This window comes from Zingiber officinale, chromosome 1B, assembly GCF_018446385.1.
Source record: "Zingiber officinale cultivar Zhangliang chromosome 1B, Zo_v1.1, whole genome shotgun sequence".
NCBI lineage: Eukaryota > Viridiplantae > Streptophyta > Magnoliopsida > Zingiberales > Zingiberaceae > Zingiber > Zingiber officinale.
The window spans coordinates 39810782-39882870 of NC_055986.1; the positions used below are offsets into that span (position 1 = coordinate 39810782).

The 72089-nt window shown below is 37.2% G+C and overlaps 1 pseudogene; it reads left to right on the forward strand.

Moving 5' to 3' along the window:
• The first annotated feature begins 14221 nt into the window (after window positions 1-14221).
• Window positions 14222-44695, forward strand: LOC122037971 (annotated as a pseudogene).
• Window positions 44696-72089: the final 27394 nt, after the last annotated feature.

Here is a 72089-nt window from a genome sequence, read left to right on the forward strand (position 1 = left end):
TAATGGTACTCTTTGTTCTTCAGTCTCTTAACTTCTCGGTCCTCTATTATTCATATTGCATCTTACCCATTAGTAGTCTTTGGAAGACTTGATATCTTCTCTATCCTTTCTAAACATACTTATGTATATGAATATAAGAGAAACAAAACTAAAATTATCTCTATTCTTCCTAAGCATATGTATCAAAACATAGAAAATTAAAACATGAATTTTCTTCTTTCCTAAGCACATATAAGCAGATACTCTATACTGCAAATAATAAGAAAAGCATAAAAGAAAATTAAATATTTTCTTACTTGAAGACGGCAAGGATGGTGTTGATGTGTGATGCTGGAGAATGAGAACTGCTCTGATACCAACTGTAATGACCACCCTTCTTACTACTACTACTTTATAAGGATGACCGTTACTTAACTACTAACTCTACTTAACCGGTATGATTAAATAATCACATGGAAACCCTACCGAAAAATTCCGGCAAAGTCTCCCCTGTACCGGGGGGCCATATTCAACAATACATGCAATATATACTCAGCCACAAGCGGCTGGAACACATATCAATCAACCACGCAGTATAATAAATCCAAAATAAAGAAAACAACATCAGAAATCATCACACAAGATTACAATTCTTCTACTATGTCCTAATCATATTAAAATAACAAATACTATCTCAAATACTCCTAACATAGCAAAAGACAATGGAAACTAAAATAAAACTTCTTTCCTAGTCCCAAGGCTTCCATAGTCCTGGCATCACACATCCTTTGAACACCTCCTTGTCGCATTCCTTTCTACATCTTTTCCTTTCCAGTATCTGCAGTAAGAGGAAGTGCAATCTATAAGCAAAATTTACTTAGTAAGCGCTATCTAACTCACAAAATCTCGAATGTGCATGTATACGAAAAGAACTATAAACTATATGCTCTAAAAAGAAATAAAGCATAAACAAAATTGCTCATGTCAAACTAATAGCAAAGAAAAGCTAAGGAATCTACTCATGTAATTCTAATAGCTAATCATGCTACTCATCTAATAGGTAAACATAAAAACTACTCATCTACTAGATAAACATGGTAGAATAAAGAACTAAACTTACTGATTTTAGAATTATATGAAACTTATTTCATTTGTTCTAACTTAATCTCTAATACTTTATGTTTATGTAAAACTCGTTTTACTTGTTCAAAAACTTATACTTATAATACTTCAAAATAATAATCAACTTCTCTTAGGCCCGGCAACTGTGCTTTTACTTTTGTAACGACCCGACCCATTCGGCGGCCCATTTGGCGACCCTCGGGTCGTCGACCGTCGACCGTCGACCGTCGGTCGTGCCATTACTACTAGGTTATCTAAACCTAGGGACGACTATGGGAGCCCAACCCAAGGACAACTGAGAGTCCAGCACAATGTCACTGATAAAAGTAAAATACTTGTTATCTTTTAATACTTCTATATAATGCCTCGGCATTTTCTTTAGCACCTTGTGTGCCAAAATCCCTAAAGTCTTGACTTTGGGATCTACTTAAGGCCTTGGCCTTTTTCTTTCTTTTCTTAATCTTTCTTATACTTTTCTTATAAAAGAATGCTTCTTACAAAACTGAAATGTTTAAACAAATTCTGACACTGAAATGTTTAAACAAACTGAAAGGGAATACTTAAACAAACTAAGAATGGATGCTATAACAACTGAAACTGCTGTACTTGAGAAGTTCTAAAACTATAGTTTAAACAGAAAGAAATCTACATGCCATCTTAACAAAATAATCTGCATACTAGGCTAATCAAAATGTTGCATACTATAAGCTTTAACAAAATCTACATGTCAAACTTAATAAAATCTACGCTTGTAAGCTCGATAAAAATCTGCGTTAGAATATTAACTAAAAATCTACACTTGTAGCTCTAAAGGGGTTGTTCATGCTTAGTTATTCAACACAAAACTAAACCTATTTAAAGTCACAAGCGACCAGAGAAACAAAATGCTACAACATAGCTATTCAACACAAGGAAATCTGTTAAAGCTTGATACCCTTGTAAACTTATACTTTTATAGAGCAGTAGAGATCTTTAAACATGTTACAACATGATCTAAATCGGTTTACTAACCCGTAAGCTCCAACCGGAAACTAAATCCATAGAATGAAAACTTAAATCTAAATCTGAACAAGTAGTAGGGTAATAAGGAAAACATAAGGGTTGTTCAACTGAATTGCTAACCTACAGAACTTTAAAAGAACCAAAGTTACAGTTAGAGAACTAATGCCAAAAAGGATCTAACAACATGTTAAACAAATGATAGCAAAAGAAAACTGCACTATAGTAATTGTTCCCCCTGCTATGTGTCACGGCAACAAAAGAAAACACAAGATTTGCTAGCTTCCATTCAACCCGAGCATGCCCATCAAGTCACCAGCAACAAATCTGATGGAAAATCGCTACTGTAAATTCAAACCCTAATTGTTCTTCATACTAGGTGCCAAGGCAATAAAAGAGAACGGAGATTTTGCTACTGGAAAGCTGAAACCATATTTGTTGCTCACACCCAGTGCCACGGCATCAACAAAACAAAGAAAACCCTATGGTAACTTGTTCACAGCTGATGTTCTAATAGAGCAACGAAATTCGAAGACCTTAAACTACCCATTAATCCGAGCATGCTCATCACGGTCACACAGAAAACAATCCAGATCCGGAAGGCCGAATACATCTGATCAGAAGCAAAGGAAACGCCTAAATCTGAAATGCAATCATAAGGCAGAAGGACCTAAATTGCATGCCTAACCTATACAAACTCTCCTTCTTTCTTTAGGGTTCATGGCAATAAGCATCAAAACAAAACCCCTTAAAACCATACTTCGAAATCTAAAAGGAATCAAGAATCCGAAACCTCAACATATGGCAGAAAACCAAAAGAAATCCCGGAACTACTCTTACCGCAGGTGAGTAAGCAACTTACGTATCCTTGGACTCAAAATCGGGAAGAGGAGCTGCTAGGGTTCGAAGAAAACCCAAGTTCTCGACCTCTCCTTAAGCCCACTTGCTCTTCTCGACGAGAGGGGCTCGATGGTGCGAAGACTTCACGGAGAGGGGTGCTTGCCGGCTGCCGGAGACGCCGGACTGCTTGCTGCGGTTTCGCCCGAGAAGGGGAATGGCGTCGCGCAAAGAGAAGAAGGGGAAAGAGCGATTAGGGTTCTCGGCTCTAAAGTTCCTTTTTAATTTCCCAAATTCTATTAACTTAAGTAAATTTTCCTACCCTTTCTAAACAAAATCGACGGCTGAACACCTGGTTATTTGGGTTTTAACCGAGTCAAAAGGGCGCGGTTTAACCTGCAACCATTTTTCTTCCTATTTATTCTCTATTCGTTAGCTACTGCTTAAATAGAATTTTTCTCCTTCTTTTTAACAAACGATCGCTAGCACACTTGGTCAGCCCGGCTTTAACCTAATTCCAGGTCGCAGCTTCGATTCCAAAGCCGCGCACTTTTCGTTTCGATTTATTTTCAATGTTCCTAACTATACCTTATATACATTTTATTCCATATATAATTAACAAAACGTTTGTAGACCAGTTGGTTGGCTGAGATCGTTAAGATCCTTATCGGGTCCGAGGTCCTGGTTCAAAACTCGGCTTCACATATATTATTCTTTTTCTTTTTTTTTTTAAACTTCTTTCTCTTGGTAAAAATACCAAACGAACTATAAAAATTTAATAAAAATACTCTAAAAATTTCTAAAAATCTCTAAAATATTTCTATAGCATTTCTAAATAATTTTAAGAACTTTTAAAACACCTAATGAGGAAAATTGGGTCGTTACAGTTACCTTGTCGGGTAAGTTAGTTTTGGAGGTGCCAGCTATTCTGGAGCCTCCCCCCTGAATTATTGGTCTTTAATTTAAATTTTTGTTTTAGGTTTGTGTCTATTTCTTTTATAGTTATAATTAACTTGGTGATAATTTATATTTTGTTGAGTTTTAAAATGTTTAAATTTTGAATTTTTTGATTTAGGTTTGTATTTTGGTTTTTGATTTGGTTTTTTCGAGTTTATATAATATATTTTTTTCTTTAGGTATATAATATTGATTAAGTCCTACTTGCGTGGTCAAACACGCTTTCGGAACCCAAGCTTGATTAGTTGATTTGTATTGAGTTATTAATGATTTAAAAGTTTTATTTGAGTTCGACTTGTATCCGAGTCCGGTTTTATTATAACACGCCTTTTGATTATTCAGGATTAAGTCTAGATTTTTTGATCTTGTAGTGAATTTTTCTAGCATTTCTTTTAACTTATTAATTTCTGATTTTAATGATGAATTCTCCTTAGATCTTGATTTGGATTTGAATTTTTGATTTGTTCCTTGAGGTCTTGATTTTACTCAAGGAGTGATTTGTTTTCATTTTTTATTTTAACCAATTTACTATTTAAGCAGGAAATAATTTTTAAAAAAAAATTGTTTAAATTTAAATATACCACATCGGGCCTTCGGAAACGAGTACGGACTCGTGGCTCGATTCGGGTTCGGACCCATCTTCTGATTCATCTCCCGATTCGTCTTTCGTTTCAGCTTCGCGGGCCATCAACGCGAGGTGGCTCTGGTGCTTCTGCTCTTCTTCCTCCGATTCGTCCGAGGAGAAGTCGCCCCACGTTGCTTTGAGGGCCTTCTTTTTTGTTGGCTTCGGTTTGTCGAGCCTCAGTCTTGGGCATTCGTTCTTGTAGTGCCCCTTTTTGTTGCATCCAAAGCAAGTCACGTTCTTTTGTTCCGCAGGAGAACTGATCTTTTGAAGGTACTTTTTGCTGAAGCTCCTTTTTCTCCTGGTGAACATTTTTCTTACTAAGTTCACCAGGTATTCTTCGTCTTCGGAATCTTGATTGGAATCTTCTTCAGATTCAGACTTGCTCTTCTTTTCTTTGGAGGAGCCTGTAAATAAAGCAACACCTTTCTCAGCTCCAGCATTAGTTTGTTCATGCAGTTCTAACTCACAAAAAAACTCGTCTAACTTTAATTTAGATAAATTTTTAGAAATTTTGTAGGCATCTACGATCGATGCCCACAAACTATTACGTGGAAAAGCATTTAGTGCGTACCTTATTAAGTCTCTGTTTTCCATCTGGTGGCCTATCGCGTGGAGTTCGTTGAGGATGTCCTTGATCCTCGCGTGCAGTTGACTTGCCGTTTCCCCTTCCTGCATTTTTATATTTAATATTTTATTTAAAAGTAAGTCTCTTTTTGTTACATTTGTGTCGCTCGTTCCTTCATGCAGCTCAATCAGTTTGTCCCACAATTCTTTAGCGTTTTGATGCAGTCCGACCCGGTTCAGCTCTTCTCGTGTTAGACCGCAGTGTAGCGTGTTGATTGCTTTATTTTCCGTTGACGCCTTTTTCCTCATGTCTGGAGTCCACTGTTCCGGGTCTAGTGGATTTCCGGAGTTGTCGACTGGAGCTCGGTAGGCCTTTATGACGCTGAACCATTGATCGTAATCCGTCTTTAGGTACACCTCCATTCTTTTCTTCCAGTATGAGAAGTCATCCCCATTGAATAGGGGAGGACGTACTGTGCTGAAGCCTTCTAGTTGAGACATCCTGCACACAAGTAAACAACGACAAAAAAATATCCCAAGACTTGGTCTTAGATTAGCAGTGCGGGAAAAAATAATAGGAATATCTAAATTGGTGTTGCACCAATTTAGATTTAATTGTAATGAAATTTTTTTTCCAAAACAGGTAATAATACCAGATTGGAATTAAGCGTAAAACTGAAAACCGAAAAATAAAAGTTAATATTTCACCCCCTGTCTGATTGGTGGTTGCACCAAATCAGAGCGGTACCGGCTCTGATACCACTTGTTGGATCGTGAGAATTCGATAGAGGGGGGTGAATATCGATTCGAAAAATAACGAGTGTAAGCGCGGCGGAATTAAAAACAATAGACAAATGAACACGATGTTTTTACTTCGTTCGGAGCCTGTGACGACTCCTACTCGAATGCCCGTACTCCGTGAGTACTTTCGTTGGGCAATTTACTAGCAATTCGAAATAATAATTACAAAGACAGTACAAGAAATGCTAATAAAAAGTAAAACAAAGCTATACCGACAGAAGGAAAACTACAAGGACAAGAGCGCGTTGTCGGAACTTCGTTAGCGTCGTTGGAGCGCAGAGCAGCAGAGCAAGCAATCTAAGAGTTCTGAATTGATTGTTGAAGCTCCACCCCTGGGGCTTCTTTTATATGCTGCTCCGGGCACCTGGATCCCTTCCGGGAGCCCTGGTGCGACGTGGCAAGTCCAATCAGCGAACTCCACATGGTGACGACTCGGCATGGATAATATTTGCTTCTGGGCACCCGGATCCCTTCCGGGCGCCTGGACCTCCGAGCGCCCGGATCCCTTCCGGGCACCTAGACCTCTGAGTGCCCGGATCCCTTCCGGACGCCCGGACCTCCTATTTCCAGAAACTCCTTCTCCTGCAAAATAGAGTTAGTCCGAGGTAAATATATATATCTTGTAAAACAGATTTTTAGCACAATTAAAGTTCAATAAAGTAATATGATTTAATAGAAAAGAGTATGACTTAGATTCCGTCTTTTCGAGACCGAAATCTAGTCACGATCTCGACTTAGATATCCGAAATGGATCTAAGCCGGATCGACGCCTAATGTTCCCTTCCCGGGAACGCGTCCTCGTAGTCACTCCCCTCCAGTGACTTACCTTACTTACCTGCCAGACGTCCGGTCAGCCCGTCAACCCATCTGGACTTCGTGCCAGCTATCCGGTCAGCCCGTCGACCTAGCTGGACTTCGTACCTAAGCGTCTGGTCAGCCCGTCGACCTAGCTGGACTTCGTACCTAAGCGTCTGGTCAGCCCGTCGACCCGCTTGGACTTCGTGCCAGCCATTCGGTCAGCCCGTCGACCTAGCTGGGCTTTGTGCCAGACATCCGGTCAGCCCGTCGACCTGTCTGGACTTCTCCTGCACACTCGATCAAAGTGTTAGACAACAACAAACTAACTTAACATGATTTGTCATTCATCAAAACCTGAGTTAGACCATTAGTGCTATCCGCACCAACAATTGCAGGGGTTCCAGGAAACCCGACAACTACACGAAGGAGAAATCACTGTTTACATGGGCAATGTTACAGAAGTAGCAGCTGTTGCAGTGGGAGATGTTTATAGGAATAAAATATTGGTTTTAAGAAATTATCTTTACGTACCAAGTTTTAGAAAGAACTTGATTTCAGTACAATACAATGATAGATATTCTGTCTATTTATGATAACAAAGGTGCTATCAAGATAAATAGGAAAGTTATCTGTTCTGGTACGTTCGTTGGCAATTTGTATACTCTAAATCTAATAACTCCCACGATGCAACAGATAGAAATTAATAGCACATCTTCTAACTCTATTAAGAGAAAGCAACCTTCAGAAATGAACCAATCATATCTTTAGCATCTAAGGCTAGGTTATATTAACTTGAGTTGGATTTAAAGGATAATAACTAATGAACTTTTGGGTTCATTGGTAGTGGAAACTTTCCAACCTACGAATCTTACTTGGAAGGAAAAATAGCCAAGAAGCTTTTAAGTCGAAGGGGTATGGAGCCAAAGATATGTTGGAACTAGTCAATATTCTCTACCGATAAACTTAAGCATCTAACCAATTTCTTTGTACTGTAGAAACTATCAATCATTATGTTATTAGCAGAGAGCAATTCTAACATCAATTGACATATGTCATCATAACATCTTTCTAAAAAATGATGTTCTGCTTTTATATTCAATAATCTTATAGTAGTTGATAGTTGGAAATGACCAAAAGGAATGTCTTTCCATACTTTTCTTTCAGTAGTCTTTAACATTTAATATAGTTGTTAATATTCAAGTATTGATATTTCATCTATATTGAAATAATCAATTACATTCATTGCATTATGAACCATTGATTGCATTGCAATATCATTAATTAATAATTCCCCAATAACAATTGTGTCAGATGACGAACCACCAGAAGGTCAAATTGGTTCATACAAATAAGGCTCTATGTGACAGTACTAATTGTAGTAATTTGGTACAAAATCATTTCTACATATATATACTTTCACGGTATCTTCATCACAGAAGGTTCTATTTCTATATTTAGAATAATTGCACGGACATCATAACTCAGCACCATTCATGCATTTTAGATTACTCTTAACAAAGTTCACAAAATGTTCAATTTCAGCAATTAAATCATCTCTAATAAATCCATTTTCTAATCGATTATACATCCAAGGTTGGTTCATATACATTGTTACCCAACGAAAATACAATTTCATACAATTTGTTGCAAAGTATATGGGCTAATAAAACTATTAATTTGAGAATTAAAAATATAATTTATTTTCTCATATATTAAACTTGTAGTATGTATCAACATAAATCACAAAATAACAAACTATATTATCTTTCATGTTTCAACCAAAGATAATGAGATCTAAATTATCTTAATGTAAATATACCAACACTAAAATAACAAAATGATTATATTATGTTATAGATCAAAATACTAACTTAACATATATATATCTAAATTTATTCATATAAATAGCATATATGTATTGTTTAATAAATTATACCTAAAAATGTATAGTCCAGCTGGAGAAGAACATTAAATGTAGTATATTACAAAACAAAAAATAACTAAAATGAATCGCAAACAATGACAACCTAGGAGAAATTCACGCTAAGACCAAGCTGGCGGCCATAGACTCACGATTGGCCAAGCTAGCATTCAGATAAACTATCGGCTGTGTGTTGGCGACCGACCATGTGCTAGCGACCTACCACGTGCTAGCGGCCGACCACGTTGCTAGCCATGGCAAAGTTGCTAGCCACAGCCAACAGGTGGTGGCCGCCCAAGCAGCCAACCACGAGCTGGCCGTCATTTGCATTCTAGCGGTCGACCATGCTGCCAGCTGATAACCTACTACCAGCCAAGCCGTCGGCCACCAGAACACGGTTGACAGTCGCGTTTTGACAGCTTGCCAAGCCGCCAGCCACGTGTTGGCGACTGGCATGGCCACCAGCCATTGACGGTGTTAGGAAGAGGGAGAGACGGTGGGGCGGAGAGAACTTATCGGAGAATCATCGGAGTAGCTGGAGATTGGGGAAGAAGAGAAGCAACGGGCATAAGAAAATCAAGGTCGTGCCCTAGATTTTCACTCGGACTTACCGACAGAATGTGTTTTTGTTGGTATTCTAATAAAGGTTACCGACAGAATTGCGTTTCCGTCGGTAATCCTGTTTGATATTCCCGACGGAATCCTATTCTGTCAGGGATTACTAATGGCATTCTAATTCTGTCGACAACCCTCTGGAACTAGGGTTTACGACCCTTGGGTTTCCTATGGAAACCATAATCCGTTGGTAATTCCCAACATAGTAAAATTTTGTTAGTGGTTCCCGACGGAAATCACCGACAAAATTTTATTCCATTAAAAATTTCATCACTAATATGGGATATTTTTATAGGTTTACAATATTGTTCTATCTCTTTTGTCACCTTTCTTTTCTCATCATCTTCACCTTTAATGGTTGTCCCTGTCATCATCTTTATTTCTTACCACAATCACCAACAATATAGGAGATTACAAGTAGAGGAGCTTAAGTTTATCTTTAAGCAGAGATTAAGTTTGCCTTGAGGTTCATAGAACAACTTAATTTAATATCAACGAAACTCATCACCTTGTTTTACGAAATCAACCTCATCATTAGTACCTTCAGATTACATAACTCACTGAAGACATGGACACAACTTTAATTTTGTTGTACAACAAACTCAAATACCTTCCTTACTCTTTGAAAAAGACGATTAAAAGCAAATATCTCAACGTCAAAATGCAAAAAGAGAAACATCTATTTCTTTCTTATTAGAAGGGACGTCCAAAGAATAAAATTTATAAATGAAATTTATAACGAAACACGGCTAACTAGAGTTATCGAAGTTCTTTAAAAAACAATCTAAGAAGAAAAAGTCAACAATTTGTCGAGACTTCATTTCTTCTCATTGGAGTAGAATAATATAAATAACAAAATATATTGATATCAAAAAATATAATATTTGAAAAAATAAAATTAATACAATTTTTTATATATCTAATAATAATTCATGCAAAAGTAAAAGTTTTGGGGATTGAGACCACTTCTAGAGCAGCCAACTATAATAGTCTTATCTTTTAGTTTATTTAATATGGCTACTAGTAATGCTTTTATTTAATCAAATAGATATATTAGAAGTTATTGCTGGATTTAGCTTGATAAAAATTTAACAAATAAACTTGAACTCAGTTTATTTAGCTCAATTATTCCTGATAATTGTATCATTGTTCCAAGGATACTGCCAAAGGTAAGAGGTTGATAGAGATGGAGATAGAAGATCCAAGATTTGTTGGGCAGATTAATTGTTAAAGACATCCACATTTTGAATAATTATTCTAAAACATTAGATTATTATTATTATTATTATTATTATTATTATTATTATTATTATTATTATTTATGAGTGATTGGTGAAAGGCGACACTATGACTAGCTTGGATTCCAAGCTAAGAAGTATAGTTTAGTATACTTTGTTTTTTTTCAATAAGTGGAAGGTGGTAGAGCCCATCATGTTGCTCACTATCCAAACATATAATTGAGTCATTTCTCACTCCTTTGTTTTTTTTTCACTTTGCTCATCCATCCAAATTCAATAGATCAAGTGATTTTTTTAATAATCTATATTTAATTTTTTGAATTGATTATTCTTGGAGGTGATCAGTTTGATTATACAAAATTTTTTATTGGTCATTAGGATAAATTGAAAAATATTCATTGTTGTCCATTTAGAACGACTAACGTCTTTAAATTTATCATTCTACCAAAGAAAAATATCTTATAATATGTCATATTTGATATTTAAATCATGATATTTGATTGACTATTGGAGTATTTGATTAGTGTACTATTGTTCCATGGTGACAAAAGGAGAATACACTCATCCCCAGTGCCCCCGCTAACCCGTCCCAAGGCCAACACGAAGTAAGTAAATTTACGGATAACTACTAGCCTTTAATTTGGAATAGTGACTAACACATAAGAAAAGTATTTACCTCGATTTGTCGAAATTCGAACCCCAGATTTTATGATGATAATACTTTATATGTTAGTCACTAGACCCATTCGAGGGGATTCGATGTATTATTGTTCCAGATGCATGATCAAGTGACCTAGAAATGTTGGAGAGAAAGTGATGAATGGACACACATTAATAAAAATTAGTGTTATGATTGGGTATAAAAGAAAATGAGTTGGATTATGTTCTTACTTTATGGAATATACTTTATGGGATAGTGAAATAGATATGGCCGAAAGGCTTTATGGGTTGTGTGGTATGGGACCGAAAAACCTTATTTATGTTGAGTTCTATTTTTTAATTCAAACTATTCTTTTTGGTATTTGTTGTTGTTCTAATAATGCATATGTGTATGCATTTGTCTCACATTGCTAAGTTAAGAAGGTTAGAAGACCTTATATATAGAGCACTTCCATCCTTGCTTAGTAAAGTTAAGGGGACCTACACGCATGCGCGGGCCGAGCCCAAATCAGGTGGTTTCGGGGGTTCGAGCCGGAAATCCATAAATCGGGCGTGACGCACACGTTCATCGCGCGCAGGGGGGTGCAAATCCCCAGCTCGTGGGCCTCAAGCTCATAGGCGGCCCACGATCACTCTCCTCCTTCCCTCTCTGTCTCTGCGTGCTCTAGTTTTCCTTGTCCTGAGGCCTGGTATTTAGCGACCTGAGATTGAGTCCGAGTGTGACGTCCGTCTTGAAGTGCACCTACGGACGACGCGAGTAGTTGTCGGATCTTGGGAGAATTTTACCGGAGAACCTCTGCACCGTGAGCGCAATATATTTTCTAAAGACAGTCGGCATGCTGACGCTTCAACCGGAGGATAACGATTTCTAAACCTTACTCTTTTGTTTACCTGTTCATTATATTCTTGCTATTTTGGTGTAAATATATTATTGTGTTAGTGCTCTCAATTCTACAACAACAATTTAGTCATGTGCTAAGCTTGGCTCGGGTGGAGCCGTGTAGGTCAATGAATATAATTACAAAATAAATAAATATAAAAAATATTTCATACGATTGAGTATTATGGTACATGATTAACTCGATAAGGGTATTTAATGCTATCTTATTAAATAATTTGTTTAATCATTGAGATATTGATGAAGTTGAAGATAATAGAAATAGTCGATCAACGTTATACTCATCCTAATGGACGTAGTGGAGTTGATATTCAAGTGAAGAGTTACTATAATAGGTTTTGGGTTCAAATTACAAAGTCTATTTTGTTCTAGATTCTCTCACCTAAGAGACCACTTGGCCAATCAAAGTATCTTAGTGATTTATTTTTTTTTTTCAATATAGTTGGGACGATCTTATGCCTTCAAGTGGGGATTGATGGATGACATGATTATAAACTATTTATAATAATTTAGACTTCTTTCTTTTCTTTTAAAATAAAAATGTTAAACTTACTCTTCCAAAGGTTTTAATTCCTGTAATTTTAAATATTTTTGGCAATATTAATTTCTTATGTTATATTTAAAGAACATTAGGACATTGTAATGTTGATTTTTAAGAACAATATTATTATAATGTTGATTTTCAAAAATAACTATTGTATTTTAAAAATCAACATCACCTTATTTTTTTTATAGCACCACAGTGATGAAAATAATAAAAATAATAAATAAATATATTTTTTAAAAAATTAAAAGTTACATATATTTTTCAAAAAATTGATCAATTTCAAGTGTGTCCAATGCTCACTTTTCCAACTATTTTAGGTTGGTTGCATACGAAGGCGACGTATGGGAAAATAGCACAGTCCATGGAGATCTTAAGAAATGGCCGTCCCGATAGGTACCGTACACACGCGAAGACTACTGAATGACGTGGCCGTCCAAGTTTCCAATAGGACTATGCCACGTCGCCCTCAAAATGCATTCTGGCTGGTTCAACCGAGTCCAGATCCTCTGCGCCCGCCTCTCGTGCGCCCTCTGCGCCCGTCGCTACGCGACAAAAAACTCAGGCGCTAAGCACGTGCGTTTCTCCGCTCCAGTAATAAAACCCAGCTCCAACACACACATATCGCTTCCTGCTGATCGGTCTGTTGACCGATCAGCAAGAATGTTTTAACAGACCGATCAGCAAGAATGTTTGCTAATGTTTGCTAATGTTACAAAAATATAACATTAGTATTTACTATTTTTTATTAGGATTAATATGGATCAAAGTATATTGGACTTGTATAATTATTATATGTATTAGAAACGTTTTTATTTATTATTTTATTTTTTTTTAAAAAAAAAAGGAAAAAAAAATAAAAAAAGTTAATAAAGCAAAATCTTCCTGCTGGAATGCTGATCGGTCAGCCTGCTGATCGGTCTTGCTGACCGATCAGCATTCCTGCTGATCGGTCTTACTGATCGGTCAACAGACCGATCAGCAGGAAGCGATATGTGTGCGTTGGAGCTGGGTTTTATTACTGGAGCGGAGAAACGCACGTGCTTAGCGCGTGGGTTTTTTGTCGCGTAGCGACGGGCGCAGAGGGCGCACGGGAGGCGGGCGCAGAGGATCTGGACGCGGTTCAACCAACCCAGACTTATGATTCCTTTTCCGACAGAGCCATGCAGGTTAGCACACGCGCCTGATCCACGCTGTCGCGTCCGTCCGGCACCGCCTCCCGCCGATGCGTGGACTTTGAAATGGCAGAACCGACTCGTGCTCCCACGTGCGCCACGGCGCGCGCGTTATCCGTCAACCCTTCTAAATTATGATATTTTTTGAAAAATTTGCAGTTTACACCTAAAATATTTTATTTTTAAACCAAAAGAAAATTATTATATTGGAAAAATTAAAATAACACTTTTTAAATAAAAAACAATAATACCTCTTATATTTTTTATTTCAAAAGTACTTGTATTTCAATTATTCAATTATAATCACAATTTCAATAGTCTACAATAAAATTATTTCAACTTAATCATATTATAAATATTATAATAAACCTTGGGGAACTAAATGTGAAGGCGATAGTGAAGCTTTTAAAGCTGAGCAATTCTGTAAATAGATAAACCTTGGGGGGCTAAATATGATTTACAAATTAAATTTTCAATTGTTTCTCCTACACCGCCTTTACCCTCCTCTTTAAGGCGCTTCTCCGGCGGTCGTCTCCTCCGCCACTCACTGCCCATTCCTCCTCCTTCCTTCCGATGCATAGGTATTGAGATCGTGGCTCTAATAATCATCGATAAACTTTGTTTATCGATCTGCCTTTTGGTGATTCCCCGATCGGTCGGCGAGGGTTTTCTTTTTTCATCGAGTCCTGGAGACGGCGAAAGATGCCGCGAGCATCAGCTCGTGATTCCCGTGAGCGCACCCGTGAGAATGCCTCATCGGCTGCTCCTTGGCCTGCGTAGCCCGTGCCTCTCAGATATTTCCCCCGCCGACCCCCTTCCTTTGCTTGATCGTATCAGCCGCTGTCGAGTGGCGTCTGGTGGCCTGTATCCGGAGGAGTTTCGGGCAGGCCTCGATGAGGATCGACGACCCTTACTCCGCCCCCAGGGCGGTGGCGGCTTGATGCCGACGCCGGAGATGCTTGGCGACCAGGACCGAAGAGTGCTCCTTCCGCTGCAGCGGTTGCCCAGCGTTGGAGGAAGCAGCAGCTTTGTCGGGAGCGTGTTCACGGTGGATGGGAACGTTCTTTCGGGGACGACGGCTACCTTGGAGGGGACGGACAGCCTGTTGGAGGTGGTGGAAGGGTGCAGGGATGCGCTTAGGGAGCGGAATTGGGCGCAGAGGGCGCGGGAGAGCTACTATCTGCAGTCGTCCCTCGCGGCAAGGCTCACCTCGCAAGCGTTCTTGGCCGGCCAGCCGCTCCTCTTGCCTGAGAACTTTCAGGAGACTTGCAGTGAATCGTCCGACTCGGAGACAGTGTCGTATCGCCTCTGGGTGGGTTTCTCTCTTAATGATACACACTGCTCCTTAAAGCTTAGTAATATAGGACTGTCGTATCGCCTATGGGTGCGTTCTTCCATTAATAACGATCGCAGCTTTTTGAATGGAAAGTTTAAATTGGGCTTCTTGTTTGTTGCCAAGGAAGAAAAATTACTACAGGGCCAGGAAGAGAGAATCCGTTTTAACCTTTTTAAATTGGTTACTTTCCTATTAAATTTAAATTAACTTCACTTTCTAAGTACTGAATTCATAGGTTTTCTCATTTTATACTACGTATAGAAATCACCTTTGTAGTTACTTCTCTTTTAATTGCCAATAAATTTTCTCTTCATTGTTTTGCGAGCATATCTTCTGTTCTTCCACTCATCTTGCACCTCCATCTCATGTTCTCACACTGTAAATCTAAATTTCTTCCAGACTGTCTTGTTCTATCTTCTTCAGTACTTGTCTTCCGCCTTTCTTTTATATTTGGAATGTATTAAAGCATAATTAATTTTCATGTGTAGCAAGAAGCTATGTGATACATCTGTAAGTCTTTACGTATTTGATGTCCTGTGGGATGTGGTTCTTATAAATCTTTGTCCTTGTAATGGTGATGTTGATATCCATCATTAGTGTAATTGTATTTTTCAGGACAAGCTCACTAAAATTCTTTTGTGCAGGTCAATGGTTGCTTGTCATATTCAGATAAGATAACAGATGGATTCTATAACATTTTGGGAATGGATCCCCACTTATGGGCAATGTGCAATGAACCAGAGGTTGGACGAAGGTTACCCACATTGATGGCGCTAAACACAGTTGATCCAAATGATTCTTCGATGGAAGCCATCCTTGTTGATAAATATGCTGACCCTAATCTTTCACAGCTTGAAGATAGAGCTTTGGAATATTCCTGTGCATTGGGATTTACTTTAGAGCTTGTCGAGAAGCTTGCTAAACTTGTTTCTGATTTTATGGGATATGCCTGTGATTATTCTTGCCCAAATTATTAGGAACTTTATGTTGGCTATTGAATCTGAATATTTCTTATGGGAATTTGAAGGGGTGCATTCAAAACAGAGCGAGGAAATCTTTATCGATTGTGGAAATCATATAGCAAAGAACTTAGGAAACGGAAAGGATGTGTTGTCATTCCCATTGATAACCTGTCTGTAGGACTCTGTAGGCATCGGGCTATTCTTTTCAAGGTAATTTTGTTCCTTCTCTTAACTAAGTGGTCAGACATGATCAATTCACTATGAACATCAAATCTCAATGGACTTTCCTTTTCTTCTGTATTCTTAGTCTGCTCATGGTATCAACAAGAATTTTGATTGTCCAAGATAAAAATGTGGTCATATACTTCCTTAATATTCTCATGATATCAGCAAAAGTTTGCTCAATTCTGGCAACTATCAGTATACGGACTCCCTTTTTGGTCTAGATAGTCAATTGTTGAAGTTCATTTCCTCTTAGTTAGAAAATAAAGCATTTTCTCATTCTGAAAGCATGGGATTAATGGATTCATAATCAGAAAATAATGCAAAAAAATTGTATTATGTTTTTTAAAAAGTTCAATAGAACCTTACTGAAAGTTCATTTTATAAACGTTACTATAAACATTTTTTTTGTAGCTGGATATCAGCAAAAAAATTGTATTATGTTTTATAAACCTTACTGAACAGTTTAATGCAAACTTGATTATGTGCCCATACATGATATACTTTTTCATCTACAATTTTATCAGTTGTACCTTATTAGTTATTGCTTCTATTTTTTATGCAGGAATTGGCTGATTACATACGCATCCCATATCGTATAGCTCGTGGTTGTAAATACTGTTCTTCTACACTTCCATCTTCCTGTTTGGTGAAAGTTGAGGATGCCAAAAAGTCGCTTAGGTTGGTTTTTAGATATATCTTTTATCCGTGATCATTTGCACTACTCATCTCTTATGTACAAAAGAAAGGTATTTTTTATGTTGGAAATTTTTGAAGGTGCTGAATGTAGATTCTGGTTAATCTCAAGATGCTAATTGTGCCTCTGTATCTTGTATTAATTTTTAGCTCATGTCCTTGTCCATAAAGAATCCTTAATTGTTCCAAAGGAATTCCTCTATGACTCAAGACGTGCCACTTCTTTATCTTTTATGCTTCACGACTGACCTTGATCTTTTGCCTTCCTTTAAAACTGTTTGTTTCCAATGTGAAGTTTCATGTTTATTTAGCTTTGAATGGCAAACAAGTATGTGATGTTGGTTCAATAATTTGTTGTTGGAGGAACAAACACATTGACTATATGCAGTATTTGTCAGATTATCAAGATTCTACAAGCATGCATTTGGTCAATGTTTATGCATGTATAACAACTATGGAGTATTGGTGTTTACAACATAAGGTGTCATTTCAAAATTGAATAAAATTCCAATATTTTTGTCTCTTTGTTTTCCAACTGTTATTTCTCTAATATTCAACTTGTAAAAAAGAAAATAAAATCCATGTCCTTCCCTGGTTATCATTTTACAAAGAAATTATTAGTTTGATCTTTATTTAGTTGATGTACTTGATGCAGAAGTTCTTGCAATGTGAAAAATGGAGTTGATCTTGTAATGGGAAGTATGATGATATATATAATTTTTTTTAATGGAGAAACAAGAATCAAGACCTGCGTTTAATTGAGATTTTCACTTTTCGGATGGATGGTCAGAACTCCACTTGTTTTTCTTAATCTTTTGGTGGTGATTTGTCATTGAAATATTATATGGACAAAGAACTTTCATTTGTTAAAATTAGTGATTTTTCTCTTTATTTCACTGTGGAATTAGTGGGATGAATTAGTATCTTTAGTGATGATATATGGACATATGATAATTCTTTATCCTTCATTCACATTATTTGTTTCTAATTTAACAGGGAGTATATGGTAGATTTAGTTGGGGAACTAGGAAAAGTATGTAATCCAGATTCATCAATTAATGGGCATTTGCTTTCATCACTGCCCTCCCCGTTCCAATTTCCACATCTGCATGGTTTCAAGAACTCATATACTGAGATGCCTTGGAATCAGATGTTCAATGAAGAGCAAACAGGCACGTTTGTTGGAAATTCTCACTATGCAGCTTGTTCTTCTCTGCTACTACACAAATTTTCTTAAAGACACGCTGCAAATAAAATTGGTCATTATTTTCATTCTACTTCAAGAAGATTTCATTTTATTTACTAGTATAAGGCTATCTCATATTTTATATGAGTATTGTCTTCTTGCATGTTTTAGATTTTATGCTAGTTTAATTATTTTATCCTATTTTTTTCAAAAATTAAAGAAAAGTATAATTTTCTCTTGCTTTTCGAAGGTAAAGGTTTTGTAATTCTCTCACAATTGTTTGGTGGAAATATGAGCCTTTGGCTGGAGCACAACAAATTTCTGCATGCACATTGAAAATCTTAGGGTTACCTCTAGTTCTAAGAAATGGAAGTATACTTAAGCTAGCTTTTCAAACAAGATGGGTAGCTGTTATTGCTGCTGACATCCTCATCTTAATCTAATACAATTCTGCATGCATCATCTTCGGTCAACTTGTAATCCTTTTCATGATAATTTATTAATTTTTTCACTTACGGCTGTTTTTCAAATGAGATGACTAATTACTGCTGCTGACACCCTCATCTTAATCTAATACAGTTCTGCATGCATTATCTTAAATTACGTTGTAATCCTTACATGATAACCTATTTATTTACTGTTCTCATTGTAGTATTCTCAATACTGAAGTACATGACACATTCGTATATATAGTAAAGAGAGAGAATATTAGGCTTTTGCTAATACCAAAATACATCTCAGTTGGAGTACTGAAATCAACTGTTAAGGTTAACAATTACTTTTCATTCACGAATTTGAGTTGTATGGTCCTTGTCCTGTGTAATATCTTATTCTTTGGTTAAAGCAGTCATTATATTTGCACTGAATCAGGAGTCAGTAATGCTGCTTCAAACACATCTATACAAGAAATTTATGCTACAGATGGACAAAGAGATTTTATAGGAGCTCATATTGAAGATACGAGTCATATGACTATGAAAAACTATTATGTCCCTTCTGAAATGGAAGCCTCCAAACAATTCAATTTGAAGGTAACTGATAGCATGGCTGAGAAAACGGGGAATTCTACGATAGCACGCAGATATCTGAATCTGGAGCCTTCACTTGCTATGGATTGGCTTGAGATATCATGGGATGAGTTGGACATTAAGGAGTAGATTGGGGCTGGTATTTTTCTATTGGAAAATTTTTATAGAGAAACTATTTTTCTATTCCTAGATGGCTTACTTTATAAAGCATAAAGTAAAACTAAATAAAATACTCGAGAGCAACTATGTGTAGCTTTAGTAGATGATATAAAATAAAAACAAAATATTCAAGGGTAATTTGTGTAGCTCTAGTAGTTATAAAATTAAAATGCTTGAGAGCAATTATATGTAGCTTTGGTAGATGACAAAATGAGAAACAATTGGTCGAAGTGGCATGGATATATTTATAGTTAGAAGTTGGTGTTGGTGCAACTTTAGGTCAAGGTTGACCTGGTTGACCCGACTCGAGTTGACCTGACTCGAGTTGTATTTTGATGTTTGACAAGAACAAAAGAGTTGTATTTTGATGGGAGATTGTTGGTGCAACCTTAGGTCAATGTTGACTTGGTTGACCTAACTCAAGTTGTATCTTGATGTTTGACAAGAACAGAAACTTGGGAGGTTGTGGGTGCAACCCGTGGTCAAGGTTGACCTGGTTGACCCGAGGTGAGTTGACCTGACTCGGAAAAGTCCAAGTAGGGAGCTTGGCACGGGAAAAGTCCAAGCAGGGAGCTTGGCACGGGAGAAAGTCCAAGTATGGAGACTTGGCACGGAGAAGTCCAAGTATGGGAACTTGGCAAGTGAAAGTCGGAGAGGGCTCGGTAGCTCGTTCTCCGGACTAAGTCAGAGAGGGCTCGGGAGCTCGTTCTCTGGACCGGATGGAAGTCGGAGAGGGCTCGGTAGCTCGTTCTCCGAACTGTGGTCAGAGAGGGCTCGGTAGCTCGTTCTCTGGACCGGATGTGGAAAGTCACAGTGAGTGAAGCCGGTGACGGATAAGTCTGGTGAGTGAAGCGGGCGGTGGGAAAGTCCAGTGAGTGAAGCCGAGGCGGTTGAAAACCCTAGTGAGTGAAGCTAGGTGAAAGTCACGGTGAGTGAAGCCAGGCGGTGGGAAAGTCCTGGTAAGTGAAGCTAGGCGGTTGGAAAGTCCAGTGAGTGAGCGGGCGGTTGAAATCTGGTGAGTGAAGCCGGTGAAAACCCTAGTGAGTGAAGCTAGGTGAAAGTCACAGTGAGTGAAGCCGGGGAAAAATCCAGGTGGATCGAGGATGATCGGACATCGGTGTTGAGAAGGTCAAGTGGGTCAAAGGATTGACCGGACACTTGGTGGGAGTCTTAGCAGTCAAGAGAGTGAGCGGATGCTAGGCATGATGTACCAACAGGCGAGGTTGACCGGATGTTGGTTTGGAAGGCTTGGGACTTGGTTTGGGCGAAAACCAAGCTCGGATCGATCGGTGGATCGATCGGTGGATCGATCGGTTATCGTCGATGCTCCCAGTGACCGAACAAACAAAAGCATTCTGTTGCTTATCGATCGGTCGTGAACCGATCGGTGATCGATCGATAGCATCGGTGAAGTTCACGATCGGTGCGGACCGATCGAGAGCGATCGAAGGAGATCACCTTGGGAGGAAAGGGCCGATCGGTCGTGGGACCGATCGGGAAGGACCTGATCGGTCCATGACCGATCGGGAAGGGCCTGATCGGTCTTGTGACCGATCGGGACCCTGAACCGATCAGGATGAAGCCTGATCGGTCCACATCCTAGCCGTTGCGTAGCAACGGCTAGTTTCTTTTGTGTCTTCTTCGCAGGTGCAGTGCAGGTTGAGTACAGGATATAAAAGGAGTTCAAGGGCTTCTACATGACTACTTCTTTTTAACTTACTGCTGAGCTTTGGTTGAGCTCTCATTGTGCTGAAGCTTCGGGTGAGCTTTCGTGCTGGTTTTCTAGCGATTCTTTGAGCCGTGAAGCTGCTGCTTCATCAACGGACTCCGACGAGAAGGCAAGCAAGTGTTGTTCACATTTCTGTTAGTCTTGTTCTTCTTGTTTTATTTTGTTGTACTCCTTATTGCTGTTGCAAAGGATTTGTGGTGAGGTTTCTCCACCCACAAGGAGTACTTATTAGCCGGTTCTCCGGGGACTCATCCACCGACGGATTGATAGGCTTCGTCCAGCTTACGGACACGCCGAGGAGTAGGAGTATCATCTCCGAACCTCGTTACATCGACGAGTTTGAGGTTTGCTTCCTTATTTTCGTTTCTATTTAGTTATTTCCGCTGCGCTAACCCTAATCGTAGGAAGAAACGAACGATTTGGGGTCGACTATTCACACCCCCCCTCTCTAGCCGCGACCATCGATCCTAACAAGTGGTATCAGAGCGAGGTCGCTCTTCGCCGGATTAACACCCGAGGGAGCACAAGCTAGAGATGGATCAACTCGGAGAAGACATCACAATTCCACCCTTCTACGATCGCGACGACTTCGCGTTTTGGAAGGTAAGAATGAAGTACTTTCTTATGACTAACCTTGAAAATTGGAGTTGTGTTCAATTAGGTTTCAAGCCTCCGATGGACAAGAAAGGAGGAACCCTAGAGAAGGAGTGGACCAAGGAACAAGTCCACCAATCCCTAGTCAACGATGAGGTATTGAAAATTTTTGAATTTTCTTTACCTAATGATGTTTTGTGTAGGATAGGTGGATATAACAATGCCAAGGAGTTGTGGAACAACTTGGCTAAGTTCCATGAGGGGAGCTCCACTTCAAGCCATGAAGAGGAGTCAAGTGAGCTAAGTAGCTCACACCATGGAGATGTGGATTTAGAGATTGAGGGCCACTCAACATCTAAAGAAGAAGAGGAGGAGAGTTCTTCTTCAAGTTCGGAGCAAGAAGAAGAAGCTTCTACCTCCGGAAGGGATGAAGGAGAGAGCTTACATCCTACCTCAACCCTAGGTAACTCAAGCAATTTAAGTTCTAGTAAATTGCATATATTATGCTTTGAGTGTAGGGAATTTGGACATTACAAGAGTAAGTGTCCAAAGAGGATTAGGAAGACTCCACCGGCGCCAAAGATCAAGGAAGCCGGAGTCCCGATACGCAAGGGCAAGGAGCACGTGGTGTGCTTCCAATGCAAGCGAAGGGAATGTCCGAGGGGGAGGCAACCTCACAAGGACAAGAAGACGAGCACATCGATAGGGGGAGCTAAGGCAAACCCTAAGGTAACCTTTAAGGCTCATTATTGCAATACTAGTAAGATGCATGCTAGTAGTTTGATTGCAATTGACAATAATGATGAGCATGATAATTATAGAAATCGATACACATGCTTAGGTGCCAAACATGTGAGCCTAGATAAGGATAACACTAGAAATGTCAACCCTAGAATTAACCCATCTAAGGCTAAGGAAAATCTAGGTAGAAATCCCAAATCATCTAGACATATGCCTAGGAATACCTCAAAGAAAAATGAAAATTAAAAATTGAGGTATTAGAGAAGGAGAATCAAGTCTTGAGGTCAAGACTTGATACTTTGGAAAAGGCTCTTAAGAACTTGGAGAAGTCATCTCTAGGGTTTAGGGGTCAAAAACCCAAGTCCAAGGACAAGAAAGGTTTGGGTCACAAACCTAAGTCCCAAGTGGTCAAGCCCACTTACCATGATGTTCCATTCGATTATGGAACAAAATCTAGGGCTAGGAAGACCATCACCAAGGTCACAAGGGGAGTCACCCCTAGAGTTGATCTTGATGAGTCCCAAATGACCAAGGCTTCAAAGCCTAGGAGGGTCATTAGAAGGGTTGCTAGGGAAGTCATCCCTAGTGAATACTTAGTGAACCCAATGAGCTCCAATAGGTATTGAGTTCCTAGGAGCGTGATTCCATCACGCTAGATGAGTTAGGGTGTGCCAACCTTATTTGGATTGATAGTTAATCTATTCATAGCAAAAGGTGGCATTTGAGGAATTTTCAAGGTGTAATCAAGCCTTGAAAATGAAAGTGAAAATTATTCCTAAGATAATTAGGATGTGCCAACCACATTTGAGGAATTTTCTAGAGTAAATCTAGTTGGCACATAGTGATCTAAAAGTCTTGAGGATATGATTTTAGGTCTATTACACTTAGGAATATAGAATTTATGGCAAAATGATCGAAATTATCAAAAATGGCAACTAAGACTAGAATTAGGTATTTTCTATACCTTTATATGCTATTTGCCATGTATTGTTTGCCATATGCCATGTCATGACATCATATTTATTTTATGATCATTTAAAATGTCATGATAATGCTTAGGTTAGTTATATGTCATGCCTTAGTTAAAGTTTCATACTTTATGCCATGACATCATTACATTGGCACATGTTATTATGTATGATATCATTTTATGCCATGTCATCATTTCTTGCATTTATAATCAATGAAATTGATCTAAGGATAAACAACACAATTTGATATGGAGATCAAGTTGTTGTTTTAGAAAAATGCATGAGAACTTAGATTAAGCTAACCTAAACCCATATCTCACATCAAAATTGACTTGAATGTGTTTGATACACCTTAGATGTGTGTGAGATATTAGGATGATGAGTTAGGATCAAGGTGCATGGTTCTTGTACCTAGATGAGCCTAATTCTAAATGGGGGATCATAGGGAAAGCTTGTGTACAAGTCATGTACATATAGCCCTAAGATTGTGGTCCCAAATTAAAGGGTTTAAAATCATTTCAAAATTGATTTGAAAAACCTTGATGAAGCTTTTCTAGTGATAGCATTCATCATTGAACAAAGTGATACAAAGTTTTTGAAACTTTGAGCTATTTCAAAACTTTTCGAACTTTGTATCAAGATTTGAAAATGGAAGTTATTTTCATAGAAAACTATTTTTCCATGATAGTATATGTTATGAGGAATGTATCCTCAAAATTTCACAATTTTTGGAATTTTGTGTGATTTTCTAGAGGTTTCTGAATTTCGGGAGATGAAAAATTCAGAAATCAGAAATCAGAGGTTGTGGACCGATCAGGAGGTTCCCTGATCGGTCCAGGTCTGTGTGGATCGGTCACTGTGACCGATCCAGGGAAAGCCTGATCGGTCCGGTGACCGATCAGGGCGTGCCAACTTGCTGAAATTCGACTGGTTGTTTGAAATTTCAGCTCGGGAATTGGTGTTTTAGAGTTCTAAAGGTTTGAAACTCTCCAAGACATTGTTGGTGCAATGGTCAAGGGGGAGTTGACCTTTAGGGGGAGTTTTACCTATTAGTCAAGGGGGAGTTGACTTTTAGGGGGAGTTTTTACTCCTAAAAGACTTAAGTGATATGGGATTATCACTAAGTTAATTGTTGACTCTAGTGTAAGGGGGAAATTAAGGGTTTCAATGAAAGGTATGGGACTTTCATTAGGAAGAAACTCTTGACCTTGATTCACTCCTTTTGATGTGTGTCAAAAAGGGGAAGAATGTCTAGAGAATGTTCAAGGAAGAACATTGGAGTTAATGGGAGAGTTTGTTGATCACGACGAGTGAAGTTGTGAACAACGATAACTTACTCTTCAGGGGGAGAGTTTGTTGATGTGTGCCAATAGGGGGAGAATGAAGGGTTTAAGTTAGGCCTTCATTATCTAAGAAGGAGGTTGCCTTCTTAGAAGGAAAATGTAAGGTTGTAATTTATGCTTCATTACCTAGTGGCATGAGGAAAGTTGAGGCTATTGGATTAGCCTAACTTAAAGGTATTGTCAAACATCAAAAAGGGGGAGATTGTTGGTGCAACTTTAGGTCAAGGTTGACCTGGTTGACCCGACTCGAGTTGACCTGACTCGAGTTGTATTTTGATGTTTGACAAGAACAAAAGAGTTGTATTTTGATGGGAGATTGTTGGTGCAACCTTAGGTCAATGTTGACTTGGTTGACCTAACTTTCAGTTATCTTGATGTTTGTGAAAACGAAACTTGGGAGGTTGTGGGTGCGACCGTGGTCGAGTTGACTGGTTGACCCGAGGTGAGTTGACCGACTCGGAAAGTCAAGCAGGGAGCTTGGCACGAGAAAAGTCCAGTATGGAGACTTGGCACGGAGAAGTCCAAGTATGGGAACTTGGCAGTGGAAGTCGGAGAGGGCTTGGTAGCTCGTTCTCGGGACTAGGTCGAGAGGGCTCGGGAGCTCGTTCTCTGGACCGATGGAAGTCGGAGAGGCTCGGTAGCTCGTTCTCGAGACCGGTCGAGAGGGCTCGGTGGCTCGTTCTCCGGACCGGATGTGGAAAGTCTGGTGAGTGAAGCCAGGCGACGGATAAGTCCGGTGAGTGAAGCGGGCGGTGGGAAAGTCACGTGAGTGAAGCAGGCGGTTGTGAAAACCCCAGTGAGTGAAGCTAGGTGAAAGTCACGGTGAGTGAAGCCGGGCCCTAGGGAATGAAGTGAGTGAAGCCAGGCGGTTGGAAAGTCATGGTGAGTGAAGCCGGTAAATCACGGTGAGTGAAGCCAGTGAAAACCCTAGTGAGTGAAGCTGGGTGAAAGTCCTGGTGAGTGAAGCGGCGAGGAAAATCCGGATGGATCGAGGATGATCGGACGTCCGGTGTTGAGAAGGTCAGTGGGTCAAGGTTGACCGGACACTTGTGGAGAGTATTAGGTCGAGGTGACGATGCTAAGCATGATGTACCAGGAGGGTTGACCGGATGTTGGTTTGGAAGGCTTGAGACTTGGTTTGGGCGAAAACTCACCGGATCGATCGATGGATCGATCGGTGATCTGTTGGGTTATCGATCGGTGCGGTGGCCGATCGATAACAACAAGCATTGTTGCTTATCGTCGGTTAGCGGACCGATCGTGATCGATCGATAGCATCGGTGAAGTTCTGATCGGTGCGGACCGATCGAGGCGATCAGAAGGAGATCACCTTCGGGAGGGAAAGGGCCTGATCGGTCATGGGACCGATCAGGGAAGGACCTGATCGGTCCATGACCGATCAGGGAAGGGCCTGATCGGTCTTTGTGACCGATCAGGACCCTTGTGGACCGATCAGGATGAAGCCTGATCGGTCCACATCCTAGCCGTTGCGTAACAACGGCTAGTTTCTTCTGTGTCTTCTTCGCAGGTGCAGTGCAGGTTGAGTACAGGATATAAAAGGAGTTCAAGGGCTTCTACATGACTACTTCTTTTTAACTTACTGCTGAGCTTTGGTTGAGCTCTCATTGTGCTGAAGCTTCGGGTGAGCTTTCGTGCTGGTTTTCTAGCGATTCTTTGAGCCGTGAAGCTGCTGCTTCATCAACGGACTCCGACGAGAAGGCAAGCAAGTGTTGTTCACATTTCTGTTAGTCTTGTTCTTCTTGTTTTATTTTGTTGTACTCCTTATTGCGGTTGCAAAGGATTTGTGGTGAGGTTTCTCCACCCACAAGGAGTACTTATTAGCCGGTTCTCCGGGGACTCATCCACCGACGGATTGATAAGCTTCGTCCACCTTACGGACACGCCGAGGAGTAGGAGTATCATCTCCGAATCTCGTTACATCGATGAGTTTGAGGTTTGCTTCCTTATTTTCGTTTCTATTTAGTTATTTCCGCTGCGCTAACCCTAATCGTAGGAAGAAACGAACGATTTGGGGTCGGCTATTCACACCCCCCTTTCTAGCCGCGACCATCGATCCTAACAGTTGGTACTTAGAAGAGCTAACTCAATTAGATTCGAGTGGAAGGTGTCAGGGTAGAGGGTTTCCCATGAAAAGTTTAGTTGATATGATATAATGTAATTAATTGATTTAAATACTACTAGTAATATCTCCTTGGATAGAGCTGAACAGAAGGATAAAATCTGTGTACCTGACGCTAAATAGTTTGCACAACTTGCATGGCATAAGGAACTTTCAATATTTAGATTATTGCATATATAGAGGTGTGTCCAAGGAGTCAAGTGCTGATCCATGTTATTGTGCAACTCATTCTTATATTTGAGTGTCCATATTGTCAGTCTTTAGTCTCAGTCCATATTTATTTCTCTTTGTTGGTATGTTGGTATAACAAATTCTATTCTGATTTGGGTAATATATTGAGTCTACCTGCTTCATAGCAGTCCTTGCACTGCACCTATTGAAAGTTGAACCCTTTTTAGTGACTGAAAACTTAGAACTTGAGCACCATATATGTAAGCTTTCTTTAGCAAAATGGTTCATGTGTATATGCAGTGATGATTGTATACAGAACTTAAATCATGAAATTTTGATACATGGCAACCAGTGGCTAGGGAGTTAGGCACTTGTTAAGTTACTTGGTATGCTTTGCATCATGCAATATAGGAACAAAACAGTGACAATTCAACCATGCTGTATTATTCTACTCCCAATTTTAACTTAACCATTAAAATATCTGGTGAGATATCAGACAGTCTGAAAGACAAATAGGATTTAAATTAAACATACTGAGAAGATTTACTCTTTGCAACTGAAGTCATGTCATGATAATACCATTTTGAAGAAGATACTGATCAAAACTATTATGCCAAGTTTACTTAATGTATAAGTCTATTATCTGCTGCAGGATGTTGCAGTGAAGGTTCTTGCAGATCAAGATTTTCACAATGATCAATTGAAGGAGTTTCTCAGGGAGGTGAGTAAATTGTGTGTAAAGATTATAAATTGTACTGTGCTGTTGTTAGATTTATCAATTAATAGAATTTCAATCATCCTGAACATGCTAAGATAGAAGTGATACCCTCCAACAACTCACAGGAAAGTATAAGATGTTGATAGTTTTGTTTAGTTTTTTTTTAATTAACAACTGTTGTAATCATTTTGGAGGATCATGTCAATTTAAACAAATAACATGGAAAAGTGTGTTCACAAATTCTACTTCTTGTTATCTAAAAAAGGATCTAAATTATTGTTTCACCTTCCATTGCCAACATAGGGTACTCATTTTTTTTAAAAAAAAAAAACTCATAATGTACATTTTAAGCTCCATTTGCCTTCAAAGTTTTGTTTTAAGGAAAACATATATACCCAATCAGAAAAATACTGCATCCTAAAATAATATGATATGGACCTGCTCTATGTAGGTTCACCAGAATACAAGTTCTGGCCATCTTATGCCGGGAATCAAGTCTTTATGATTGCATCATAAGACTTATAAAAGTCTTCAATATTTAGTGTTTTTTTGTCTGTTTGACATAAATTTCATAATCCTTCAAATGACTGCAGGTTGCCATAATGAAAAGAGTCCGCCATCCTAATGGTGTACTTTTCATGGGAGCTGTCACAAAGCATCCACATTTATCAATTGTTACAGAGTATTTGCCAAGGTATCCCTATACCACATCTTGCTATTAAAAGGAACAAAGTCATTATCTCAGTTAATATTTGCATCTTAAAATGAATGTCTGAAAATAGGGTCCCTGTACCGTCTTATACATCGAGCAGCTCCAGGAGAAATTTTGGACAGGAGGCATCGGTTGCGAATTGCACTTGATGTGGTTTGTGCCGTTTGCTCATTGTTTACTGTTTCATTTAATTCAAAGCCAGCACTAGTGGCATGACCCATACAAATTGTAGGCCAAAGGTATCAACTATCTTCATTGTCTAAATCCACCAATTGTCCATTGGGATCTAAAGTCTCCTAATCTTTTGGTAGACAAGAATTGGTCAGTGAAGGTATATTGTGGTTCTTCAAGCTTTGCTTGGTTGTTGGATATTTTTTCATTTGAACCCGTCTTTACAATGCATAACCATTGCTCTAATCTTCATAGGTTTGTGATTTTGGATTATCGTGATTCAAGGCAAACACTTTCATATCATCAAAATCTGTTGCAGGCACAGTAAGCAGTTATTTTCCTTTGATTAATCAGTCATTAATATTTTTTATTTAATTTGAGTCAAATTTTATGGTCTTTGATATTGATAAATACCTAAACCCTTACAAAATTGTGTAGCTATCCATGTTAGGAACACGCTTTGAAATTTCAGATAATTTTAATCAGAATTAGTTGAATTGGATTGGGATGGAGAAGGACTGATGTGTTCATTGTCTATAAATGGAAACCCTATGGGAGATTGAAATAGAAGCTAGGAGAACCAAAAGATTTGAAGAAATTGCATAAAGATATGTAAATTTTGCTGGAAGTTGGATGCAATGCAATGAATTCAGTTAGATCAAGCTGACTTTATCAAAAAATGAAAACAGTCATCTAGCCAACTTCTCATTTTCACCATTTCCAGCTTGGATCCTACAGAACACCCTCTAGACAAAGGCAATTGAAGAAGAGAAGAGAAGGGATATTGAAGTGGTGGAGGAGATATAGCTGGTATCGTTACTGCTATTGTTTGATTGTTGGAATTTTTATGGTCTCAAATGTTCTTACAAGACATCCCATCTTACAGTAAATGTGATGTTCGTGAAAGATAGAAAGAAGGATTTATGGTGTTGTTGGTGTAAGGGACATTGAAGTGGCGGAGAAGATGTAGCTGGTACCGTTACTGCTATTGGTTGATTGTTGGAATTTTTATGATCTCAAGTGTTTTTACAAGACGCCCCATCTTATTACAGCAAATGCCATGTTTGTGAAAGATAGAAAGCAGGATTTAGGTTGTAGTTGGTTTAACCACGACATACTCTTGTTTGTGAGAAAGGCAAAGGATGGGATTTAGGACTGAACAAAATATATAAACTACAAAATATATTATTGGTTTGTCACAGTTTACTCACATGGTTTCTAGTTACAAAGTAATGATTTCAGCAGCACTTTGTCCACTTATGACTGTCAGTTCGTTGGCAGAAAACCTACCTAGGATCTTCAACTGGGTCATGCCAGATTCGACATGTTCTTTGGCTTTGTATTTTGGTTTAAGTACACTGAGAAAACACATCATCTAGAGCGATCCCTTTTTCATACTACGATTTCAGTTGGCACGATGGTTTTTGTCATTTTACAGCCTGAATGGATGGCGCCAGAGTTTCTCCGAGGAGAACCATCAAATGAAAAGAGTGATGTTTACAGCTTTGGCGTGATCTTATGGGAACTTTTGTCAATGAAACAACCTTGGCGAGGCCTTAGCCCTGCACAGGTAGTTAACATCTATTGTTCTTAGTTTCAGCTATTCTAACCTACTGAATATTATTGTTGCATTTCTTCTCAAGCCACTCATACACAGACACATCCATCAATAATTTGTATTTACTTTTACTAACTGGCAATATGGTTGGAAATTTAATGTTCTAATCTTCAGGTTGTTGGAGCAGTTGCCTTTCAGAATAGAAGATTGGCAATCCCTCAAGATACTTGTCCCGTCTTAGCAGCGCTAATGGAATCATGTTGGGATGAGTAAGTGGTGTTCCTCTTATGCTTTTATGAGCTTCCATCCCATTATTATTTGCGCAAGTGAATATCTTCCAAATTCTTCAAATTTGTTGAGTGGGCAAACTAGATTGAAATTGATTCCTAGGAACAAAAAATGAGATAGGAACTTGTATTCTTTGAAGAAGGATGATAGCAACCATCTTTACAATAATTAAATTTTCTTCTGATCAATAGGAAAAATCTGTCAATTAGATCTCTAGCTTAGGTCTTTCTTCTAACCGCTTGAAGAATTGAACAGAACAAGATTAGTTATTTGCAATAAGTTTTCCTTGAAATGAAGTGAGGAATTAACTACGAAGGATGATAGGAAATACAATAGTATTCTTATGAACCGAACATACCGTAAATCTATGCATTGGGTGTGTGAATAGTATATTTCAGACCTATGCCTACTAAGTACTAACTCGTTCTGATTATCACACAAATTAGTCTTCTTTTTGTGGTTTAGTGACTATGAGCTCTGGGTTATACATGCATTATGGATTTCGCTTAAACCGTCATCACCTAATCACAAAAAGGGGTTGGCGATTACATTCTCTAAGTGCTTGATCATTTTGGCAGTGATGCTTTATTCTCATGCAGTGATCCCAGGCGGCGTCCGCCCTTCTCCAGTATCGTTGATACCTTGAAGAAGCTGCTGAAATCACCTTCTCCAGCATCATCGTTACATTGAAGTTGTTGATGAAAGCTGCTTGAACGGCACAAGTATCCTCTTTACTGTTTGATTGTAGTTTCATCCAAAATTATTTTCTTGAGTTTTTTTTTAACCCAAAATGTGAAGAACAAGTGGGGCAGGCTACTCAAGCTAGAGCTGGAACAAAGCTGAGAATGCTACAAGAAAGGTGGCTGTTTTGAAGCTACCACTGGAAGGCGCCAATGCTTGTTCAAAGCTTTTGGAAGAATTGTTTTTAAGTTCTAACAATTCAGAAATCAGACCTCAAAACCTTTTATACACTTAGATGAAATAGTTATTATTAGCTTCGATTTAAGTATTTTATGCTAGTGTAAGAGCTAATAAGTTTTCTAGTTGAATGACCTTCGTGATCATTTGAGCAATTGCAGTTGAGCCTTCTATCGTCGTTGATTTGGTTGGTTCATGAGCTTGTACGATCGATATCGAAGAAACAAATCGATCAAGCGTTAGAATTTTAGATGAAGATGGGTTCTTGGTCACCACACTCTTGATGATTTGGTTTACACTCATAGTTTGGGTAGTAGTTTTGATTGCAAATTTAGTTTTGAGTTTTGAGTATTGAGTGTGAGATAATTCCTATAATTTACGAATAATAAATAGCAAAAAATGCATTTCGCAAGTCATTTTCTTTTATTTATTGCTAATTATTTGTATATGTTTGTTGAAGAAAATGAATTGTGTAGCTATTGACTTTCGGTGCTAGCAAAATTAGAAAATTCTTTTATTTTAAAATTCAGATTTATCTGATCTAGTGAGATAGACTTGAATTATTGAATTCAAGGAGGTGGAATTGAAAAGGACGAGCCAAGAAGGTTAAGTCCGGAGGACGAACTGTCGAGTTGGGAAGGTCGAGCTGAAAAGGATGAACTACCGAACTGGGAACGTTGAGTCAGGAGGTCGAGTTAGGAAGACCCAGCTAGCTGGGAAGGTTGAACTGTCAACTGACTGGGAGGTTGTTTCATTGACCAAGTCGGGAAGGTAGAGTCAGAGTACTTGGCAGTTGTGTGACTGAGTCAGGAAGGCCAAGCTGGGAAAGTTGAGTAGCCGAGCGATTCTGGAAACTGAGTTAGGTGGTAGGGAGGATTGAAAATGATTATGTCAAATAAATCTTTCAATACAATATCTCAAATATTCCCACTTTCTAAAAAAGTAGGGTAATTAAAACAAGTAATATTTTACATGCAAGGAGTGGAAACAAAGTTTTTTGTGATTGGGGACTGCATGCAAAGTTGTGATTGTGATTAGGAATTTTTCTCTAATTTACCGAAAAAAGTATTAGAAAGGATTGTCTAAAAATTCTAAAATCTCAGAAGAGTCATCTTAAAATTCTTCTATGAAACCAGCTCGTTCTGCATTAACATATTGACAGCAGTCCTAATTCTAAATGGCTAATAGTGAGCAAAAGTTTGGTTAATTAAACTGAATAAATCAACTTAACTTATTGAATTTTAAATATTAATTTGATCATTTCTGTTTTTCCTCAAAAATTAGTTTTTTTTGGTTAATTAGTTCCTTAAATGATTAAATCAAATAAACTAAAATATAAAAAATTGAACCGATAAATCTCCTATAATTCAATCATTATTTAAAAAAAAATAATTTCAATTTTGATTAAATCAATTATTGTTAAAATTTTTAATTAATTCAGTTAATTCAATTTTCGGCCGAATTAATTTATATTTTATTTATTCAATTTTTATTAAAAAATTTATTTAATTTGTTTAATTTAAAAAATTAATTTATTTGATTTTAATTATTTCGATTTAATTCGATTAGATACTCAAGAATGACTTTTCAAATGAGTTGGATCTAATGATTATAATCGTTCATAATGGATAGATCAACTGTGTCGACTGTAGAATTGGCTCCGGCCATTAGTATTATCTCGTCGAGCACCATCCCACCAGTTAGCTTCAGCTTTGAAGAATCCATACACAAGTGTCTTTTGATGTCAACCTAAGACATCAATGACTTTTTGAAAACTTTGGCCCCTCAGACGAGTATGCTTTCCTTCACCTAGTAATCAGCGATGATTCCTCGGAGAGAATGATTTCGTGCCTAAGCAGAGGTCAGAGCAGTACAAATTCAAGCCTCCCATTTCTACTTAAGGTCATTTGAGTAATTATCAGGTCGAGTCCAATCGAATACGACTCATATGGGTTTGATGATTTGTGGGCTACCTGTGAAGATGGTGGATCAATCAGCAGCTAATGATTGCATTTCAACTTTCCATTTGAAAATTAAGTTGTTGTCGTTGCCTAGAACATTGGTGGAACCTGATCCATCAAAACCGTTGAAAAAGGGAGAATGAGAAGAAGCGATTTTGTGGAGTTGATAAAATCGGCACAGGCGTTGATGGCGTGAACAATGAGGGCAAAGGAGTCGAAGCGGTAGGACACGAGTAGCAGCGCCCTAAGAAAAAGATTTCAAGAATCAAGACGTCAAATAAGAACTCGAAGTAATCGATCGCCGCCATTTCTTCATCCGCCAGCAAATAATCAGACTTTCTTGATAGCAAGATTAAGGCGAAAGCAATGTGACCGGGAGATGTGGCAGGAGAGGAGATGTTCAGAATTCTTAGCAGCAAGATCAAGGCGAAAGCAATGTCACGACAAAGATAGATAATGAGGTTAGAACTAATTCGATATAAGATATTAGTATCGAAAACTTCGGTATACAGAAAAACTATATCAATACCATACCAAAATTTAGATATACCAATTTTAGATATGTCATAAATATTATACCATCAAATTCTGAAATATACCGAATAATAAACTATTAAATTGATACCAATACCATACCGAAATTTTCAATGTACTAGATTTTAATATAATTCAATATATTTTGATACGGTATATACGATATATCAAATTTTTAATATTTTTCTGACCTCAAAACAATTATTTTTAAATAAGGAATCTTTTTGGATTTTTTAAATATTAATAATATTGAAATAATATTAATTATTTATATTATTTATTCAAAATAAATTATTTAGAAATAATAATTACGAGATACACAATTAAAAATAATAAGTGCTAATTTAGAAATTTTTTTATGGATGTTTTAGGATTTTTTCTAAATTTTATAAGAGTCTTTGTATATGTTATGGGGATAAACAGGATAGAAGGGAAGCCTATTTTAGCAACTCTATTTAAACTAGAAAATGTTTAATTTTTTAGAGATATATTTATTTTACTTAACCCTATTCTCACTACTCTACCCTCACCGAGTCGCGCTCACGACTCTGCCCTCACTACACCGCCCCGTGACACCTCGATCGCCAACGCCGCTTTCTGGACAAGTCGTTGTCCTCCCTTCATGTGAGGCTAGGTCAGCAACGGTGACGCCGTCGACTGCTGTGGGAGCGCCAATTTTTCCTTGCAATTTCCGCCCATACCGACCCACTTTTGCCCGACACCGCCTCGCTGCCACTGCCAGTGGTTGTTGTGTCAAATTAGGGGGCCACCGTCGGTTGTTGTGGACCATCACCCGAGACCTAGGACGCGGCTGGTGTTTGAGTGTACACTAAAAGCCTAGTTTTTGTATAAATATTTATTTTATAAATAAAGAATCACATTGGTCAGATGTCTGCATTTATATGCTAAGTGTAGTAGTTCAATTAATTTATATTGTAGATAACATGGTGTGTGGTGTCACACACAGAAGATCATGTTATCAATTCCTTATAAATTATAAACAGTAGCTCACGACTAAGATGGAAAAGAATAAACCATTGGAATAGTCGTAGTGTAATTTGGTATTAGTTTGTCTTAACTATAAAATTACACTAGTACACTCTGAGTGTATTGAGCAGGACCATTTAAGGTAAGTTCTTTTTATACTGACTGAATAAAAGAGCAAGACCTTTGTTATTGTGGAAGTGTGTGCTCTTAATCATGATATAATAACAAGCACATATATCTAGTATTTATTTCTTTGACTTATCAATGAGTGAGATTTAGTTCGATAAATCAAGAGACCCGATAAGTTGGAAAATGATATTATTTATAGTGTGTTGTTGATTATAGAAGGAAACTGTGTCCTAATAATCTAGGCTGATAATGTCCCCAAGAGAAGCTCATAAAGATTGTTATGTAAACCCTATAGGTGGAATTAGTCCGACATGACGATAAGGTTGAGTGGTACTATTTTTGGACTAGATATTAATTAAATGAGTTGTCAGTAACTCATTTAATTAGTAGGCATTCTATATCTTAAACCAAGGGAGACTAACACACTCATGATAAGAAGGAGCCCAAAATGTAATTTGGGATTGGTGCAGTAGTTCAATAATAATTCTTTAGTGGTATGAATTATTATTGATGAAATTAAGTTGGGTGTTTGGGGTGAACACGGGAAGCTTAATTTTATCAGGAGACCAAAACCAATCCTCCTCTCGATCCCTATCATAGCCTCTTATTTATAAAATATTATACCCACCCATACCCACCTTCTTACCCACCTTAAGGTGGCCGGCCAAGCCTAGCTTGGAGCCCAAGCTAGGGCCGGCCAAACCAAAGTTAGTTGGTTTCATTAGGTGGTCGGCCCTAAGCTTGAACCCAAGCTTGGTGTGGCCGACCACATTAAAATAAATGTAACGACCACCCTTCTTACTACCACTACTACTCTCTAAGGATGACCGTTACTTAACTACTAACTCTACTTAATCGGTATGATCGAAACCACGAGGAGTCCTTACCGAAAAATTTCGACAAAATCTCCCCTGTATCGGTGACCAAATTCATCAATACATGCAAATAATACACAACCACAGGCGGCTGAAACATATATCAAACACCCACGCAATTTAATAAGTGACAAAAACTATAATATCTACCTATTACATAGAAACTCATCCCAGCATGCAAAATAAAACACGAATAAACTCAATAGGAACATTACAGTCTCAATGACATCAACTATAAAGTACAACTCATTTACTTCTTATCCACTAGACACGAAAACTCAAAACTTCCTAGTTCTCTCCCATAGTCCTGGCATCACACACCAACCGCACCACCTTATCGCCTTCCTTGCTAAATCTTTTCCTTTCCTTTATCTGCAGTAAAAGGAAGTGCAATCTATAAGCAAAATTTGCTTAGTAAGCGCTATCTAACTCACAAAAACATGGATATGCATGTATACATAAAGAACTAGAAACTGTATGCTCTAAAAGAAAGTAAAGCATAAACATAACTACTCATGTCAATCTAAAAGCAAAGAAAAGCTAAAGAAATCTACTCATGTAATTCTAGTAGCTAATCATGCTATACAAGGATAAAACTGCATGCTGGAAGATCAAGCTAATCATGCTAAATAACTAATCAGAAAACAAACTAACTAACACTGTATGCTTCGAATTAAAAGAAGCTAAACTTGCTGACTCTAAGCATAAATGAAGCTTGTTTCATTTGTTTCAAAACTTATACTTTATTACTTTAAAATAATAATCAACTTCTCTTGGGCCCGGTATTGTACCAATTTGCGCGCATCCTTAATATGAGTCGAGGTAGCTAATCCCGAAACTACTAAGGTATTTCTAGGCGATCTTGTGCCTAGGGGCGATCTAGGAGCCCACCTAATGGACCTTGTGTCCGGTACATGCCATTAAAAAGTAAAATACTTATTTTCTTTTTAACTATAACTTCCTTATACTTGTTATTCTTTAATTCTCTTATAACAAAATGCCTTGGCATTTATTCAAACACTTGTGTGCTTTTAATCCTAAACTTATGGAATTTAGGATCAATTTAAGACCTTGGTCTTTTCTTACTTATAATCATTCATAACCCCTAAAAGAGTTTAATAGAACACTATATGCATGAAAATTCTAGAGTTTCACAGAATAAACACAATTATTAATACTTGATGTGAAAATAAAGAGGAAATACAGTCTTTTTAAACATGTTGTACAAGAAGACCATTATCACTACGTAAGCATGCTATGAATGTAAAAATAATTCCATCTACACTATAAACTCTAAAGAAACTAGAAACTGATTGTTTTAAAAGAAGGCTACTCATGCACATCTAATAACATAAGGAACTAAAAATCTGCTCTAAGATTGGAGTTCTGCATATTGAGGTAACAAGGAAAACTCAAATCTGTATGCTTAAATGGATGGTAGCAAAGAAGCATATCCAAACCACATGCTAGAGTAAAGAACTCACATCTGTATCCTAGAATGAGTATAACTAAAAAACATATCTAAACCTCATGCTAGAATAAAGAACCTCAAATCTATATACTTCAATGAAAGTAGCATATCTAAACCTCAAATCTGCTCGTGGACATCTAATGGCAATAAGGAAATCCAGAAATCTGTTCGTGCACATCTAAAAGCAATGGAAAACCAAAATCTGCAATGCTACAATATGCAAAAAATCTGCACTGCTCCTAAATGCAAAGCTTAACTAAAAATCTACATAACATGCTACTCGAAATTCTGCATTCTTAGCTAATAAATTTATGCACATAAACTCTAGCAAGATTCTGCACACGAGCTAAGTACAAATCCGCATACAACTTAACCAAAAATTCTGCATTCAAGCTAGACAACTTTCTATCGAATTCTCTCAAGACCATACTGTTCATACCCAAGGCAATCACAAAAATATAAGTGACGCAACTAAGTCTATTAGTAAAAGAAATCATTCATCTATCAGGGGAAACCATTCTTCACTAATAAAAGCTTCTGTAAGATTCCAGTTGGTACCAAAAATATAGTAAACTGGTAATTTCCCTTTCATAGAACCTAAACTATCATTCAAGAGGAATAACATATAGTTATACTATCATATATCTCCCGAGCAGCACAACCCATAATCCATACATGTTCTACTTCAGAAATCAAACTAAATCTCCAAATCACAGTTAACTGTCAAACTCTGAAAATCCTATAGCAAATCTCTTATATCCCTAGCAACAATAATTTAAGCATGCTACTGTTGAACTAAAATAAAAGAGAAATCTTTGGGATCACGGCAGCAAACACAACCCCACATGCTCAATGAAATCAAAGATCTGTTCTAGCCTACTGAGTATTACCAATTGGTTCTAAAAGAAGGTGCAGGAAATTGCATATCACGGCAGCAAACCCATCCAACAAAAACCCTTCTATCTTCTTTATGTGATTCACAGAAATTCGAAAACAAAAGTAAACAGAGTCCGAAATCTAATCCAAATTCCTCTCTTATAATCCTAATGAAGCTCACGGCAGCAACATGGCAGCGAGTTCACAACATGCTTCAAAAATCAAAGATACAAAGAAACATCAATCGGAAATCCGGAACCACCCTTACCGCAGGTGAGTAAGCGACTTACCCTTGGTTTCTTGGACTTACAACCGAGAGGAGGAGAGCATTAGGGTTTCGGCTTGTCAAGTTGGCCTCTTCTTATGCCCACGGCATCACTTCGACGAGAGGGGCTAGGCGGTGAAGGACCCGCGGAGGAGGGCGCTCGCCGGCTGCCGGAGTGGAGCCCTAACGCCGGCTCGGTTTGCCCAAGCAAAAGTCGCCGTCGCGTGAGAAGAGGAGAGGAATCGAGAGTTTTTTTTTTTAAGGTCACGGTAAAACCTAAGTTCTCCCTTTATATCTCCATTATTCCATTAACCAACTACTACATATATAAAATCCACTCTTTCCTTAATCAGCAAAGCCCGCTGGCACAGTTGGTTGGCTGCTTTCTGCTTGAGGCATGGCTCGCGAGCTTGAAATTCGGCTGTAACCATTTTTTCTTCCTATTTATTTCCTATTTATTAACTACTGCTTAAATAGAATATTTCTCCTTCTTTAATAAGAAACACCCGTTGGAACAGTTGGCTAGCTCGATTCTGTTAAGGCTTGATTCAGGTTCGAATCTCGACTTGAATATTTTTTTGTCGAAACTTCCTTTGTTTAGTAAAAATACCAAATGACCTCCAAAAATTGCATAAAAATACTCTAAAAATTTCTAAAAAATCTCTAAAATTTTTCCATAACATTTTTAAATATTTTTAAATTACTTTTGGGACTCGAAATGGAGAAATTTGGGTTGTTACAATAAAAGGATTTTATTTTTTAAAATCTTTTCTTATGTGGAAGTCATAGATTTAAAAGAAAGTTTAAAATTTAAATCTTTCCCTTTATAGTTTTCTACAAAAGATTAATAGAAAGGTTTGATATCTTTCCTTATTTGTAGTTAAAAGGAAGATTTTAATTTTTGATAAAACTTTTCTTTTTTGTAACCATCCTCATGATTTTGAAAGAGAGTTTTAAAATTAAATCTTTCCTTTATAGTTTCTACAAAAGATTAAGAAAAGATTTGATATCTTTCCTTATTTGTAGATTGAAAGGAAGATTTTAATTTTAGAGAAAACTTTTCTTTTTGTAAATCATCTACATGTTTTAATAGAGAGATTTTAATTTATAAAAGTTTCCTTTTATGACCAACCGTGAAGGGAATTTTCAAAAGAGAAATTTTATTCAAAAATTTCCGAAAACAAATTAGGAAGTTTTAATTTTGTGTTTAAAACTTTCCTTTTTTGGAGGGATTAAGGTGGCTGACCATATATAGTTTGAAAGGGAAATTTTATTAATCTTTCCTTTCATTGGCAAAGAGAATAAAGAAGTTTTAATAAAACTTTCCTTATTTGCCAAAACCAAGGAATATAAAAGGGAGGGTGGATGTGCCTCACCTTATAACAATATCTCTTCTATTATTTCCTCTCTTCCTTGGTTGCTACTGGAAAGCTGAAGCCATATTTGTTGCTCACACCCAGTGCCACGGCATCAACAAAACAAAGAAAACCCTATGGTAACTTGTTCATAGCTGATGTTCTAATAGAGCAACGAAATTCGAAGACCTTAAACTACCCATTAATCCGAGCATGCTCATCACGGTCACACAGAAATATCTCCTTGGATAGAGCTGAACAGAAGGATAAAATCTGTGTACCTGACGCTAAATAGTTTGCACAACTTGCATGGCATAAGGAACTTTCAATATTTAGATTATTGCATGTATAGAGGTGTGTCCAAGGAGTCAAGTGCTGATCCATGTTATTGTGCAACTCATTCTTATATTTGAGTGTCCATATTGTCAGTCTTTAGTCTCAGTCCATATTTATTTCTCATTGTTGGTATGTTGGTATAACAAATTCTATTCTGATTTGGGTAATATATTGAGTCTACCTGCTTCATAGCAGTCCTTGCACTGCACCTATTGAAAGTTGAACCCTTTTTAGTGACTGAAAACTTAGAACTTGAGCGCCATATATGTAAGCTTTCTTTAGCAAAATGGTTCATGTGTATATGCAGTGATGATTGTATACAGAACTTAAATCATGAAATTTTGATACATGGCAACCAGTGGCTAGGGATTTCAAGTTCACAGTTAGGCGCTTGTTAAGTTACTTGGTATGTTTTGCATCATGCAATATAGGAACAAAACAGTGACAACTCAACCATGCTGTATTATTCTACTCCCAATTTTAACTTAACCATTAAAATATCTGGTGAGATATCAGACAGTCTGAAAGACAAATAGGATTTAAATTAAACATACTGAGAAGATTTACTCTTTGCAACTGAAGTCATGTCATGATAATACCATTTTGAAGAAGATACTGATCAAAACTATTATGCCAAGTTTACTTAATGTATAAGTCTATTATCTGCTGCAGGATGTTGCAGTGAAGGTTCTTGCAGATCAAGATTTTCACAATGATCAATTGAAGGAGTTTCTCAGGGAGGTGAGTAAATTGTGTGTAAAGATTATAAATTGTACTGTGCTGTTGTTAGATTTATCAATTAATAGAATTTCAATCATCCTGAACATGCTAAGATAGAAGTGATACCCTCCAACAACTCACAGGAAAGTATAAGATGTTGATAGTTTTGTTTAGTATTTTTTAATTAACAACTGTTGTAATCATTTTGGAGGATCATGTCAATTTAAACAAATAACATGGAAAAGTGTGTTCACAAATTCTACTTCTTGTTATCTAAAAAAGGATCTAAATTATTGTTTCACCTTCCATTGCCAACATAGGGTACTCATTTTTTTTTTAAAAAAGAACTCATAATGTACATTTTAAGCTCCATTTGCCTTCAAAGTTTTGTTTTAAGGAAAACATATATACCCAATCAGAAAAATACTGCATCCTAAAATAATATGATATGGACCTGCTCTATGTAGGTTCACCAGAATACAAGTTCTGGCCATCTTATGCCGGGAATCAAGTCTTTATGATTGCATCATAAGACTTATAAAAGTCTTCAATATTTAGTGTTTTTTTGTCTGTTTGACATAAATTTCATAATCCTTCAAATGACTGCAGGTTGCCATAATGAAAAGAGTCCGCCATCCTAATGGTGTACTTTTCATGGGAGCTGTCACAAAGCATCCACATTTATCAATTGTTACAGAGTATTTGCCAAGGTATCCCTATACCACATCTTGCTATTAAAAGGAACAAAGTCATTATCTCAGTTAATACTTGCATCTTAAAATGAATGTCTGAAAACAGGGGTCCCTGTACCGTCTATACGTAGAGCAGCTCCAGGAGAAATTTTGGACAGGAGGCATCGGTTGCGAATTGCACTTGATGTGGTTTGTGCCGTTTGCTCATTGTTTACTGTTTCATTTAATTCAAAGCCAGCACTAGTGGCATGACCCATACAAATTGTAGGCCAAAGGTATCAACTATCTTCATTGTCTAAATCCACCAATTGTCCATTGGGATCTAAAGTCTCCTAATCTTTTGGTAGACAAGAATTGGTCAGTGAAGGTATATTGTGGTTCTTCAAGCTTTGCTTGGTTGTTGGATATTTTTTCATTTGAACCCGTCTTTACAATGCATAACCATTGCTCTAATCTTCATAGGTTTGTGATTTTGGATTATCGTGATTCAAGGCAAACACTTTCATATCATCAAAATCTGTTGCAGGCACAGTAAGCAGTTATTTTCCTTTGATTAATCAGTCATTAATATTTTTTATTTAATTTGAGTCAAATTTTATGGTCTTTGATATTGATAAATACCTAAACCCTTACAAAATTGTGTAGCTATCCATGTTAGGAACACGCTTTGAAATTTCAGATAATTTTAATCAGAATCAGTTGAATTGGATTGGGATGGAGAAGGACTGATGTGTTCATTGTCTATAAATGGAAACCCTATGGGAGATTGAAATAGAAGCTAGGAGAACCAGAAGATTTGAAGAAATTGCATAAAGATATGTAAATTTTGCTGGAAGTTGGATGCAATGCAATGAATTCAGTTAGATCAAGCTGACTTTATCAAAAAATGAAAACAGTCATCTAGCCAACTTCTCATTTTCACCAATTCCAGCTTGGATCCTACAGAACACCCTCTAGACAAAGGCAATTGAAGAAGAGAAGAGAAGGGATATTGAAGTGGTGGAGGAGATATAGCTGGTATCATTACTGCTATTGTTTGATTGTTGGAATTTTTATGGTCTCAAATGTTCTTACAAGACATCCCATCTTACAGTAAATGCGATGTTCGTGAAAGATAAAAAGAAGGATTTATGGTGTAGTTGGTGTAAGGGACATTGAAGTGGCGGAGAAGATGTAGCTGGTACCGTTACTGCTATTGGTTGATTGTTGGAATTTTTATGATCTCAAGTGTTTTTACAAGACGCCCCATCTTATTACAGCAAATGCCATGTTTGTGAAAGATAGAAAGCAGGATTTAGGTTGTAGTTGGTTTAACCACGACATACTCTTGTTTGTGAGAAAGGCAAAGGATGGGATTTAGGACTGAACAAAATACATAAACTACAAAATATATTATTGGTTTGTCACAGTTTACTCACATGGTTTCTAGTTACAAAGTAATGATTTCAGCAGCACTTTGTCCACTTATGACTGTCAGTTCGTTGGCAGAAAACCTACCTAGGATCTTCAACTGGGTCATGCCAGATTCGACATGTTCTTTGGCTTTGTATTTTGGTTTAAGTACACTGAGAAAACACATCATCTAGAGCGATCCCTTTTTCATACTACGATTTCAGTTGGCACGATGGTTTTTGTCATTTTACAGCCTGAATGGATGGCGCCAGAGTTTCTCCGAGGAGAACCATCAAATGAAAAGAGTGATGTTTACAGCTTTGGCGTGATCTTATGGGAACTTTTGTCAATGAAACAACCTTGGCGAGGCCTTAGCCCTGCACAGGTAGTTAACATCTATTGTTCTTAGTTTCAGCTATTCTAACCTACTGAATATTATTGTTGCATTTCTTCTCAAGCCACTCATACACAGACACATCCATCAATAATTTGTATTTACTTTTACTAACTGGCAATATGGTTGGAAATTTAATGTTCTAATCTTCAGGTTGTTGGAGCAGTTGCCTTTCAGAATAGAAGATTGGCAATCCCTCAAGATACTTGTCCCGTCTTAGCAGCGCTAATGGAATCATGTTGGGATGAGTAAGTGGTGTTCCTCTTATGCTTTTATGAGCTTCCATCCCATTATTATTTGCGCAAGTGAATATCTTCCAAATTCTTCAAATTTGTTGAGTGGGCAAACTAGATTGAAATTGATTCCTAGGAACAAAAAATGAGATAGGAACTTGTATTCTTTGAAGAAGGATGATAGCAACCATCTTTACAATAATTAAATTTTCTTCTGATCAATAGGAAAAATCTGTCAATTAGATCTCTAGCTTAGGTCTTTCTTCTAACCGCTTGAAGAATTGAACAGAACAAGATTAGTTATTTGCAATAAGTTTTCCTTGAAATGAAGTGAGGAATTAACTACGAAGGATGATAGGAAATACAATAGTATTCTTATGAACCGAACATACCGTAAATCTATGCATTGGGTGTGTGAATAGTATATTTCAGACCTATGCCTACTAAGTACTAACTCGTTCTGATTATCACACAAATTAGTCTTCTTTTTGTGGTTTAGTGACTATGAGCTCTGGGTTATACATGCATTATGGATTTCGCTTAAACCGTCATCACCTAATCACAAAAAGGGGTTGGCGATTACATTCTCTAAGTGCTTGATCATTTTGGCAGTGATGCTTTATTCTCATGCAGTGATCCCAGGCGGCGTCCGCCCTTCTCCAGTATCGTTGATACCTTGAAGAAGCTGCTGAAATCACCTTCTCTAGCATCATCGTTACATTGAAGTTGTTGATGAAAGCTGCTTGAACGGCACAAGTATCCTCTTTACTGTTTGATTGTAGTTTCATCCAAAATTATTTTCTTGAGTTTTTTTTTTAACCCAAAATGTGAAGAACAAGTGGGGCAGGCTACTCAAGCTAGAGCTGGAACAAAGCTGAGAATGCTACAAGAAAGGTGGCTGTTTTGAAGCTACCACTGGAAGGCGCCAATGCTTGTTCAAAGCTTTTGGAAGAATTGTTTTTAAGTTCTAACAATTCAGCAATCAGACCTCAAAACCTTTTATACACTTAGATGAAATAGTTATTATTAGCTTCGATTTAAGTATTTTATGCTAGTGTAAGAGCTAATAAGTTTTCTAGTTGAATGACCTTCGTGATCATTTGAGCAATTGCAGTTGAGCCTTCTATCGTCGTTGATTTGGTTGGTTCATGAGCTTGTACGATCGATATCGAAGAAACAAATCGATCAAGCGTTAGAATATTAGATGAAGATGGGTTCTTGGTCACCACACTCTTGATGATTTGGTTTACACTAATAGTTTGGGTAGTAGTTTTGATTGCAAATTTAGTTTTGAGTTTTGAGTATTGAGTGTGAGATAATTCCTATAATTTACGAATAATAAATAGCAAAAAATGCATTTCGCAAGTCATTTTCTTTTATTTATTGCTAATTATTTGTATATGTTTGTTGAAGAAAATGAATTATGTAACTATTGACTTTCGGTGCTAGCAAAATTAGAAAATTCTTTTATTTTAAAATTCAGATTTATCTGATCTAGTGAGATAGACTTGAATTATTGAATTCAAGGAGGTGGAATTGAAAAGGACGAGCCAAGAAGGATAAGTCCGGAGGACGAACTGTCGAGTTGGGAAGGTCGAGCTGAAAAGGATGAACTACCGAACTGGGAACGTTGAGTCAGGAGGCTGAGTTAGGAAGACCCAGCTAGCTGGGAAGGTTGAACTGTCAACTGACTGGGAGGTTGTTTCATTGACCAAGTCGGGAAGGTAGAGTCAGAGTACTTGGCGATTGTGTGACTGAGTCAGGAAGGCCAAGCTGGGAAAGTTGAGTAGCCGAGCGACTCGGGAAATTGAGTTAGGTGGTAGGGAGGATTGAAAATGATTATGTCAAATAAATCTTTCAATACAATATCTCAAATATTCCCCACTTTCTAAAAAAGTAGGGTAATTGAAACAAGTAATACTTTACATGCAACGAGTGGAAACAAAGTTTTTTGTGATTGGGGACTGCATGCAAAGTTGTGACTGTGAGTAGGAATTTTTCTCTAATTTACCGAAAAAAGTATTAGAAAGGATTGTCTAAAAATTCTAAAATCTCAGAAGAGTCATCTTAAAATTCTTCTATAAAACTAGCTCGTTCTGCATTAACATATTGACAGCAGTCCTAATTCTAAATGGCTAATAGTGAGCAAAAGTTTGGTTAATTAAACTGAATAAATCAACTTAACTTATTGAATTTTAAATATTAATTTGATCATTTCTGTTTTTCCTCAAAAATTAGTTTTTTTTGGTTAATTAATTCCTTAAATGATTAAATCAAATAAACTAAAATATAAAAAATTGAACCGATAAATCTCCTATAATTCAATCATTATTTAAAAATAATAATTTCAATTTTGATTAAATCAATTATTGTTAAAAATTTTAATTAATTCAGTTAATTCAATTTTCGGCCGAATTAATTTATATTTTATTTATTCAATTTTTATTAAAAAATTTATTTAATTTGTTTAATTTAAAAAATTAATTTATTTGATTTTAATTATTTCGATTTGATTTGATTAGATACTCAAGAATGACTTTTCAAATGAGTTGGATCTAATGATTATAATCGTTCATAATGGATTGATCAACTGTGTCGACTGTAGAATTGGCTCCGGCCATTAGTATTACCTCGTCGAGCACCATCCCACCAGTTAGCTTCAGCTTTGGAGAATCCATACACAGGTGTCTTTTGATGTCAACCTAAGACATCAATGACTTTTTGAAAACTTTTGGCCCCTCAGACGAGTATGCTTTCCTTCACCTAGTAATCAGCGATGATTCGTCGGAGAGAATGATTTCGTGCCTAAGCAGAGGTCAGAGCAGTACAAATTCAAGCCTCCCATTTCTACTTAAGGTCATTTGAGTAATTATCAGGTCGAGTCCAATCGAATACGACTCATATGGGTTTGATGATTTGTGGGCTACCTGTGAAGATGGTGGATCAATCAGTAGCTAATGATTGCATTTCAACTTTCCATTTGAAAATTAAGTTGTTGTCGTTGCCTAGAACATTGGTGGAACCTGATCGATCAAAATTGTTGAAAAAGGGAGAATGAGAAGAAGCGATTTTGTGGAGTTGATAAAATCGGCACAGGCGTTGATGGCGTGAACAATGAGGGCAAAGGAGTCGAAGCGGTAGGACACGAGTAGCAGCGCCCTAAGAAAAAGATTTCAAGAATCAAGACGTCAAATAAGAACTCGAAGTAATCAATCGCCGCCATTTCTTCATCCGCCAGCAAATAATCAGACTTTCTTGATAGCAAGATTAAGGCGAAAGCAATGTGACCGGGAGATGTGGCAGGAGAGGAGATGTTCAGAATTCTTAACAGCAAGATCAAGGCGAAAGCAATGTCACGACAAAGATAGATAATGAGGTTAGAAGTAATTCGATATAAGATATTAGTATCGAAAACTTCGGTATACAGAAAAACTATATCAATACCATACCAAAATTTAGATATACCAATTTTAGATATGACATAAATATTATACCATCAAATTCTGAAATATACCGAATAATAAACTATTAAATTGATACTAATACCATACCGAAATTTTCAATGTACTAGATTTTAATATAATTCAATATATTTTGATACGGTATATACGATATATCAAATTTTTAATATTTTTCTGACCTCAAAACAATCATTTTTAAATAAGGAATCTTTTTGGATTTTTTAAATATTAATAATATTGAAATAATATTAATTATTTATATTATTTATTCAAAATAAATTATTTAGAAATAATAATTACGAGATACACAATTAAAAATAATAAGTGCTAATTTAGAAATTTTTTTATGGATGTTTTATGATTTTTTCTAAATTTTATAGGAGTCTTTGTATATGTTATGGGGATAAACAGGATAGAAGGGAAGCCTATTTTAGCAACTCTATTTAAACTAGGAAATGTTTAATTTTTTAGAGATATATTTATTTTACTTAACCCTATTCTCACTACTCTACCCTCACCGAGTCGCGCTCACGACTCTGCCCTCACTACACCGCCCCGTGACACCTCGATCGCCAACGCCGCTTTCTGGACAAGTCGTTGTCCTCCCTTCATGTGAGGCTAGGTCAGCAACGGTGACGCCGTCGACTGCTGTGGGAGCGCCGATTTTTCCTTGCGATTTCCACCCATACCGACCCACTTCTGCCCGACACCGCCTCGCTGCCACTACTAGTGGTTGTTGTGTCAAATTAGGGGGCCACCGTCGGTTGTTGTGGATCATCACCCGAGACCTAGGCCGCGGCTGGTGTTAGAGTGTACACTAAAAGCCTAGTTTTTGTATAAACATTTATTTTATAAATAAAGAATCACATTGGTTAGATGTCTGCATTTATATGCTAAGTGTAGTAGTTCAATTAATTTATATTGTAGATAACATGGTGTGTGGTGTCACACACAGAAGATCATGTTATCAATTCCTTATAAATTATAAACAGTAGCTCACGACTAAGATGGAAAGGAATAAACCATTGGAATAGTCGTAGTGTAATTTGGTATTAGTTTATCTTAACTATAAAATTACACTAGTACACTCTGAGTGTATTGAGCAGGACCATTTAAGGTAAGTTCTTTTTATACAGACTGAATAAAAGAGCAAGACCTTTGTTATTGTGGAAGTGTGTGCTCTTAATCATGATATAATAACAAGCGCATATATCTAGTATTTATTTCTTTGACTTATCAATGAGTGATATTTAGTTCGATAAATCAAGAGACCCGATAAGTTGGAAAATGATATTATTTATAGTGTGTTGTTGATTATAGAAGGAAATTGTGTCCTAATAATCTAGGCTGATAATGTCCCCAAGAGAAGCTCATAAAGATTGTTATGTAAACCCTGTAGGTGGAATTAGTCCGACATGACGATAAGGTTGAGTGGTACTACTTTTGGACTAGATATTAATTAAATGAGTTGTCAGTAACTCATTTAATTAGTGGGCATTCTATATCTTAAACCAAGGGAGACTAACACACTCATGATAAGAAGGAGCCCAAAATATAATTTGGGATTGGTGCAGTAGTTCAATAATAATTCTTTAGTGGTATGAATTATTATTGATGAAATTAAGTTGGGTGTTTGGGGTGAACACGGGAAGCTTAATTTTATCGGGAGACCAAAACCAATCCTCCTCTCGATCCCTATCATAGCCTCTTATTTATAAAATATTATACCCACCCATACCCACCTTCTTACCCACCTTAAGGTGGCCGGCCAAGCCTAGCTTGGAGCCCAAGCTAGGGCCGACCAAACCAAAGTTAGTTGGTTTCATTAGGTGGCCGGCCCTAAGCTTGATTACAAGCTTGGTGTGGCCGGCCACATTAAAAAAAATGTAACGACCACCCTTCTTACTACCACTACTACTCTCTAAGGATGACCGTTACTTAACTACTAACTCTACTTAATCGGTATGATCGAAAACAGGAGGAGTCCTTACCGAAAAATTTCGACAAAATCTCCCCTGTATCGGTGACCAAATTCATCAATACATGCAAATAATACACAGCCATAGGCGGCTGGAACATATATCAAAACACCCACGCAATTTAATAAGTGACAAAAACTATAATATCTACCTATTACATAGAAACTCATCCCAGCATGCAAAATAAAACACGAATAAACTCAATAGGAACATAGAATATAAAATACAGTCTCAATGACATCAACTATAAAGTACAACTCATTTACTTCTTATCCACTAGACACGAAAACTCAAAACTTCCTAGTTCTCTCCCATAGTCCTGGCATCACACACCAACCGCACCACCTTATCGCCTTCCTTGCTAAATCTTTTCCTTTCCTTTATCTGCAGTAAAAGGAAGTGCAATCTATAAGCAAAATTTGCTTAGTAAGCGCTATCTAACTCACAAAAACATGGATATGCATGTATACATAAAGAACTAGAAACTGTATGCTCTAAAAGAAAGTAAAGCATAAACATAACTACTCATGTCAATCTAAAAGCAAAGAAAAACTAAAGAAATCTACTCATGTAATTCTAGTAGCTAATCATGCTATACAAGGATAAAACTGCATGCTGGAAGATCAAGCTAATCATGCTAAATAACTAATCAGAAAACAAACTAACTAACACTGTATGCTTCGAATTAAAAGAAGCTAAACTTGCTTACTCTAAGCATAAATGAAGCTTGTTTCATTTGTTTCAAAACTTATACTTTATTACTTTAAAATAATAATCAACTTCTCTTGGGCCCGGTATTGTACCAATTTGCGCGCATCCTTAATATGAGTCGAGGTAGCTAATCCCGAAACTACTAAGGTACTTCTAGGCGATCTTGTGCCTAGGGGCGATCTAGGAGCCCACCCAATGGACCTTGTGTCCGGTACATGCCATTAAAAAGTAAAATACTTATTTTCTTTTTAACTATAACTTTCTTATACTTGTTATTCTTTAATTCTCTTATAACAAAATGCCTTGGCATTTATTCAAACACTTGTGTGCTTTTAATCCTAAACTTATGGAATTTAGGATCAATTTATGACCTTGGTCTTTTCTTACTTATAATCATTCATAACCCCTAAAAGAGTTTAATAGAACACTATATGCATGAAAATTCTAGAGTTTCACAGAATAAACACAATTATTAATACTTGATGTGAAAATAAAGAGGAAATACAGTCTTTTTAAACATGTTGTACAAGAAGACCATTATCACTACGTAAGCTTGCTATGAATGTAAAAATAATTCCATCTACACTATAAACTCTAAAGAAACTAGAAACTGATTGTTTTAAAAGAAGGCTACTCATGCACATCTAATAACATAAGGAACTAAAAATCTGCTCTAAGATTGGAGTTCTGCATATTGAGGTAACAAGGAAAACTCAAATCTGTATGCTTAAATGGATGGTAGCAAAGAAGCATATCCAAACCACATGCTAGAGTAAAGAACTCACATCTGTATCCTAGAATGAGTATAACTAGAAAACATATCTAAACCTCATGCTAGAATAAAGAACCTCAAATCTGTATAGTTCAATGAAAGTAGCATATCTAAACCTCAAATCTGCTCGTGGACATCTAATGGCAATAAGGAAATCCAGAAATCTGTTCGTGCACATCTAAAAGCAATGGAAAACCAAAATCTGCAATGCTACAATATGCAAAAAATCTGCACTGCTCCTAAATGCAAAGCTTAACTAAAAATCTACATAACATGCTACTCGAAATTCTGCATTCTTAGCTAATAAATTTATGCACATAAACTCTAGCAAGATTCTGCACACGAGCTAAGTACAAATCCGCATACAACTTAACCAAAAATTCTGCATTCAAGCTAGACAACTTTCTATCGAATTCTCTCAAGACCATACTGTTCATATCCAAGGCAATCACAAAAATATAAGTGACGCAACTAAGTCTATTAGTAAAAGAAATCATTCATCTATCAGGGGAAACCATTCTTCACTAATAAAAGCTTCTGTAAGATTCCAGTTGGTACCAAAAATATAGTAAACTGGTAATTTCCCTTTCATAGAACCTAAACTATCATTCAAGAGGAATAACATATAGTTATACTATCATATATCTCCCGAGCAGCACAACCCATAATCCATACATGTTCTACTTCAGAAATCAAACTAAATCTCCAAATCACAGTTAACTGCCAAACTCTGAAAATCCTATAGCAAATCTCCTATATCCCTAGCAACAATAATTTAAGCATGCTACTGTTGAACTAAAATAAAAGAGAAATCTTTGGGATCACGGCAGCAAACACAACCCCACATGCTCAATGAAATCAAAGATCTGTTCTAGCCTACTGAGTATTACCAATTGGTTCTAAAAGAAGGTGCAGGAAATTGCATATCACGGCAGCAAACCCATCCAACAAAAACCCTTCTATCTTCTTTATGTGATTCACAGAAATTCGAAAACAAAAGTAAACAGAGTCCGAAATCTAATCCAAATTCCTCTCTTAGAATCCTAATGAAGCTCACGGCAGCAACATGGCAGCGAGTTCACAACATGCTTCAAAAATCAAAGATACAAAGAAACATCAATCGGAAATCCGGAACCACCCTTACCGCAGGTGAGTAAGCGACTTACCCCTTGTTTGCTTGGACTTACAACCGAGAGGGAGAGGCTGTTAGGGTTCCGAGTGCTTGCAAGCTTCGGCCTCTTCTTATGCCCGCGCGATCACCGTGCCAAGAGGGGCTCGGATCTGTGAAGGACCCGCGGAGGAGGGCGCTCGCCGACTGCCGGAGTGGAGCCCTAACGCCGGCTTCGGTTTTGCCCAAGCAAAAGTCGCCGTCGCGTGAGAAGAGGAGAGGAATCGAGAGTTTTTTTTTTTTTAGGTCACGGTAAAACCTAAGTTCTCCCTTTATATCTCCATTATTCCATTAACCAACTACTACATATATAAAATCCACTCTTTCCTTAATCAGCAAAGCCCGCTGGCACAGTTGGTTGGCTGCTTTCTGCTTGAGGCATGGCTCGCGAGCTTGAAATTCGGCTGCAACCATTTTTTCTTCCTATTTATTTCCTATTTATTAACTACTGCTTAAATAGAATATTTCTCCTTCTTTAATAAGAAACACCCGTTGGAACAGTTGGCTAGCTCGATTCTGTTAAGGCTTGATTCAAGTTCGAATCTCGACTTGAATATTTTTTTGTCGAAACTTCCTTTGTTTAGTAAAAATACCAAATGACCTCCAAAAATTGCATAAAAATACTCTAAAAATTTCTAAAAAATCTCTAGAATTTTTCCATAACATTTTTAAATATTTTTAAATTACTTTTGGGACTCGAAATGGAGAAATTTGGGTTGTTACAATAAAAGGATTTTATTTTTTAAAATCTTTTCTTATGTGGAAGTCATAGATTTAAAAGAAAGTTTAAAATTTAAATCTTTCCCTTTATAGTTTTCTACAAAAGATTAATAGAAAGGTTTGATATCTTTCCTTATTTGTAGTTAAAAGGAAGATTTTAATTTTTGATAAAACTTTTCTTTTTTGTAACCATCCTCATGATTTTGAAAGAGAGTTTTAAAATTAAATCTTTCCTTTATAGTTTTTACAAAAGATTAAGAAAAGATTTGATATCTTTCCTTATTTGTAGATTGAAAGGAAGATTTTAATTTTAGAGAAAACTTTTCTTTTTGTAAATCATCTACATGTTTTAATAGAGAGATTTTAATTTATAAAAGTTTCCTTTTATGACCAACCGTGAAGGGAATTTTCAAAAGAGAAATTTTATTCAAAAATTTCCGAAAACAAATTAGGAAGTTTTAATTTTGTGTTTAAAACTTTCCTTTTTTGGAGGGATTAAGGTGGCTGACCATATATAGTTTGAAAGGGAAATTTTATTAATCTTTCCTTTCATTGGCAAAGAGAATAAAGAAGTTTTAATAAAACTTTCCTTATTTGCCAAAACCAAGGAATATAAAAGGGAGGGTGGATGTGCCTCACCTTATAACAATATCTCTTCTATTATTTCCTCTCTTCCTTGGTTGGTGGCCAAGCCCCTTCTCTTCCTCTCCTTCTCCTATTCTTCTTCCTTGGCCGGCGACATCTTCATCTCAAGGAGCTTGGTTGGTGGCCAGATCTTGCTAAAGGAAGAAGGAGAGATAGGAGGTCTTGTTTCTTAGCATCCCTTGGAGCTTAGTGGTGGCCGAACCTCATCTTGTCTTGGAGTTCTTGTGGTGGCCGAAACTTGCTTGGAGAAGAAGGAAGTTTGGGTGTTTCTCGTCTCGGTAAATCGTCACCCACACGATGTCTGAGATAAGAAGAGGAATACGATAGAAGATCAAGAGGTTGTTGCTTACAAAGAAAGATATAACTAGTAATTATATTCCGTATCATACTAGTTTTCTTTGAATAGATTTTAAAATACCAAACACAAGAGGTATATGATTCTAGGTTTCGAATTTGTGATTCGAGTTTGTGTTCTTTTGTTTTTTTTCGATCTTGTATTTTGATTGTTCCTTTTGGTTAAACCTTGAATTACTATAAGAAAATTCAATATTAAATTTTGTTAAAAGACTTTGTCTAGCAAGTGGTGGATGCTCATGTTTAACCTGGAAGTCAATCTCTGAAATTAATATTTAATTGAATTTGTAACATAGGTGGATTTGGATCAATAATGTTAAGTATCATTTGCGATCCAAGTCGAAACCTCTAAGAACAGATAAGTTAAATTTGGAATCAATAATGTTAAGTTCCGCTTGCTATTCCTAATTTAATTTCTAAAGAACACTATAGGTTGTTAAAAATGATTCAAGACTTGTACAAAATTTTTGTACAGGGGAATCGGTACGATATTCTGAGTATCAACGAACAAATGGTATCAGAGCTAGGGTTTGCCTCTGTGTGTTTGGTTTTCAGTTTAATTATGCACATGTCATACATAATTTAGGCAGAATCATAGTAGGATGTGCTAACTCTGTGGTTGTAGGCTCCAACTATTATGACTTATAGATATTGTGTGTGATTGGACCTTGGACATGTCAAGGGCATTTTAGTGTGTGCATGATTGTAAATATTAAATACAGCAGGAGCTGTATTAGTTTTAGGATTTTACATTTTTGTTTCGATCTAGATTACATGTACATTCCTTTGTGAAATATAGGATCGATATATGTAAAATTCTATTTTTGTCGCAGATCGTATCCTTGCAAGGTGTGGTACTTTTTGTGGACCAGAAGGGCAGTGGAAAAAGAAGCAAGATAGATACGGCGACTAGACCCGATTGAGGTGGCTAAAGATGGCAGCAGCTAGGGTTTGCATCACCCGGAGGACAGTGATGGAAGAAGTCATAATAGTTAGAAAATTAATTTCTTTATTTATTGCTTTTATTTACTGTGATGTGTGTGTGCATGTGATGTGTGCTTGCATGGTTAAAATTCCTCACCTTAACTAACTAAGTGGGAGAGGGATTAGTAAATAAATTTCACGGTCTCCATTACTGGTTTGTAAGTCATACGACAAACTTGAGTGTTGGCTCTGAGTGTCTCCCTCCCCATCATATGAGTTTGTTTGCAGATCACTAGATCAAACTTCCTTTATGGATGGTTATAGGAATTTATTTAGGAGTGTGTGATCTTCTCCATCTGAAGGCGCACAATCCTATTTAATGGACTAAGTATCAAGTAATGATATACACTTAGCCACATTTAATAGTATCCTCCCCATCGGAGTCACTGCTACTATTTGTGCGACCGAAGGAAAACCCAACTTTTAATTTTATTTGTCATAAAGTTAGGTTGACAAGAATAAAATTAATGGGTAAAACCTCCTCTTACAAATGTTTCATTTTATATACGTCCACACTATCGTGGCATGCAAAATTCACGGTGTTTGAGGTGTTGGTAAATTTAAATAATATTGTTTGAGGAATCAATATTATTCTAAATTTAGAGTCTTAACCAAAGTTTATTTTGTGATTCTTAGGATGAATTTCAACCCACTGGCTATTATACTGAAAGAGAACAAACTTACTGGTCCCAACTACATAGATTGGAAAAGAAATCTGGACATTGTCCTAACCGCTGAAGGCTATTAGTTTGTACTGTTAGAGGTCTACACTAATGTACCTAATAACGATTCTAGTGAAGAGGAAATTGAGTATCATAGGAAATGAGTTTATATCAAATGTGCTGCAATATTAGCATCAGACCATGCCTATTGGCCAAGACATGATGTACAATCTCAAGGAACTCTTCGGACACTAGAATCGGGCTGACAAGCAAGACTGTATAATCTCTAGGTACTGAACTAAAAGCAGGAATGAAGAAGTCGAAAGGCAAGTGCTTCATTTGCAAGCAGTCTGGGCATTTGAAGGCGGACTGTCCTCGTAGGAACAGAACAATATAGGTATATCTTATTCTCTAGTAGTTGGAACATAATTAGTGGTGTTATCTATCGGTACCTAGCGTGTAGATATGATAACCACTTATCATGTCTACAAATCATTGTTGTTGGATCGTGAGAATTCGATAGAGGGGGGGGGGGTGAATATCGATTCGAAAAATAACGAGTGTAAGCGCGGCGGAATTAAAAACAATAGACAAATGAATACGGTGTTTTTACTTTGTTCGGAGCCAGTGACGACTCCTACTCGAAGGCCCGTACTCCGTGAGTACTTTCGTTGGGCAATTTACTAGCAATTCGAAATAATAATTACAAGGACAGTACAAGAAATGCTAATAAAAAGTAAAATAAAGCTATACCGACAGAAGGAAAACTACAAGGACAAGAGCGCGTTGTCGGAGCTTCGTTAGCGTCGTTGGAGCGCAGAGCAGTAGAGCAAGCAATCTAAGAGTTCTGAATTGATTGTTGAAGCTCCACCCCTGGGGTTTCTTTTATATGCTGCTCTGGGCGCCTGGATCCCTTCCGGGTGCCCTGATGCGACGTGGCAAGTCCAATCAGCGAACTCCATGTGGCGACGACTCTACATGGATAATATTTGCTTTCGGGCGCCCGGATCCCTTCCGGGCACCTGGACCTCCGGGCGCCTGGACCTCCAGGCGCCCGGATCCCTTCCGGGCGCCCGGACCTCCTATTTCCAAAAACTCCTTCTCCTGCAAAATAGAGTTAGTCCGAGGCAAATATATATATCCTGTAAAACAGATTGTTAGCACAATTAAAGTTCAACAAAGTAATATGATTTAATAGAAAAGAGTATGACTTAGATTCCGTCTTTCCGAGACCGGATTCTAGTCACGATCTCGACTTAGATATCCGAAATGGATCTAAGCCGGATCGACGCCTAATGTTCCCTTCCCGAGAACGTGTCCTCGCAGTCACTCCCCTCTAGTGACTTACCTTACTTACCTGCCAGACGTCCGGTCAGCCCGTCGATCCGTCTGGACTTCGTACCAGCTATCCGGTCAGTCCGTCGACCTAGCTGGACTTTGTGCCTAAGCATCTTAAGTCTTAGGCAAGTGGCCTATGCATCTCACCCCTTTCTATGTTCGTCAAACACAAGCAAGGTAAGCCTAGGGTTTTGGTGAGATGCTCAAAAACTAGTCCTATGGGTACATGCTTTCTAAGGATTTTGAACTAGTCTAAGGCTAAAAGTATTTTTAAAAATCTAAAAATATGAAAGTTTTGAAAATGAAACATGTTTAACCTATAATTTGAGAACAATCATTTTTGAAAATATTTTTGAAATTCGAAACTCCTAGACTATTAGGCACATTCCTAGTTTTCTACGCAAATTGCTAAATTCACTTTCAGGGAGTAGTTTGGTGAATATGTCAGCTAAGTTTGACTTGGATTCAATGTATTTGAGCTCAATGTCACCCTTAGTAACATGATCCCTGATAAAGTGGTGCCTGATTTCAATGTGTTTGGTTCTTGAATGATGCACTGGATTTTTTGTTAAATTGATTGAGCTAATATTGTCAATTAAAACTTTTACATTTGTGATTTTTAAGTTGAAATCTTTTAAGGTGTGCATCATCCATAATAATTGGGTTACACATTCTCCTATGACTATATATTCTGACTCAGTTGTAGATAGTGCAACACAGTGTTGCTTTCTACTAAACCAGCTAACAAGTGATGGGCCTAGTAGTTGGCATCCACCACTTGTGCTTTTACGGTCTAATTTGCACCCAGCATAATCTAAGTCAGAATACCCTATTAATTCAAAGTTATCGGTCCTAGGATACCAAATTCCTACATTTGTTGTTCCCTTAGGATATCTAAAAATTCTTTTGACTTGAGTCAAATGGAATTCTTTAGCACAGGTTTGGTATCTAGCACACATACTAATTGCAAATAAAATATCAGGTTGGCTTGCAGTTAAGTAAAGTAGACTACCTATTGCACTTCTACAATACCTTAGATCCACTGGTTTTCCATTTGGGTCATTGTCTAAGATTGTGTTTACTGCCATAGGTGTTTTTATTTCTTTTGTATTTTCCATTCTGAATTTTTTAAGTAATTCTTTAGTGTATTTGTGTTGATAAATGTAATTTCCTTCATTTGTTTATTTGATTTGTAATCCTAGGAAATAGGTCAATTTTCCTACTAAGCTCATTTCAAATTCTTGTTCCATTAGGTTAATAAATTCTTCTAAAAAGTCTGAGTTAGTTGAACCAAATATTATATCATCTACATATATTTGTGCTATAAATATGTCGTTATTTAGTAATTTAACAAACAAGGTTGGGTCAATTTGACCTTGGTTGAATCCTTTGGATGTTAAGTAAGATGTTAGTCTTTCATACCATGCCCTGGGTGCTTGTTTAAGTCCATATAATGCTTTTTTTAACATAAAGACATAATCAGGGTGTTCTAGATTTTCAAACCCAGGAGGCTGACTTACATAAACTTCTTCTTTTATAGTCTATTGAGAAAAGCTGACTTAACATCCATTTGATATAGTTTGAATCCCTTATGGGCTGCATAATTTAGTAACATTCTAATGGATTCTAATCTGGCTACTGGGGCATAGGTCTCATGGTAGTCAAGTCCTTCAACTTGACTGAACCCTTTGGCAACTAGCCTAGCCTTATTCCTAGTAATTTCCCTAGTTTCACTTAATTTGTTTCTAAATACCCATTTTGTTTCTATTATTTTCTTATCTTTAGGTGGTGGTACTAGATCCCAAACTTCATTACACTCAAATTGAGCTAGTTCTTCTTGCATAGCGATGATCCAATCTGGATCAAGTAGGGATTCAACTACAGTTTTGGGTTCAATTTTTGAAATCAGGGAAATTTGACTTAGGTTCCTAAAGGATGATCTAGTCTGAACCCTTAGGTCTGGGTCACCAATTATTTGATCAGTTGGATGGTTAGGGTTGACTCTTATAGTTCTAGGGGATTGATTTTCTTGAGTGTGTTCATCTTCTTCATAGTCTAGGGATTGATTGGTTTCTTCAGAATTATTATTTTCAATAGGTTGAAGTTGAGTTTGTCCTTGGGTTTCTTCAAATTTTACATTTGTGGCTTCCTCGATTTTTAACGTGATTTTATTATATATTCTGTAACCCCTACTGTTTAGAGAATATCCTACAAAAATTCCATTTTCTACTTTAGAGGTAAATTTTTCTAAGTGTTCTCTAGTATTTAAGATGAAGGCTGGACATCCAAATACTTTAAAATATTTTATGTTGGGTTGTTTGTTATAAAATATTTCAAAGAAGGTTTTATTATGTATTTTATTTAATGTTGTTCTATTTTGCACATAGCAGGCTGTACTAACAGCTTCTGCCTAAAAATATTTAAGTAAGTTATATTTATTTAACATAGTTCTAGAGGCTTCTAGTAAGGTTCTATTTTTTCTTTTTACAATTCTATTTTGTTGGGAGCTTTTAGGACACGAAAATTCGTGATGGTAGCCATTTTCAAGACAGAATTTGTTAAAATTATGATTTTAAATTCTCCCCCGTTGTCACTCCTAATTCTTTTAATTTTAAGATCTTTTTCGTTTTCAATTTGTTGCAAAAGTTTGTAAAGATTTCAAAAGTTTCGTCTTTATGTTTTAAGAATTTTACCCAAGTAAACCTAGAATAATCATCTATTATGACTAAACAATATAAGTTTCATTTATGGATTTGACTCCATGGGAGTCAAAAAGGTCTAAGTGTAGAAGTTCTAATATTGAGTTGGATTGTGGCTGATTGGTTGGTTTGAGTGGATTTTGTTTGTTTACCTTGTTGACAAGCATTACATATGGTTGAATTTAGGTTAGATAATTTTGGTAAGCCTCTCACTAGTCCATTTAATTTGCTTATATTTCTAAAGTTGGTGTGAGGCATTCTCCTATGCCATAACCAAGTTTCTTCTTTTTTGTGTTAAATAACACTTAATTGAAGAAGTGGTTAAGTTGATAGCATAGATGTTGTCTTTTCTAAAACCTTTTAGGCTTATAGTAGGATATCTAGATGTTTGATTAAACACTATGTGGATAGAAATTTAACCTTATACCTAGTATCACACAATTGACTTATACTCAGGATATTGTATTTAAAATTCTCGACAAGTAGAACATTTGTAATTATGAAATCTATTTTAATTCAATATTACCTATACCAATTACCTTGAGTTTGCCGTTGTTTCCAAAGACAACTGTTCCTAAGCTTTTGTAAGTGAGTTGAGTGAACTTGGTGTGATCTCCAGTCATGTGTTTGGAGCAACCACTGTCCAAAATCCACTTGGTTTCCAACAATGAGTAGGAATTAAGATTAGTCTTTTATGATTTTTTTTTTTAAGTTAATTTAATTTTAAAAATAATTTTTTAAAGTTAATTTAATTTTTAAAATAAATTTTTTAAAGTTAATTTAATAATTTTTAAAATAATTTTTAAAGTTAATTTAATAATTTTTAAAATAATTTTAAAAGCTAATTAAAATAATTTTTTAAAGTTAATTTAATAATTTTTAAAATAATTTTTAAAGTTAAGTTAATTTTTAAAATAATTTTTTAAAGTTAATTTTTAAAATAATTTTTTAAAGTTAATTTAATTTTTAAAATAATTTTTTTTTAAGCTAATTTAATTTTTAAAATAATTTTTTTTAAATCTAATTTAATAATTTTTAAAATAATTTTTAAAGTTAAGTTAATTTTTAAAATAATTTTATAAAGTTAATTTAAAAAATAATTTTTTAAAGTTAATTTAATTTTTAAAATAATTTTTTATAGTTAATTTAATTTTTTAAAGTTAATTTAATTTTTAAAATAATTTTTTTTAAAGTTAATTTAATTTTTAAAATATTTTTTTTAAAATTAATTTAATAATTTTTAAAATAATTTTTAAAGTTAAGTTAATTTTTAAAATAATTTTTAAAGTTAATTTTAAAAATAATTTTCTAAAGTTAATTTAATTTTTAAAATAATTTTTTTTAAAGTTTATTTAATTTTTAAAATAATTTTTTTTTAAAATTTAATTTAAAAAATAATTTTCTAAAGTTAATTTAATTTTTAAAATAATTTTTTAAAGTTAATTTAATAATTTTTAAAATAATTTTTAAAGTTAAGTTAATTTTTAAAATAATTTTTAAAGTTAATTTGGAAAAATAACTTTCTAAAGTTAATTTAATTTTTAAAATAATTTTTTTAAAGTTATTTTAATAATTTTTAAAATAATTGTTTAAAGTTAATTTAAAAAATAATTTTCTAAAGTTAATTTAATTTTTAAAATATTTTTTTTAAAGTTATTTTAATAATTTTTAAAATAATTTTTAAAGTTAATTAAAATAATTTTTAAAATAATTTTTAAAGTTAATTAAAATAAATTTTTTAAGTTAATTTAATAATTTTTAAAATAATTTTTAAAGTTATGTTAATTTTTAAAGTTAAAAATAAATTAATCGTAATTCATTTTAGTTATTTAATTCGAAATTTGATTAATTCAAAATTTAACTTAACTAATTTAATTCGAAATTTATTTTAATTTGAAATTTAATTTAATTAATTTAATTCAAAATTTAAATTTAATTCGAAATTTTATTTTGATCCTTAGTCATCTCACCCGATCTAAGTTTTCAATCAGGGAATCCTATAATTTTATGAGATGAATTAGATTTAATTATAGAGTTTGGTTTAACTTGTGTTAGATTCAGGTTTAGCTTTGGTCTCAACAAATATGCATTGTTCGGATAAACTTCTAAGCTTGGTGAGTCACTTGGACGTCATTAGAAGTAACCAACCTTTCGAGGTTTTCCGAATAGTCCTATCCACGGAGCTTAGTACTAAACCTTGGTCTAACTAGTTAGGATCCATTTAAAGGTAGCTTCGGTCGGTTCCACTTGGCCAAATGCACCAGATTTTAGCCATATCTTTCTAGACATGCGATGCCTAAGCTTCCCCAACGTACTATCATCAAAAAACTTCACCAGTACCATGATTCAAGTTAAACTGAGTCCCTTTTTAACTAATATTGGTTAGTTTATTTGGGTTACCTTGTCGGGTAAGTTAGTTTTGGAGGTGCCAGCTATTCTGGAGCCTCCCCCTGAATTATTGGCCTTTAATTTAAATTTTCGTTTTAGGTTTGTGTCTATTTCTTTTATAGTTATAATTAACTTGGTGATAATTTATATTTTGTTGAGTTTTAAAATGTTTAAATTTTGAATTTTTTGATTTAGGTTTGTATTTTGGTTTTTGATTTGGTTTATTCGAGTTTATATAATATATTTTTTCTTTAGGTATATAATATTGATTAAGTCCTACTTGCGTGGTCAAAAACGCTTTCGGAACCCAAGCTTGATTAGTTGATTTGTATTGAGTTATTAATGATTTAAAAGTTTTATTTGAGTTCGATTTGTATCCGAGTCCGGAACCCAAGCTCTGCGTGTTCTTCCTGAGTTCCTAAATAGATAAGAATGTCATCGATGAATACGATAACGAACTTATCTAAGTATTCTCTGAATACCCTGTTCATGAGGTCCATGAAAGTAGCTGGAGCATTTGTCACGCCAAAGGGCATGACTACGAACTCATAGTGTCCGTATCTAGTCCTGAATGCTGTTTTGGGTATATCCCCTTCTTTAACTTTCACCTGATGATAACCTGATCTGAGGTCTATCTTAGAGAACACTGCTGCTCCCTTTAGTTGATCGAACAGATCATCTATTCTGGGAAGAGGATGCCTATTCTTGATTGTGACTTGGTTCAGCGCTCGATAATCTATACACAGGCGCATGCTCCCATTCTTCTTCTTCACGAACAATACAGGCGCTCCCCATGGGGAATGACTAGGACGTATGAAGCCCTTGTCAAGCAGCTCCTGTAGTTGCTCATGAAGTTCTTTTAGTTCTGCTGGAGCCATGCGATACGGCGCTTTGGAAATAGGATTGGTGCCGGGAATGAGCTCTATCTCAAATTCAATCTCCCTGTCTGGTGCTAAGCCTGGTAACTCCTCAGGAAAGACTGCTGGGTAGTCACATACGACTCGGACCTCTGCTAGCTGTTGGTCCTTGTCCTGACTGGTACTGACTACGTGTGCTAAAAATCCCTTACATCCTGAATCATTAGTCTCTGTGCCTTCATAGCTGAGAGAAACTTCTTGGCCTTCCTCTTGGGTTCTCCGATGAACTCGAACTGTACTTTTGCTTCAGGTTGGAATACGACTTTCTGTTTACGACACTCTATAGAGGCACCGTATCTGATCAAGAAGTCCATTCCAAAGATGACATCGTAGTCAGTCATATTTAGCACTATCAGATCACAAAAGAGTTCTCTGTCTACTATAATGACTGGCACTGCTCTGAGCCAGTGCGTGGATGCCATAATTTCTCCTGAAGGTAACGTCGTCAGAAACTGGCTACTGAGTACCTCTGGGGGTATTGCTAACTTCTCGGCAAATGCCCTGGATATATAAGAATGGGTTGCCCCAGTATCGAATAAGACAGTTGTATTTTGCTGTAAAATACTAATCTGACCTGTAACAACTGTCGAGGCATTTGCTACGTCCTCTCTGGTGAGTGAGTAGATCCTCGCATTGGTCGTAGCTGAAGGGGCTTCTAATCTGCCCTGGCTGATGTGTGGACCATCTAAAGCGGCCTGCATCTGATGCAACTGTGCTGGCTTGGCTTCGTACTGGATCGGCTGTGGTGGAGGAAAGCTGGCCTTGTTCGGACACTGCTTGGCCATGTGCCCTTCTTGTCCGCATTTAAAGCATCCTCGTGTGCCCTTATGACAAATTCCTGGGTGAAATTTTCCACAAGTAGCACACTTTGGATAACTGGGCTGTTTACTAGCTGGTCGTCCTTTTGGCATCCTCGTTTGCGCTTGTTGCTAGAGTTCCCTTTCCAGTTAGAGCCGTGGGAGCTGTGGCCCTGCTGTTTCTGAGTACCTGAGCCTCCTTGACCTTTCGACTCTGAGAGAACTTGCTTCTGCTGCTTGATACTGTTCTGGTAATGCTCAGTGGTCAGGGCGCTGCTGACTAGTTCTTCGGTGGTTTGCGGCCTGTGAACGCCGCCAGCCACGTTCATTGCTATTTCCGGCCTCAGCATCTTGAGCATTAACCGGACTCGTTCTTTTTCTGTATTGACTAGTTCAGGGCATAGACGAGCCAATCTGTTGAATTTCTTCACGGCTTCCTCCACTGAGAGGTTGCCCTGGTGAAACTCAGTGAACTCGTCATAGTGGCGGTTTGTGACCCGCATGTGAAAGAACTCCTCGAAGAATTCTTTCTCGAAGTCAGCCCATGTCATCTGGTTTACTGGGCGCTTCGCTCTAATTCTCTCCCACCACATACGTGCATCTCCTGTCAAGCAGAAGGAGGCGCACTTCACCTTTTCATACTCTGGCCAGTCCAGAAGCTCCATCGTACTTTCCAGTGTTTTGAACCAGGCTTGAGCATCCCATGGTTCGCTGGTGCCTGAGAAATTCTCTGGCTTGACTCTCTGCCACTGGATCAGATAGGCTTCTCTCTGTGTCCCTGCTGCTGGGGCTACTGGTGCTGTAGGCTGGACTGGTGGAACCTCTAAGACTACTGGTGTCGCTAAGTTTGGTTCCGGGATGACTGTGGGAGTATTCTGCTGATTAGCCTTTAAGGTGGCTATTTCCTGTTGCTGTTCAGCTAGCTGCTGCTGTAACTGAGCCACTAATGCTGTAAGGTCTGGGGGAGGCACTGAACTGCCTGCCTCGTGCTGGGGTTCAGTAGCTGGTGCCCTTCTAGCTGGGCGTCCTCGTGCCATTTCTAAAGACATAGAGGACATACATGACTAACACAATCATACTGGAGTAACTATTGTTATCATGTTAACTAGTATCATAAACAAGCATGCTTTAGTTATATCTAAACATGAAAACAAGAAACATAGAGAAAGTGAGAGATGTTCTTACTTGGAAGCTGCAAGTTCAATGCTGATGTGTGTGTAGGAAGTATGGAAACTGCTCTGATACCACTCTGTAACGACCCGCCTTCTACTAACTAAGTTGTAAGGCCGGACCGTCACATTATGCTAAACTACACTGTGCGGAAAACTGAAATAATTTAGATGTTTTGCTAAGCTGATGTAAATTCTTCTGTGAATCGCTATAACAATCTAAAATTCTTGTCTAAACTACATCTTGAACTGTAGTAGCTATGCTAGAGGAGGTGTTCTAGGCTTTAGCTATCACCCAGAGTTGAACTTAGGTGTTCACAGCTGATATCAGACCTCCGATCGATCCACGGATCGATTCAGCTCATTACTGTACTCGGGTAGAATTCTGGATCGATCGGCTGATCGATCCAAGCCAATCAATCGATCCAATGATCGATTCGGGAGCTCTCTGTTCGCGGGAGTAAATTCCCTGATCGATCCATTGATCGATCCAGCGTGCTTCTGTGCACGGTAGAAATTTCTGGATCGATCAGCTGATCGATCCAGACTTGCCAATCGATCGAAGGATCGATTCAGCAAGGCTCTGTTCGCTGGGGTCAGGCCCGATCGATCGGCTGTTCGATTGAACTGAATCAATCGATCGGCTGATCGATCCTGAGACCTTCTGTTTGCGAAAAATAGCTACCCAATCGATCAACCGATCGATTGGGAAGCCTCCAATCGATCGGCTGATCGATTGGGGGTTTCTGATTTCGCAGCTGGGCTATGATTTCAGCACTAGTTCATGCCGAAACCACACGCATCCACTCTATAAACATGAGATTAACTACTAGGCATAACATTACTCATAGAGTGCTATCTAGTATCAAATTCAATGCATACTACACAATTCATACTACTCAACAATCTAAAAGGTAGAGAAGTAACTAAAATTATAAACGCTAAGTTTCAAGTTTGCTAGATTCCAAGCATCTTTATTCCAAGTTCCTTTTTCTTCCACACACATCTTTGTTGCATTGCCCTCCAGCCTCCGCTAGTCCATCTTTCCTTTACCTTTATCTGCAGTATAAGGAAAAAGTATCTGTAAGCTTGAGAGCTTAGTAAGAAACCATCTACCTCACTAAAACATGCAAACGATGCAAATTTATGATTTGAAAACATGTTATTTGTAATATGCGCTGAACATACTAAGACATGATATTCTGGTGTACAACACATGGAAAACAAAAACTAGTCATGGCATACTATCATCTAAAGCATGTGTAACAAAAGCTGAACATAGAGCTATCATACATCATCATAGGAAAGAGCTGAGCTGAAGTATGAACTGAGCTAAACTAAACGAAGCTAGTACTGAAGTTAAACTATATACACAACTGATTTGTGAGTTTTGAAAACTAGTTATCATAATAGATTAAAATACATAATCATGTTGCTGATGGGCCCGACAACTGTACTTGCTATGCGCGCATCCCTAACTAAACCCGGGTTTGCAAGTCCCGAATTTAGTAGGGTTTACTAGGTTATCTAAACCTAGGGACGACTATGGGAGCCCAACCCAATGGATATCTACTCCAGTACAGTGCCACTGAGAAAGTAAAATATTAACATAGCTAATTATTTCTTGTCTTACTTTTACTAGGTTGTTTAAACCCAGAACTAGGTTATCTAAACCTAGAGGCGACTGAGGGAGCCCACCCATTGGACATCTAGTCCTATAAAAGCTGACGCAAGACTAAATAAGGTGTAAAAATGCTTCTATTGCATTTATCTAAGCTACTAAAATGCCTAAGTTGCATTTTCCTGTGCTAAACAATTCAATCGAACACTTGGTATGCGCTAATTCGCATCCTTTGTGTCGATAGTCTACATATTACTAAACTAATACATGGAATTCACACGAAAGCTACTTATACTGCAGGTGAGGGGTTTCTTACCTCTTGTTCGGATTTTCTTACGATTCTAATCACTAGATTTCCGGAGGAGACGATCCTTTCGACAATCTTCTCGCGTCTATGCGTTCCTCTCGCGGAGGGGAGCGTCCTCGTGTCGAAGTAGTCGCCGGAAAGTGCCCTTGGGACCCTTGGGACGGAACCCTAACCTTGCTTGTGGTTGGCGCCGAGAGATGAGGGAGAAGGGAGGTTCGGCGGAATTAGGGTGAGGAAGAGGAGAGTTAACGTTTAGAAAATAATAACTCTTCCCTTAATTCCCTATTTATATTAAGTGGTAAATTCACCCAACTCAAATATAAATCTAATTGATTCACTTTTCCTTCAGCACGGCCATGCTGGGTTCACTTGGTTACTAAAGCTATCTATGAGTCGTAGGACCCAATAGGTCTCGGGTTCAATTCCCGCTTAGGCTATTTTACGGTTCTATTTATTTTTGCTACTTCCGCTACTCTAAAAATTCCATAAAAATATTCTAAAATTCCAGAAAAATCATAGAATATTTCTAAAATAGTTTTGAGAATTTTTTGGGCATTACATTAATTTCTGATTTTAATGATGAATTCTCCTCAAGTGTTAGATCTTGAGTTGGATTTGAATTTTTGATTTGTTCCTTGAGGTCTTGATTTTCCTCAAGGAGTGATTTGTTTTCATTTTCTATTTTAACCAATTTACTATTTAAGCAGGAAATAATTTTAAAATTTTTTTGTTTAAATTGAAATATACCTCATCCGGGCCTTCAGAAACGAGTACGGACTCGTGGCTCGATTCGGGTTCGGACCCGTCTTCCGATTCATCTCCCGATTCGTCTTCCGTTTCAGCTTCGCGGGCCATCAGCGTGAGGTGGCTCTGGTGCTTCTGCTCTTCTTCCTCCGATTCGTCCGTGGAGGAGTCGTCCCACGTTGCTTTGAGGGCCTTCTTTTTGGTTGGCTTCGGTTTGTCGAGCTTCAGTCTTGGGTATTTATTCTTGTAGTGCCCCTTTTTGTTGCATCCGAAGCAAGTCACGTTCTTTTGTTCCGCGGGAGAACTGATCTTTTGAAGGTCCTTCTTGCTAAAGCTCTTTTTTCTCCTGGTGAACATTTTTCTTACCAAGTTCACCAGGTATTCTTCGTCTTCGGAATCTTGATCGGAATCTTCTTCAGATTCAGACTTGCTCTTCTTTTCTTTGGAGGAGCCTGCAAATAAAGCAACACATTTCTCGGCTCCAGCATTAGTTTGTTCATGCAGTTCTAACTCACAAAAAAGCTCGTCTAACTTTAATTTAGATAAATTTTTAGAAATTTTGTAGGCATCTACGATCGATACCCACAAACTATTACGTGGGAAAACATTTAGTGCGTACCTTATTAAGTCTCTGTTTTCCATCTGGTGGCCTATCGCGTGGAGTCCGTTGAGGATGTCCTTGATCCTCGCGTGCAGTTGACTTGCCGTTTCCCCTTCCTGCATTTTTATATTTAATATTTTATTTAAAAGTAAGTCTCTTTTTGTTACCTTTGCGTCGCTCGTTCCTTCGTGCAGCTCGATCAGTTTGTCCCACAATTCTTTAGCGTTCTGATACGGTCCGACCCGGTTCAGCTCTTCTCGTGTTAGACCGTAGTGTAGCGTGTTGATTGCTTTGTTTTCCGTTGACACCTTTTTCTTCATGTCTGGAGTCCACTGTTCCGGGTCTAGTGGATTTCCGGAGTTGTTGACTAGAGCTCGGTAGGCCTTTATGACGCTGAACCATTGATCGTAGTCTGTCTTTTGGTACACCTCCATTCTTTTTTTCCAGTACGAGAAGTCATCCCAGTTGAATAGGGGAGGACGTACTGTGCTGAAGCCTTCTAGTTGAGACATCCTGCACACAAGTAAACAACGACAAAAAAATATCCCAAGACTTGGTCTTGGATTAGCAGTGCGGGAAAAAATGATAGAAATATCTAAATTGGTGTTGCACCAATTTAGATTTAATTGTAACGAAAAAAAATTTCCAAAACAGATAATAATACCAGATTGGAATTAAGCATAAAACTGAAAACTGAAAAATAAAAGTTAATATTTCACCCCCTGTCTGATTGGTGGTTGCACCAAATCAGAGCGGTACCGGCTCTGATACCACTTGTTGGATCGTGAGAATTCGATAGAGGGGGGTGAATATCGATTCGAAAAATAACGAGTGTACGCGCGGCGGAATTAAAGACAATAGACAAATGAACACGGTGTTTTTACTTCGTTCGGAGCCTGTGATGACTCCTACTCGAAGGCCTGTACTCCGTGAGTACTTTCGTTGGGCAATGTACTAGCAATTCAAAATAATAATTACAAAGACAGCACAAGAAATGCTAATAAAAAGTAAAACAAAGCTATACCGACAGAAGGAAAACTACAAGGACAAGAGCGCGTTGTCGAAGCTTTGTTAGCGTCGTTGGAGTGCAGAGCAGCAGAGCAAGCAATCTAAGAGTTCTGAATTGATTGTTGAAGCTCCACCCCTGGGGCTTCTTTTATATGCTGCTCCGGGCGCCTGGATCCCTTCCAGGAGCCCTGGTGCGATGTGGCAAGTCCAATCAGCGAACTCCACGTGGCGACGACTCAGCATGGATAATATTTGCTTCCGGGCACCCGGATCCCTTCCGGGCGCGTGGACCTCCGGGCGCCCGGATCCCTTCCGGGCGCCTAGACCTCCGGGTGCCCGGATCCCTTCCGGGCGCCCGGACCTCCTATTTCTAGAAACTCCTTCTCCTGCAAAATAGAGTTAGTCCGAGGTAAATATATATATCTTGTAAAACAGATTTTTAGCACAATTAAAGTTCAATAAAGTAATATGATTTAATAGAAAAGAGTATGACTTAGATTCCGTCTTTCCGAGACCGGAATCTAGTCACGATCTCGACTTAGATATCCGAAATGGATCTAAGCCGGATCGACGCCTAATGTTCCCTTCCCGGGAACGCGTCCTCGTAGTCACTCCCCTCCAGTGACTTACCTTACTTACCTGCCAGACGTCCGGTCAGCCCGTCGACCCGTCTGGACTTCGTACCAGTTATCCAGTCAGCCCGTCGACCTAGCTGGACTTCGTGCCTAAGCGTCTGGTCAACCCGTCGACCCGCTTGGACTTCGTGCCAGCTATTCGGTCAGCTCGTCGACCTTGTTGGGCTTCGTGCCAGATATCCGGTCAGCCCGTCGACCTATCTGAACTTCTCCTGCACACTCGATCAAAGTGTTAGACAACAACAAACTAACTTAACCTGGTTTGTCATTCATCAAAACCTGAGTTAGACCGTTAGTGCTACCCGCACCAACAATTGCAGGGGTTCCAGGAAACCCGACAACTACACGAAGGAGAAATCACTGTTTACATGGGCAATGTTACAGAAGTAGCAGCTGTTGCAGTGGGAGATGTTTATAGGAATAAAATATTGGTTTTAAGAAATTATCTTTACGTACCAAGTTTTAGAAAGAACTTGATTTCAGTACAATACAAGGATGGATATTCTGTCTATTTATGATAACAAAGGTGTTATCAAGATAAATAGGAAAGTTATCTGTTCTGGTACGTTCGTTGACAATTTGTATACTCTAAATCTAATAACTCCAATGATGCAACAAATAGAAATTAATAGCACATCTTCTAACTCTATTAAGAGAAAGCAACCTTCAGAAATCAACCAATCATATCTTTGGCATCTAAGGCTAGGTTATATTAACTTGAGTAGGATTTAAAGGATAATAACTAATGAACTTTTGGGTTCATTGGTAGTGGAAACTTTCCAACCTACAAGTCTTACTTGGAAGGAAAAATAGCCAAGAAGCTTTTAAGTCGAAGGGGTATGGAGCCAAAGATATGTTGGAACTAGTCAATATTCTCTACCGATAAACTTAAGCATCTAACCAATTTCTTTGTACTGTAGAAGCTATCAATCATTATGTTATTAGCAGAGAGCAATTCTAACATCAATTGACATATGTCATCATAACATCTTTCTAAAAAATGATGTTCTGCTTTTATATTCAATAACCTTATAGTAGTTGATAGTTGGAAATGACCAAAAGGAATGTCTTTCCATACTTCTCTTTCAGTATTCTTTAACATTTAATATAGTTGTTAATATTCAAGTATTGATATTTCATCTATATTGAAATAATCAATTACATTCATTGCATCATGAACCATTGATTGCATTGCAATATTATTAATTAATAATTCCCCAATAACAATTGTGTCAGATGACGAACCACCAGAAGGTCAAATTGGTTCATACAAATAAGGCTCTATGTGACAGTACTAATTGTAGTAATTTGGTACAAAATCATTTCTACATATATATACTTTCACGGTATCTTCATCACAGAAGGTTCTATTTCTATATTTAGAATAATTGCACGGACATCGTAACTCAGCACCATTCATGCATTTTAGATTACTCTTAACAAAGTTCACAAAATGTTCAATTTCAGTAATTAAATCATCTCTAATAAATCCATTTTCTAATCGATTATACATCCAAGGTTGGTTCATATACATTGTTACCCAACGAAAATACAATTTCATACAATTTGTTGCAAAGTATATGGGCTAATAAAACTATTAATTTGAGAATTAAAAATATAATTTATTTTCTCATATATTGAACTTGTAGTATGTATCAACATAAATCACAAAATAACAAACTATATTATCTTTCATGTTTCAACCAAAGATAATGAGATCTAAATTATCTTAATGTAAATATACCAACACTAAAATAACAAAATGATTATATTATGTTATAGATCAAAATACTAACTTAACATATATATATCTAAATTTATTCATATAAATAGCATATATGTATTGTTTAATAAATTATACCTAAAAATGTATAGTCCAACTGGAGAAGAACAATAAATGCAGTATATTACAAAACAAAAAATAACTAAAATTAATCGCAAACAATGACAACCTAGGAAAAATTCACGCTGGCGGCCATAGACTCACGATTGGCCAAGCTAGCATTCAGATAAACTATCGGCTGTGTGTTGGCGACCGGCCATGTGCTAGCGACCTACCACGTGCTAGCGGCCGACCACGTTGCTAGCCATGGCAAAGTTGCTAGCCGCAGCCAACAGGTGGTGGCCGCCCAAGCAACCAACCACGAGCTGGCCGTCATTTGCATTCTAGCGGTCGACCATGCTGCCAGCTGATAACCTACTACCCGCCAAGCCGTCGGCCACCAGAACACGGTTGACAGTCGCGTTTTGACAGCTTGTCAAGCAGCCAGCCGCGTGTTGGCGACTGGCATGGCCACCAACCATTGACTGTGTTAGGAAGAGGGAGAGACGGTGGGGCGGAGAGAACTTATCGGAGAATCACCGGAGTAGCTGGAGATTGGGGAAGAAGAGAAGCAACGGGCATAAGAAAATCAAGGTCGTGCCCTAGATTTTCACTCGGACTTACCGACAGAATGTGTTTTTGTTGGTATTCTAATAAAGGTTACCGACAGAATTGTGTTTCCGTCGGTAATCCTGTTTGATATTCCCGACGGAATCCTATTCTGTCAGGGATTACTAATGGCATTCTAATTCTGTCGACAACCCTCTGGAACTAGGGTTTACGACCCTTGGGTTTCCTATGGAAACCATAATCCGTTGGTAATTCCCAACATAGTAAAATTTTGTTAGTGGTTCCCGACGGAAATCACCGACAAAATTTTATTCCATTAAAAATTTCATCACTAATATGGGATATTTTTATAGGTTTACAATATTGTTCTATCTCTTTTGTCACCTTTCTTTTCTCATCATCTTCACCTTTAATGGTTGTC